Raw genomic sequence first — 71555 nt, 5'->3', positions numbered from 1 at the left:
GCAAGAAGGTTTATATATATGTATGTATGTATGTACACACACATAAGTAAATAATCTTCTTCATCTGACTTCAGGCAGAGGCTGACAGCATTTCTACTCTGCAACCATTTAGGAGTACATGTGAACCTGTGTTTCTTTTTTGCGTTGTAAGTACATCACATCAGTTTCTTTTAATATGCTGCCTACTTTTCCTTTAATTTTTCAGTAGATTAAAAAGAAATGCAAAGCTGCATAAATCTACATTTTACAGTATGTAGAATCATATAATCAGATGTTTACCTGAGGCTGGTTTCCCATGCTGAAATCTGTGGTTCTCAAGTACTTTCTTGTTGTGGCTGTTGCACACACAGCCACAGAAGGTATGTGGTAGCCACAGTTTTGGTAGTTAGTGAGAAATCCGTGGAAGTTTTCCAGGGTTGCCTCACACAAAATGCCTACATGCGGCTACACTGAGATGATTATTTTAGGCACACTTTCCCTCAGGGAAAAAGAGTATACTTCTTCCACTTTAAGGTTTTTAAGATAAATTAATAAAATTGCATTGTGAGCAATTGTAACAATTAATCATATATTACATTATCTCTCACTGATGGATACAGAAAGGCTGTTCTCCTAGGACTCCACTGTAGAACACTGCTTGCTTAGGAGGTGGTGGGTTTTTTGACTTGAGGTTGCCAGGATCTGAATTCCCATAATTAGGGGCCAAAAACAATGATACTTTCAGGATACTTTCAGGTTTAAATCTGAATGCTGCCAAGTGAAGTTAACAGTATCTTTGATCATCGGTAGTTAACTTCACTATGGTACTCCTGAGTGCGGTAGAGCACACGCTGAAATGTAAAGCAAATAAAAAGATAGAAAACTCCATGTTGTAGAAATCAAGAGCTAGTAAATTCCGCATTTGCATTTACTTCTGACTGTACTGTTAACGGTGAGCCTAGGTAATAAACATGGAAAATTAGGTAGAGAGGAAGGGAAGAAGTAAAGGCACAAGAGGTTCATTCTCAACTCGTAGAAGCAGTAGTAGCTTTCATATTCACTTCAGTGGGCATAGAAAGTGGTCCTGTTGCTGAAAAACACAGCAAGATATAGCGTGTTCCAAACCTCAAGTAAACATATGAACTGACTAGAACTCATTGAGAGTGTTACTTCCCTTTTTACAGAATGGCAAAATTATTGGAATAGTGAGAGGTGCAAATGCTCCTCTTATAAGTAAGAAAATAACGGAGCTAGTGCAAGAAGAAAGGGAAATTGCAGCTGGACGGAAGGAACGTGCCGAGGTACTCACAAAACAGATACTTAAACATAAATGAGTATTTTTATTACACTTACACTGTTTATTTCAATGCCTGTGATAGTGTTTTTGGTAATTTTTAACTCTGTGTTTTTTTCATAACAATAAAGCAACATATGTGAGGAGGGTTATTTTTTTAGAAATTTCCATTAAATGATACTTTATAAAAATTTAAGAAATTTACAGATTAGCCTATTAATGCAAAAAAATTGGGAGATGGACAAAATGTCACTACCACATAAAAGGTTTAGTCATCTTTTTTCTTTCGAGACTGAGTACTTCCCATGTATAACTTAGTAAGTGTATCATATGAAACAAAGATAAGACATGGGAAATAGTCATGTCTCATTGTTTGTTTTGAGTGAAAATGGAGATCAATGAACCTGCTTACAGTAAAAGGAAACTTAACAAACTGTACTCAGTTAAGGAAAATCAGGCTAACCCAAGGTCTTAGAATTGCTTCCTTTCCAGGGCAGCAGATATGCTCCTACATTAAGAGAAAAGTATTGTAAATATCTGACAGCTGCATTTGGTGAGGTTTAGCTTTGCATTGGTGATGTACTTTCATTCTGTTCACAATTACCTTAGGTAGATGAACTTGTTTTCCTAGAAGAGAAATCATCAGAAGGCGCTGTTGAGAAAACTGTACCTAAGGGTAAATAAATTTGATTTATTTTAGAAAAGTTAACAAAGAAAATTAACAAATCTCTTTTTAATTATTTGACTAAGAATTGGGTATGTCCAGCATTAATGAACATTCCTTTCATTGAGTTAATAATATGAGAGGCTGTGATTAAGGATATCAAACTGAGGGGAAGCTTTCTTCTGTAAGGCATCAAGATATTGGACTATCATCATCAGCATCTTCAACCCCTCTTTGGGAGCCTGCAGACTTCAGGTCCCTGGCGTTTAGCGGCAGTGCTCTGTGCCAGGGAATTCTCCTGTGGAAAACTAGTGGCTGAAAGTCACTTCTACACAGTGGCTGTGTTAGCGGTGTACTTTTGTTGAGGTGGTGTTTCTTAACCCTTGGATGTTCTACAGGAATACCAAGATGGGAGCAACCTGAGAGGCTTGGAAGAGTTACTCTGTGAATGAATGGCATGCCTTGTATCTCAGACTATTTTTAATTAACTCTTTCGGCAGATTAACTTTACGGCCTAAAGAACAGATTTCCATAAGTGCATAAATCCACAATAGTAGGATAAAGTTCCAAAAAGATCGAAAAATAAGCACCATCCTGTTTGTGAGTCACATGTCTATGATTTATCTCAGGCTTATCATGAGCTGGGACCTATATCTTTTCTATTCCTATTGTTACCTGTGGCTACTGAAGCTTCCTGCTGTTCCATATATGTATAGAATGCCCTTCAGCAATGCTGAGATGGGATGAACTCCCCCACCCTCTCCTTGATCTTGACTTTTTCTTCCTGTGAGAAGGCATTAGATCACAGTCATGGATTAAGCCACGTCCCTTCTCCTTCCTCTTCATGCCTTCTTTATCATATGGTTCAAGTGGCATATTCCTGACCTCAGTTTTAGCCTATTTTTTTTTTCCTTGTAAACCCTCTGAGACCTAGTAGTGTACAGTATTACAAATCCTTTAGCAACGACACGCAGACTTCGTGCTAATCCACAGAACCTAAATGTGTGACAAAATCAGGGAACAGAGCTTTCAGCTTGGGTTCAGCTTCAGGTTAGGGGATATTTCAGAAGCCATAATACACTAACATTTTGTGGTAATATTTTCCTTACCACATGCAGATGCCTGTGAGCATTTTCTAGTATTGGAAACAAGTAGCCTGGTGTTTCTGTTAGAGCTATCATTAAGTTCTTCTACAGTGCCTGGAATCTGATTGATTTAAGTTCTAATGCTTAACTGTAAACCTGAGATCCTGCAAAGATGATGTAGTTTATATTCTTTTCTGACCACTTTCTGTCATTTTGCAGGGATCTGAATGCCATGGATGTTGTAACTGTGTGTCTACAATCAGAAACACTTCTTGTTTTTAAACATTAGATTGTGTTACCTCAACAGTTATATATTGCAAATTATTTCAGCATCCACAGTGCTAAGGAAAAAAATGTCTACTATGACAAGTAATGTATTTTACTGGAAATCTCCAGCATTCATAAAGTTTTTCACTTAATGAGTTTTCCTCTGTATATTCATTCCTTTAACATTACTAGTCTTGCACATACAGAGCTCCCTAGACAAACCATCCATCTTAAACTGCAGGTTTTCCACCACACCTCACTGCATGCGAACCATTTCTCCACCGTATTACTGAAAACACCAGTGGTTCATCATGAATGTGGATTCCAGGGATGGCCAAGGACAGTCCTGCACACCCAGATGTGCTTTAAGCACTGGAGTCATTTATTTTTTGAAACCACTGGTTGGCCATCTCAATATTAAAATAGAAAATTATTTAGAGAAACCCACTTTTAAGTAATGGAAAATTTAGTTGTGTATTTATTTTGAGAAATATATTCGTTGATACATGATTTTTTTCCCTTTTCCAGAAGAATTAGTCAGATATTCTGTTGGAATTATAAAGCCTGATGATGTCTTAGAGGGACGTGTAGAAGAAATTAAACAAAAGGTAGAGAGAATGTGAAAAGATTAATTCATCCTATTTAAGAGGCATAGTAGCAAGATACAAGAGTAAGTTGGTTCTAATTTATGCCCAGGCTTTAGAAGATCTGTTAATGTTTCTCTGATAAGGGTGATAAAAGTGTGATAATTTTGACCTGAAATAATACAGTGTTCAGACTGATATTATTGCTTCAATATTTTATGTCAGTACATGAGGTACGACATGGATGCGTACTGTGCCAATCAGCAACACATGAAATCTACAAAGAGAAATGTTTTTTTCCCTCACATTGCAATAGAAATTAGAACTAGAGATCGTGGTGAAGTTTATTCTTCACACAGCATCTTAAAGAATTGTAGGCACACATAAATCAGTTAACTAGTTTCTTACAGGAGAGGGTGCATGCACAGACACATATGGCAATATATGTGCATAGATGGTGAGGCTAATTCTTGTGCACTAGTAATTATACACTAATATTTGTCAGTAGTGCAATATTTGTTCCTGTAGTGAAGAATGTGTGATTCCAGCAAGTACACAAGGATGCATTCAAGGATTCAGTGTTTAAGCCATTACACAGTGAAAGAAAAATTATTTTGCCTTCCAGAATATGATACTGTAGTAACACTCATTTCAATTACAGGAATTTCTCAGTGTTTCTGTTACAAAAAATGCCTCATAACACTACATATCAAGATAAAATCACGCTGATTCTAAGAAGTGTTATGACAGGGCCAGTGACCTTTGCAGGAAAGAAAATCAGCATTGTATAGTTTCCTTCTGCAATTACTCTACCTTGGCCGGAAAGGAAGGAAGCTCAGTAAAGGCAAAAACAAGCAGGCAGAGCTTGAAAGCAATTTAGCTACAAGTGAGCAGCTGTTAGTCGTCTCTGCTTTTGCAATGCCTTATGAGGTGTGTACCCACACTGTTTCCACACTCAGCCTTGTCAAGGCAGTCTGGAAACACTCAGCAGCATCATAGGGGCTTTTAAAGAGCAGAGTGCTAGTAAGCAGATTAATATTGGCATATGATCAGTACTGGTGCTGGGTAGTGCTTTTGTTGTTTAAATATCAATATATGGTATAAATCTCATAACATAGACTATGAATTTCTGTACAGGTCATGTAAATGTGCATCTCTTGCATATACCTGAATTTAGTGCAGTAATGTAACTTGAAATAGATAATCATAAAATAGTTTATTTTTGCTTATTTGCCCTTTCTAAAGCCAAGTAGTTCAGCCTAATACAACTATTGACAACTACACATTTATATGACTACTATGATTATAATATAGTTTTTAATAACATTTTTAGAAGTGGTTGCATGTTAATCACTCACAATGGTCAAAACCATTCAATGTTAAATAAAAGAGATTATTAACTACTGAACTGATACATATGTTGAACTGTACTATATTTTTCACAAACATTAATTTAGTGATCATTGTAACCCTGGATTTGGTGAAGTGCTTTGAAAAGCTGGAACTTCAGTTTAGGCAAATGTAGCAATTATATTTGGAACATTTCAGAAAATGTTAAACTAAAGAAAGCATACAAAAGGAATCAATCTTTAGATTTACATTAATGTATGATTTTTTTATATATCCATTTTCAAATGCCATTGAATAATAACTGAATAATTGCAGATTAGAGATGCAGGATTTCACATTGAAGCAGCAGAGAAGAAAATGCTAACTGAAGAGCAAGTCAGAGAATTCTATGCCCGGAATAAAGAACAGGTAAAACCAAACTAAAAACCTGAAAAAAAGGAGCAGGTAAAACATATCTCTGTAGCTACACGTGTTTGCAAATCTCTGTATTGTAAACATGTAGTATTTTGAAGTACTGAATTAATGTAGATTTAGTACGTAGAAAAAAAGGAGTTTATCACTCTTTTTCCAACCAACTAATACAAATACAGCTTGGTAGCGCCCTAACATTCCAGCTAAACTAAACTGAACTCCAATATCAAAAGATTTTCTAGTTCTTTCTGTTATCAGAATGTGCAAGACCCTTAGTCATGGCCCCAAACAAGGCTGTTAGGTGCTGAAATGTAGCACATACCCCAAATCATCTATATGACTGTGTATGTATTTGACACATACTCTTCCAGCCAGAAAATAAGTGATAGCACGTATTACATTTTTTCGTCTTTACAGCTTTTCTCAGGGGGTAGTACTGGGAATAAACACATGCACAGGCAGAAAGAGGAAGCATCTCTACTGAAGTTTGTTATTCTGGCCCTACCCTATAACAGGGGACAACAAATAGCTAAGGACAGACAGAGTTCGACAAAACAGAGAAATTATGCTGGTTACCATTAAATGGCAGTGGTCTAGCAAACTAGCACCTGGATATTGTCAAGTGCTTTGCCAGTATGATAGCTAAAGTTAACTCTACAGAAGAAACTGAATTACAAAAATGAAGCTGCTTAGCAAACATTTATATCTTCTCCTATTTAAGATCTGCTTGATATACAGACGCTGGAATTATATGCAGGCAACTAGTTGGTTTGATATTATTGAAGGGACCAATGGAAGGGATCAATGAAAGGGCTGGCATAATCAAAAGAAGAAGCTGGGAAAGTATTCCTGTGGCATTCCAAATGAATGAGTGAGACAAGATGGTTCCTACTGAAGCCAGAGGGGAAAAAAAGAAATCAGATAGTAATCACCAGATGGCTGCACTATGGTTTAGAAAGGAAGTAGCAGGGAGAGCTTGTAAGGCATTGTGAAGAGCTTGGTTTTAGCAAAGTTGGGATTCTAGTTTAGACAATGATAGTTTTGAAATAGAAGTTAAAAAAAGTCATCTTCACTGAAACAGCAGCCAAATCTGAGATTAGTTAGGTGTAGAAGGAGACATGGGAGGAAGAAAGACAGACGAGAAAATGCATGCAATACTTGATATGTGGCAGCACTGCTACACTGCAGCAGATCCTAGCCAGCATTATTACAGGGGGAATAACAAAACTACTATGAACTACCAGAAGTGATCCAGAGGGCCCTATGCATATTGAGAAGCCACTTATTTGCCATTCTCTAAGTGTAATTTTAAGCTGAAAAATATTTGTTAAAGTGAGAATGCAGAACATAGACTCCTTTGTACTCGGCGGGCAAAATTATTCCTGATTTAATACGCTGCAAGTTCGCTGAGGGTCCAGAGGCTGCCTGTTATAAAGTAATGGAGACTCAAAGCAATACAACTGGAAGCAGAAATTGTTTCTTTTTAATATGAAGTTGGGTGATCCAGAACAGACAAACCTAATAGCCGCATCTATTTCTTCTAATGTAAGCAAATGTACTTTTGAAGCCACAATGGTATAAATACTCCCTTTATGCATTGTACTAAATGTTTTTGTACTTGCATTCACTCTGCCTCTTTTGAGTTTGTTCGCCTTGTGAAATGGGTTAAGTGTATGTATAGATATGAAGATAACTGAAAGAGAAAAACAACAAATTGAAAGCATAGATGTGAATATTTCATCCTCGTGTTATTAAAGGGAAAATGTAACATAAACAATCAGTTGAAGGGGACTAGCAAACGATTTAGTCAAATATTTATGAAGAGAAAAGATATTTGAGGAAATTCAAAATATTGAAAGAAAAAGTGACATACAAGAAAAAAAGATTAAAACCTCACAATTTCAAAAGTCATTTTCTGATGAAAATGTACATTTGTAGGATTGAAAGTTGAAATTGAAGGATTTAAAAGAACAAAAAAGAAAATGAAGGAAAAGACTACAAATGTCTTGCAAATATCTCAGTGTTCTATATTTACAGTCAGCTACATGATTTTCAGTTTTAAAAATTATGCATGGAACTGTATTGCACTTTGTTATGTCACACTATATGTGGTACTGCAAGCATAGCATTCAATCACGTCAGGTTTCTACATAATTTTCTTGACTCCTGCCATTTGCATTTTAACCTGTGGTACTTGTTTAATGTAGTTCTACGACTTCCTTTATCTCAATGGATTTTGTTTTAGACGTTTTATAGTCTTGCTGTCTCAAATGATTGATCAAAAAACTTCCCAAAAAATTTCACAGGGTTTTGTGTAATGTATGTGAATGCCATTTTAGAACAGGAATTATGGGTTTCTTTGGAAAAGATGGTAGTCTCATTTCTGACAATAAACTCAAGAGTTTCTGCAATTCATAGGGGAAAAATTATGTTTTTTAGCCTGATTTTGATGAATTTGTTCGATTTATGATGAGTGGACCATGCTACATTTTGGTAATCACTAAAAAAGAAGCAACTGATGCTATTCCTCACTGGAAAGACCTACGTGAATCAAGTGAGAGTGTGCCTGATGAGCCTGAGGCCAAGCCAGACAGGTAACTACTGGTGAAAATGCGTATATGTGATTCATTTACAGTATTCAGGGCACATCATAAACCAAGGCACATTCCTACAGATGCTCACGTGCCCGTGTGCACAGCCTCCAGTTCCACTTCATACCAGTCCACACAGACAAAGTGACTGCTGGCATTGCTCACTGAGGGTTGCACTGTTGCCCGCACTCACTCCTAGGTATGCTGGGAAGTTGCAGGTGTGACCCAAGGGAGACCAGGGGACACACAAAACATATTGTGCTCCTGGGGACCTGTAAAACCAGCAAGCAAGTGGGAGGGTTTGGTGTTTTGTTCCCTAGCTCCAAGGTGCATAAGAACATTGTAAGAGCTAGCTGTTCACAACTAAAATATCTTTAAATATCTCTTTTCTCTGACAATAAGCATTTGTAGAGAATTTTAAAGAGGGTGATCGTTGTATACAGCATCAGACAATAGAGTGTTCACAAAAATTCAAATATTGGATTGAGTTTTACATTTAGAAAAGAGATTTACTTAAAGCAACATGAATTTAAACACTTTGTTCCAGAAAAGAACTTGTCATAATAATTGGTATTTTTGTTACCTACCGTAACCCTTTCTGCGTTAATTAGTACAACTGGGGAATACTGCATTTTCTAAAGTGGCCAAGAGTGACTGCATTTACACAGCTAAATAAACCTTAGAAATACAGGCAAGTAACAATGAAAAGTATCTCTGTTAAAGACAATTCTGTAGTGCTACCATTTTTCAGATCATGCTGTACATGAATCAAGAACACTCCTTTTACTGATCATTCATTATACGCTGTACACTTGTCAGTAGCAATTCTGTCTAGTGAAACAGAGAGGCTATTTTGAATTAGCTATAGGGGAATTAGAAAAGCTGCATGGCTGAGATTTCCCTTTCATAGCACATGACAAGGCACTTTTAAAGAAGATTAATAATTCTCTTCTCAGAAATATTAGTCATGATTCTGAATTTAATAAAAACTTAGTTTGGCATTCTATTCTTATTTTTCACTAAACTTTAAGAAAGTACAGCTTTAAGAAATCAACTGTTAACACAACGCATGCAGTAACGTAAACACTGTATCACACTGTGTCTTCGTAGGTTGGAAGGAACCATGGAAGCTGAGAGTATATCAAATTTATGTGATGTGCAAGACAGCGTAGAAAATGCCAGCAGACAGCTTGCCTTTTTTTTCCCAAATTTTGATATAAAGAAGACAGATCAAAAAGTTGAGAGTATTTTGGCTTTAATTAGACCTTCTCTCTTAAAGGAAAGACGCCGTAAGTGTTAATAACTAAATTTTCTATCTAGGGTATATAAAAAGTCTCATATTTTGAATTTTTTAAATTCTAACTCTATTAATGAAATGTTCTTAGGCTATATTGTCTCCCCAGCATTAAGTTGGCAGTAATCTTTGTCAGAAAAAAAGTTACATGGTTAACGTTTTTGATATATATTGAGTATGTAAATGTCAATGTTACTTTGTTCCTTTGATGGATTTTTGCAGAACATCTTCAAATTGTATATTTGGATGGAATGTTTCTAGAATACCTCTCAGAGAAGGTAACATTTTTGAAGTGTAGTATAGGGGTCATACTTCCCATCTAATAAAGTAGCTGGTACTATTCTTGAATAGCACGTCCAAGGTAGATCAATGGCAAGGTGAAAAAGATCTGACCCAGGATGTTCCATGCTGCATAAGGCACTACTGCACAAGGGCAGGTCTAGACAGACAAAGTTTTTACAGATTAAGTCAAAAGATCTACCACGTTAGCATGAAGATCCCTCCAAACAAGCTTATTTTCCTTCTCAGGCACATATTTGCATTTCTTCCTCCATTCCAGATAGCATTTTTGTTTCTAACTTGAGATCCTCTGAACTTGAAATAACCTATACGCAGAGATCTGAAAGACTACAGTTTTGACATCTCCCTGGGTATTTATTTTCTTGATTGTTATCTAGTATGTTGCTTAGAGTGCTTAGAGCAGCAGTTCTGCAGTCAATGTGTAGGTAATTATCAAGTTTTTTTGTGCAAAAAAATCAATTATCAATTTTGATTTGTGCTAAATGCTGTTTGCTTATGCATGTGGTCTCGTAAGATCTAGTTAAATTAATATCCAACCTATTCAAAATTCTTCAACCTTCTTTTGGTGATAGCAACACATGCGTTTGTCAGTCAGCAATTTCTACTGAGGTTTCTGAAGTGAGAGAAAGCCTTAAGTGGGTGAGCACCAGCTTTTTGAGTGTCCAGGCAAATACTGAAGCCCTCTAGTAGTTGCTTTAAATTAGTTTTCTGTTCTTCAATTAGGAAATTAATTCATCTGTAAAAATTTAACATTATGATTGGAAAGTCCATGCAATTTCTTCACAAGTATGCAAATTAATGAATGGGTGGCAATTTAGAATTATTACAATATATTAAACAGATTCTATCCTGCAAAGAATAAAGGACGATGGCTTCAAAATAGCAATGCAGAAAGAAATAATCCTATCTGAAGAACAAACACGTAAATTTTACAAAGAGCATGAAAATCAAGACTATTTTCCAGTCCTTCTAGAGCAAATGACCAGGTACGCTGAATGAAAAATGAGAAAGTGGATCTATAAACAAGACTGAAGTTTTCACAATAAATAATTAGCCTGAAAAATACATGGCTATAAGTTATCCATGTATTTCAGAGTCTGGTAAAACTCAAACCAGCATCAGACAAGTGTGGATAATGAGATAATTCCCATGTACAGCAGATAAATAAATCAGGGTTTTAAAAATAACTAGCTACTCCATATCTCTGGATGTAAGTTGTCGAAGTCAGCAGCCAGTTCCACTGATTTAGGTGAAACCAGCTGAGCTCTGCATTGGAAGGCTACATTTAGGTTGTCTGTGGGAAGGTTCTGAAATCTTTGTCCAGGCTGTGTGCTGAATTCCTTGAGGAAGAGTAATAAATCATGTTTGGATATTGCTTTCATATGAAGTTGGGGTGTGGCTGGGATAAAAACTTGGGAGCTGATCAGCACTGGACATATCCCAATTCTATAACATTCTTGCTGTTGTAGTAACATTCAGTAACTTTGAAATTTGAATTCATGTTTAAGCCCCATAAGGTTTTATCAGGCTGTTTAAACAGAGATCGGGTTTAAAGTCCTCCAATATTAGGGTTCATTTTCCTAACCTGGACTGTATAGAATCAAATCACTTTTACAAATTGCAGAGTTCAATTTTTTTTTTAAAGCCAGTTTTCCCATTTCATAGCAGTCCAACTCTTGTACTTGCTCTAACACGAGAAAACGCCATAGCACGTTGGAGAGATATAATAGGCCCAAAGATGGTTGAAGAGGCTGAGAAGGAAAATCCAAACAGGTAATAATTTCAATAGCAAACCATCATTCACAGCTTCCAACTTACTTCCACAGTCTTCATTTCAATGAAACCACATTCCAACTGGTGTAACTATAGTGCCATCATCTGGAAGCTGATATATATTTCTGCAGTTTGCCAAGCTTTTTTTGGAAGTGGTATATTACACTTAGAAACTATAGCATGTTTTTTGAGAAATAATGGCTGGTAAACATAATGAAAAGCTGAGTTTAAAAAAGGATGTTAAATTGAAAGGAGCCCTCTTGACTCAGAGAAAAAAATTGGTAATATCTTTCTTTTTTTCTTGAAATAGTACCATTATTTTTTAGAATAGATGCTTATTTTCTCAGCTTAATAAAAACTTTTCATTAGTAGAATATTTTATTTGTGAGTAAGTTTCTCCTACACATTTTATAAATGGACATCTTAGCTTTCTCTCTTTGTTATTGATCTAAGAAATTGATACGGTATCATCTTACTTCTTGATAGAAGTGCTGTTTCATTAAGAATGAACTGAAATTATCAAGGAAATATAACAAGATGAGAGTTGGGAGGGAAGCTGTTCATATTTCAGGTGGTTAATTAAAATGTTGATTGTTCTTTTTGTAGACAGTAAAGGCTTCCTACTGCTACAGAGATCACTATGCACTTAAGTGGTCAGATCAACATTAAATTACATTCACTGGGTTAAGGCTAGTCATAGTTAAAGCTCAAAGTGGCTATTTCTTTCAGTAACTTCACTCTTGTAATGACTCCTAGTTTATATGCAAAGAATCCAATCAACAACATACCTATTGGTCAGCTGCATGGTAGTTCTACACCTGATGAAGCTCAGAAGGAATTACAGTTCTTCTTCCCTCAGGAGCACACTTTGGCATTAATCAAACCTGCTTCTGCTAAGAAACATAAAGGTAAGCAACCTAAAAAGTGAGGGCTATGTCTACTGATGTGATTTCTACAAAATATTAGCAATGTACACTGTAGTAAATCACATCAGATGCATTCATTTTATTCTCTGAAATATTTTTTCTGTGCAGAGGAATGCTTTTATAGAGCTTGTATGACTCATATTGAAGTTTAAAGGTGACATTTCCTTTGCTTAAGCTGCCTGTAGCTCTTTCTTCACAAGAATGGTGGTGAGTTGAAGTGAGAGATTTGTTAGCTAAGTTAAGCTGTTAAAAGCCAGGCACTTGTGCAAGGTGCATGCCCAGCATCCTTTTAAGTCAAAGGAAAGAGAGGCTTTCCAAATTCATGTTACTTATTTCAGACAGGCATCTCTATTGACTCAAGAGGGGTCATTGCTCAATTAGACGCATTCTCATCCTTGTTTTAACTTGCCATTAAACAAAGGGCATGAGAAGGAAAGGTCACAGTAAAAAGAACGCTATGTACAATTTGGAATCTTACCTTAAAGATTTTTGCTGCTGCTTTTTTTAAACCTTCTATCCAGAGCCTCTTCTTGGCATTCTTCTTTTGTCTCCTAACAAATTTCAGTAGTCTTTCTAATGTTAATTCATCACTGGCTTTTGTGAGTCTGTCTTCCCCTTTTGTAACAACCCAGATCGATTTTAGCAGGCCAGCTGGTGGGTTAAAGAGCAGTAAAACTACAGTCCACGTTCTGTCCGATGTGAGAAATGGCAGGGAATGCTCCTGGTATAGTTTATAACAGTCTGGGTTTGTCACCTGCATAGAGATGGATTAGTGCAACGACAATGGTTTCTGTGTGTTTTAGAGGACTGTTGAAATGTTTGTCATATTGACCATGGTTGTTTGTTATTGAAAGTAGAATTCTAATAGGTCTTGGTGGTGTTTTTTTTTTTTTAAAAAAAAAGCATCTAGTATTTTCTGAAACTTTTAACATTTGGGTGATTATTTGCATGTAAACCTTTTAACTTTTTACATCTAAACTATTTCAATCAAAAATGAGTGCTTGTTATTCTTCTAGATGACATTATGCAAAAAGTTAAAGATGCTGGATTTACCATCTCAAAGATTAAAGAAGCAGCTTTAACTCGGGAAATGGCTATACAGTTTTATAAGCATCACAAAGGAAAACCATTTTTTGAACAGTTGGTGGCTTGTATGACTGAGTAAGTGTTTCGTTATACAATACTGAGGTATGTAAGTATACAGGAAGCTTTGAATTTACACTGCCAACAAAACATGCTACACACAAAGTGGGCTAAGGATTTTATACTCTTTCACTTTCTGGCAAGTTTAGTAGCTTCTAGCATGGAGTGCTCTTTCTTTAAAAGGAAGACTTAAAGTTCTTTCCAAACTTATAGATAGTGACTGTTATTTTGGATTTTTTCTCAAAAAAAAAAGGACTAATTCCTGATGGAATCTTTGTTCTTCCCATGTCGGACAAATATCTTCCTCATAATATTGTTAATATAGCTGTTGATAAAAGAGTATGCATCCTCTTCCTTCAGAAATTATTAGGTGAGAATCTTTTTAGGACAAATCCAAATATCTGATCATTATAATATTTTTGGCTTTCAAATACAGAATATTGTCTTAAACAAAATACTCAGGAAAAAAAAATTTAAGCAGTTTAACAAATTCAGATAGCTTAATGCTTATCATGATCCTTCATGGTACCTCTGACGACAAAGCTCAGTCTGCATCTCAGAACAGTGTAAGAGCTTCTTTATGTGTTGATTTTACAGGGGGCCATCGGTGATAATGATCTTAACCAAGGCAAATGCTGTGGAAGAGTGGAGGCAACTAATGGGTCCGACCGATCCAGAAGTGGCAAAAAAAACATCTCCTGAATCAATTAGAGCTCAGTTTGCACGAGATATTTTGTCTAATGCTGTTCATGGATCATCTAATAGACAACATGCGCTGAAAAGTATTGAGTGTGTGTTTGGAGAGATTGATATAGTTTGAATGATTAAGATACAGTCATCAAAAATCGATATTCATGTCACTAGATGCATGTGTTTACCAAACCACCTATACTTAAGACTATGTATATGCATATATTTTCATTCATACTCCATCCGTTTTTGATATTAGCTTTGCCATATTGCAAAACTTACCAATGTAACAAGTCATACCTGCTAGAAGTTTGATGTTAGTAATGATTTCTTCATGTATGTTTAGTAGATTGTTTTTCTTTTATCACTTTAACAGTTTTATGCCTTTCCAACAGTTCCAGGAATCTAAGGTGTTTTGTTTATAACTACCTTGAAAAAAACAGGGTCAAGGAAGGTCATTAAAACACTATGAATGACACGTCCACCGTGAAGTGGATAGTTCAGGCAGCCTGCAAAGGAGAAATGCTGAAAGACAGCGGGGGCAGTGCTACAGCATTGGCAGGGAGCAGCAGCAAGTGTGGGAATGCTCTGCAAGCTAGAAGGAGCCAGGAGCATCATGGCAGCACAGGCTGCACCCTCACCAGTGGGGCACAGCCCCACAGCACCCAAGCAGAACCGGGTAGTCACATCCATCAACAACCACAGATGAAACAAGTAATGAAGCAGGTCCAGGACCCATTCAAGGGTCCAGTCAGGAACAACAGGGCCAGAGGTGGGTTCTTGCAACACAGCTTAGGCAAGTATTTAGAGCAAGTATGAGCTTAAATGGGGCTTCTTGGGCCTGTTGGTCAACAGTATGGGTGTGCATCCCAGGTGGGACTGCTCAGGGCTGTTAAGGACTACTGGTTCCCCCAGGGCCCTGAGAAACGTTTGTACTGTTTATTTATCCTTTCCCTGAACATCTTCTAACAAGTACTGCCACAGGCAGAATAATAAGCTAGATGGTCCTTTCCAGTCCATTTACATAACTCAAATATATTAATTGAAGTAAAATATAAAGCCAGCTCTTACATAACAACCATTCTTGACATACACCTCCTTGCCAAGCTAGTGAATGTGTATCCTGTCTCAGCCTAACTTGGCTGGCCTTCATCAAGAACACAAATATTCTTCTGTAGCTGATATATTCTCACTTCTGCTGTCTGAGTCTGTTGAAGGTTCAGGTACTAAAGTATGGCATTCAGTTAAAGGAACTTAGTTCAGGCATCGATTACAAGTGCAAAGTCCTGAAAGAACAAACTCTTTCTCACACTTTCTTTGTTGTTCCTATTGTACTTAATACAAGTAGCCATTTTAAAGAGCTTCCTGATAAATATTTCTGTTGTGATGGGGCGTGTGTTATTACAGGCATCCCTCCAGCAGAAGTTGGACTGAGCATTCTCCTGGTGGCCCATTTTCACCTACAGCTGCTTTGCTGTCACAAACTCGACTTGAGGCTAGCTACCCTGGAGGAAGCTGTGATTAGTGCAGAATTTATAAGTCACCTTGGTGAGATGAGTTCAGAGAAGCACGCTTCAGAACTGCTGTATGTTCTTTGGCTTGTTTTTCACTTCAAAACCCCACTAAAGCTGTTCTTCCTGGCATTATTTCAGCACTCTGGGTCTTTTGGGTGCTGGCACATTGTACTTTAAAACAAGAAGCAGTCTCAGAAGACACCTGAGTAGGGCAGTTTCAGATACATCATTCAGCCCATTTCCCGAGATCTTTGCTGGAGCTTCCCTAGCAGTGGGGTAAATAACAGTGATGAAAGTTTAGATGGGTTTATTTTTTGACAGGAGCAGAAATGCTGAAAACAGCAAAATGCATTTATGTCTTATTAAGAGTTCATGAAAATTCTGATGGAAGTTCACAACCATATAGCTCGATAGGCGTCATACACAGGTTTTGAATACTGTGGATCATTTCTTGCACCAGCCTTGGAAATTTCAGTTAGCTTTAGGGGTACAGCAGCTCTGCTTATTTAAGTGTGATATAATTTTATATACTGAGTTATTGCTCATTTAACCATCATTCCTCATCCTCCATTACATCACTCTTAATCAATATAGCATTTTTTCAGTTTGATTGGACTATTAGATTTTGAAGGATTACATTTTGTTTGGGTTCATGTATTCACACATGCTAATTATGATCCCTGTTTCGTGCTTGGTTAAAATGATCCAGTAGCTTACATTGAAATATTATGCATAAAGCTACAACAGGTTTTCTTCACATTGCATAAGTATCAAACCCAAACTGAATTGTGGAAATAACTAATTTATCAATGCTTATTTTCTTCTCCTAAACACGTTCGTGACCTTAATGTCTTTCAGCAGCTTTGGAAAGGAGGAATTTAAGAGATATGTTTCAAAACAATAAATATAACTGTTTCAGCTGATGAAGAGATTCAGATTCATGAATGTTTTAGATCTTTGAGATACAGGCTTCTGGTGAATTATCAAAATATCGTGAATTCAAAAGCATGATAACTGAAATACTGTCAATAAGAGATTACCTTGTCTCTTTAGAAGTTCAACTCAAAACTTAGGCGTTGTACACATAATTTAGACTGTCATCCACTCTTCCTCAAATTTTATATTACTGTGAGAGAGACAGGGATGTAATTTTTAAGAGTTTGAGCACTTGTGATGGGATCGGCAAGCATTTGCATTCATGGAGTCAGGAGAAATGTGTTCCAACTTAAACTCTATTGAGCGTCACAGATTAAAATCTTCTTACAATTAAATTTACACAACTTCTCTGCCTACAAATCTTACAGAAAGTCTGACACTGTCTTTTTATCTCATCTCTAGATGACAGATCAAAAGAGAATGTGACCTTTGTGACCGTTTATTTAGAAAATATCTCGCGGTTCAGTGTAGAATTAGGTGGTACGGAGATGTGATGAAAATGCTTCCAAGACTAACAAAAGATAACATAATTATTCTTCTGATTTTTGTCCCAGCAGGAGAGAAATGGAACCACAGGGCATGTTTATTTGTACAACAGACCACATATTTCCTTGTTTAGGTACTTTAATGAAATCATAATCTGACACTAAGACTATATTAAAGATCTGTTTCAGTTTAGAATTATAAACAAGCTGGTTCTGAATCTCAAAATACTGTTTAAGAAGAATTAGTACATCTGATTGTAGAGTATTTGTACTGAATTACTGCATAATAAAACAAGAGAAGTGGGGAAAAAGCTTTTTTCCCGGCCAAGAAGATGGAGTCAATCAGCTTGCGGTTGTGCACCACTGCACTGTTTTTCCTTTGCTCTGACTGCTGAATGAGCTACACTGGCAAGTCAGACCTTGCAAGTATCTGTTCAGTTCATCCAGTTCTTTGCGGGCAAACCATTAACTTCCTGATTACCTTGCTCAGAGGATAAAAACTGATGTGCTCAGGGTATCTACAAACTAAAGGTTTCATCATACTGTAGCCAGAAGGAATCAAAATACTTAGGGTGTTGGTCTGTTTGGGGCATCTCTTGATCACTGGTGCATCCGTTAACCTCCCATCTGTAATATAAACTGACCTATTTAAGGTACTTTGGGGTTTGGATCTAGCAATCTCATCTAAAGAAAAGGAGTGTGTCCTTCCTTCCAGATGTTGGGGGGTTTTATGCTTATTGCCATTCTGGTTTATCCACAAGCCCTTTGGCAGTAACTATAGGAGCCAGTCTGATATTAACGGATTACCTGGAAGCCTCTGAATTTACTGCACATCTAACAAGCAAGTTTAAAATCCAGTGTCACCTTCCAACAAGTTTCATTTCAGAGACCTTACAGGACAAATAGTGTCAGAAGTTGAAACTCAATGTATTTTTTCCACAGAGCCTCAACTAGGTCTAATTAGAAGTAATGTAACTCTATAGAAATTAATAACTTGCAAGTTACTGGTTTATAATATAAATGGAAACATAATTCTAAATGTTTGTTGACCCATATTGATGGATTTCTACTTATTTACAAAATTAATTGGAGCTGATGTCATTTACCAGAAAAATCTGGTTGAGGAAATGTTTTCAGATGTGCATTTACATTCAACTACTAAACTCAACCAAAAAGTGTGTGTCAGTTGTGCATAACTGAAGTAAATATTTTTTCAGGTTTCATTCATTTGGAATCTAGGTTACAATGCTGGATAAAATAATTTAAGAGCTGTTTGAGTATTTTGGACTGGAATATCTTCTTTTTATTTGTACAGGAAGTATTTCTCAGTTATATGCAATGAGTGGACAAAAGTAACCAAGTTGCAACACTGAGTTGAATGGGTCATTCAGGTTCAGGTCTTGTTGGAAGGAGGTTTATGGGGTGTTGTTGTTGTTTTTTTTTTTTAAGTGTGGTTCATAAAGAGTTCTGATTTGCATTTACAGTGAACTTCTAAAATGGTGCCAATTATTCACAAATAGAGTAAATATTTTTTCAGGTTTCATTCTTTTGGAACAGAGATTAGAACATTCAATGAAAATATTCAATGGCACTTCTTACTAAACCAGGCACATGTGTGAGGGAGGTACTAAGAAACACACCAGAAGCGTATGTTCGGTGTTCCGGGCAATTTTTATTTTAATTAAAAAAATGCCAAGCCCCTCAGTAGGAAGGCAGCTGTAACACTGAGAAGAAAAATACTTGACACTTCGAGTTTTGGCCTGTTAATTTTTCAGCTATAAATAGGTACAGTAATTACTTCACCCATCAGTGAACTATTTGGCCTCTCTGCTAAACTGAGGTTTCTTGGCTTTGGTGCTGGGGTGCACCAACACAGCAATGACACCACCTGGCCATGGACATGCACGAGGAGAGGTGAGTCTTTTTGACACATGCTGGGGAGCAGATGTGGTGAGTGGGGCACGTGGGGACACATTTGCCTGTTCGAGCAGCCCTCACTGCTCCAACATGTGTTTCACGCCTTTGCAAGGGAAGGCCAGTGGGGTCGTTCTGAGTCTAGATTTAGCCAGCATTGAATGTCACGGTGAGTTAATGATTGTAAGGAATTTTCAAAATGGAGTGACTTTAGGCGTGTTGAATTGGGTTGACCCGTGGCTTCTTAAAAAGTAGAAAAAAATGGATTCAGGAAAACACACTACCTTACTAATTCATCCCCCCTGTCTGCCCATCTGTTCTTTGTATTACGATATCCCCTGCTTTTTGTTGTATTGCCTTTCCTTCTTGTGTATTTTTGCCATATCAGAATGGAAGTTAGTCATAATAAAGCATACATTAAAATGTCAAGGAGTTTGGAAACACTAGGCTCAGTACCTCAAAGTTTATTCCAACTATCAAAAAATGAAAAAAAAAAAAGTTTGATTTAAACAGCTGTAAAATATTATGTAATGTTGCTATGAAGTCTAGCTAGCTGTTCCAAAAGTTTCATTCAACAAACACACTTGACTACGTTCACAATAAAACCTGTTAGAGTGAAACATCACAACTTTGGTATTTGTTATTTCAACATCACATTGATAGGACTGTTGTTCATTTTTAATAGCTAGCCTTACATGTATTTATTGGGGCACTTTAAATTGGGATTGATCAATAAGTAATCGAAGCTTAAGAACTCCTGCTACACAGTAGATAAAACTATTTTAGAAGCCTTCCGATCATATTGATATTTTAGAACATGCTTTCTTAAGTCAGCGTTTTCAAACTCACCTAATTTAGTCACCTGCAGTGAAATCCTGTCTCTTTTGATTTTGATTTCAGTTTTTCCATTTCGTTGTACAGGATTAAGATTTCACCTATAGTCTGCATTTAGGCACCTAGGTTTGCTGTCTGTTTTTTTAGACATGTCAAAACACACATATTTCCCACTAAAGTCAATAGATGCTATATATGCTCAGCATTCCTAGCACCTGGATTGAATTTGGAATCTAACTCTGCAGATGTTCCATGGAGATAAAGTTCTGCATCTGCCCAGAATTAGCAGCAAGGGCTACACTCAGATGCTGACCTTTGCATATTTTAACCAAATGCTCATATCTCAAGCAACAATCATGTAGGGTTGGGTTGGTGGGTTTTTTTCCTGAACTACCCTATACTCTATTATTCTATTTTCCTATAACACCTCTGTCCCTTTGTTTTAAGCATTCTAACTTGGCACCTGTGTCTTCAGCTCGTGTCAGCATATTACCAAGTACATTGTTGCTGCTACCAAAATCACTCCAGCATATTCTGCCTTGAATTTCTTTCAAGCAAATTTCCTTGGGCTTCTTGTAATGACTAAGATCAATATACTGACGTGAACAATTGTAAATCATTATGTTAACCTACACAGAACTCTCTCTTTTTCTTTTTTTTTTTTTTTTTCTTCTTCTGATGTAGACCCTCTCTATTTTAGAAATTCTCATTTTGTTTTCTAGGTACCAGAACTGCCAAGTCTAATCCTTAGTTTTGCTGCAGGAATTCTTGAAGTTCTTTCAGATGTCTGTCATGAGCTCTTACGAAGTTAATGTAGGCGATCTTACGTGTTAACAGAAATTGGACTCTGCTCTCCATACTGCCTCATCCAAGCACAGCTTAGGAGGAATAGCATAAATGCCATCTTGGAGTTATGTCAACTAGATTTATATCGCTTTTGCTATTTTAATACCTCATATGGCAAATGTTAAGTCAGTCCATAACCAAAATCATCTGCTTTGTCTGTGACCCCTTCTATGGTAAATGTGACCTTCTGATCAGTAAAACTGCAGATAGCCAGTTGTTTTGAGAAGTTCATGAATAGAGACAAGCCTCACTTTATTTATTTATTTATTTATTTATTTGGTATCAGATTTAGAAATATGGAGTCAAATAATAAAAAACTATCCAAATGAACACTGGGCCACATGGAGCCCTATCTTCTCCCTAGTACTGTACATCAGCTGTCAGTTCTGTTTAGAATAATACATCTATTCCAGTTTTCATAACAAAGCTATATTACAGGAAACATAAGTGTTAACTTTTAAGAATCCTACAGATCTGTTTCACTTTAATCTGTCCTTTTAAAAAATACTGATTTTTCAATTAGATGCTTAAATATATTTGAAATTATAACAACAGAAGCCAGCCTGAAGTACAATAAAAAAAGTCTGCTTTCAATGCATTTTTGCTAGACAAACCCACAAGATCAAATACTAACACTGTAAGCATATTTTTGGCACACACGTAAGTATAATCACATAATGCATACCCAGATGCTTATTGGTAAACTACACTTTTGAACGCGCTGAACAAAGGCTGTGATTCCAAACGGCAGACAGATTCAGCTCCAGCAGCTGCAGTAGTGGCTGCCCGAGATGCCTGCCAGAGGTTACCATCCCTCTGCTGCTCCTCAGCTGCCATGGCACTCAGCTCACCAGACTCAGCCACAGCCTAACTCACCCACTGCTACACCAGTGCACTTTCTGAGGAGAGAAGAGATGCCCCATGCAGCTCTCCAGCCTCTGGCAAGAAAGCAGAGCAGGCAACCGGCACAAGGAGTTAAAACCTCTGGCAGCCAAGGCTAGTTCTATCTAGAATTGCAAATCAGAGCCCTAAGATAAAGCTCAGTCAGCTTGAATATGCCTGCCACATATTAGCGCAAACCTACACTCTGTGGCTTGCGGTGGCTTGAAAGGAAAAGCAAACCTTTTAAAAGTAAAGTGCAGCAAAAACGTTTATGTAGAAACTGCCATGAGTTTTTAAGTCGATGAGTTCTGGATTAATAAAACAGGCCAACAAGCCAGATCGTGACCCTCATCGCGCAGGGAAAGTCTTTCCTTTGGGAAATTTCACACTCATACTTTTTTAGGGTTGGTTTCTTTCTGGCCAGTTCTTACTTTCATGGCCTTTTTGGGGCCACTGACCAGTGGGTTGGTGTTCTTGGTTGATGGTTTGGAGGCTCCACTCTGCCCACTGCGTCCTGCATTCGGGTTCTTACTGCGGGCCGTTCGCAGCTTTTGTTCCTGCAGTCTCTGTTCCCACCTCTGTAGAAATGCAGAAGACAAAGAGGCTGAGTGAGGGAAGGACGTAATCATAAATAATTATGGCTTAATCAAAGCTACCCTGAACCACTGAGACTAGAGCCGCTTTTAGCAGCTCTGTGCTCTATCCTACAGGGCCACTGATGTCAGTATGTTCTGGCTGTCTGCAGGGGGAACCTGCCCCGTGTTGCTGAGTGGGGGAATTTCCACGATACCAGGTGATGAGAACAACCGCACATCTCATGTGCATGCTGCACGTGAGTGCACATCTCACTCCTTCTCAGAAATCCAGGGGAGCTGGCACCATCAAGAAGACAGGATCTGCACATTGGAACTCCTTTGCAAACCCCTTCTTTGCTGTCTTACTGAACGTGTTCCTCAGAAAAGTCTGCAGAACACAGGCTATCCTTTCATTATGCATGAAAAGACACCGCTACAAGAGAAAGTGGTATCTGTTTTTCCCTGGGGTGGAGAGGACTGGGCACGAAAGAGCTTATCTTACGGACAGACAACAGAGATGCCCACTGAAATCACAGTGTTCAGAGTTGCAATGGGATGGCTGTGAATCATGCACCTGCAGCTTTATTCAGCAGCATCCCTGAGAAAGTTTGGAAAGCAGTAAGAGCCATGAGCCCACCAAAGAGAACAGCTGTCAGATTTCCAAACCAAAAAGTACAGCGGATAGAAAACAGGTTCTTTCAGTGAGGTTAAGTGGTCCAAAATATGGAGAGATCCATGACCCTGCAGCAGAGCCTGCAGTCTTTCACCTCTAGGAATAGAAATACTTATTTTAATGAAAGCAAGGTAGATAGTAGAACATGGAAAGGGTCTCATCTCTCACCATTATTAATGAACTTTCGATTCTGAAACTCCCAAAGGCAGGAGCTTTTTCCAGTGATCAGAGCAAGAGCAGTGCTCTTCAGCTTTCCTATTTAGTATCTCTGCACTGACCCTGTTGCAACCAAGACTCTTGTCCTGGCTAGAGAAGGGACCGGTCAGGTTGTGGTTATGTTAACAGCCATCTTCTGTGGTCCACAGGAAGCTCAAAAAATCATTTTAAGTGGTAACTCAAGATGAAAGTTGGATTCAAGTCTTCAGAGATGAATGATGGGCATTAAAATGAAGATGACACCTAGCTCCGTACTGGCTATCTTTGTGTAGTCAGGGTCTTCATAAAAAAAACCCTATCAGCAGGCTTTTAGGTGTGTCCCACTCAAGCACGTTTAAAGGAGGATTTACTTTATGAAACCATTAATATCAGAAGGAATGACGCATGCTTTGAGCTGTATTTTGTTTGGCAGTCATGCATCTACTTGACAGTCTGGAAATGAATGTGCAAACAGGTTTCAAGACACAATTAGAAATGACAAAGCAGTGTGAGGAAGCCACTAAAACACACTTTGCCAGTAACAGGCCATTAAGTTGACAGCTAAGGGATTTCAATAATCCGAGTCATATGTCAGTATTCTCCTAAATCCCACATTGCAATGTATTTATTTTTTAAAGATTGAAAGCATATCTTCCTTTTCACACATAGGTTTTACATGAGTAAGTGAGGAGAAAAGGAAATGATAAAAGCGCAATAAGTTGGTCTGTAATCTAAAAGCTTCTACTGCTGGATCCATGAATCTTTTTTCCTCCTCTCTATCAATTGCCAGTCAGCTCATGATTAAAGTAAATATATATGTATGTCCCTGATGCTCTGAAACCCTTTCTAAATTCCAGAAATAAATTTCTTCCATCTCTAAAATGTGGGGAAGAGTCAGACATTGATCCATCCTTTCTGTTATAAAGAGGAGTTTACAAGCAGGGAGTGATAGCAAGTGCTATCCTGAAGACCGAAAAAGCAGAGGCACCTGCTGCTCCTGCCTCCCAGCTCTCCACACTATAGACTTCTCCTTCCATTACTCCCTGAAACCAGTGAGGGGATGCCCAATACTTTCAGTGGGTCTTTAGCGGGAAGTAGCTGGTGCAAAGTCTGTGTCTCCAGCCTGCAATCCTTAATACAGCAAAGCCCATTTATCCAAATTTAAAAAAAAAAAAAAAAAAAGTGGATTTCAACTTCCTTTCTTACCTGATGCGGACTGTATACTCATCTGCATATCACCTATCTGACTGTTAACTTGCCTTAGTAGTGATATGAAATAAATTCCTAGAGTCATTATTGTAATAAGGCAGAGTTCACACAAAGATCATATATCCATCTTATTTAGGGACAGTTTCAGATAAAACAGAAATAAAGTTTTTGAGACTACAATTTTCAAATTTTCACTTACACCGATACGTAATTATTATGCATGAAAATATGGAAGTGAAAATAATAATACCCAGAGGTGTTATGGATCTCTGAAAGTCAAGCAAGTTATTCAATGCTGAAGTAGAACAAAGGTGTTTTATCAAGAACATCATCATTCTTTTCATTGGTTGTATTTACCTTAAATCTTTTGTTTAGTTGATCCTTCCATTTTTCAACTAGACATCCATCAAGAAGCATCAACCTGAAAATTAAAAAATAAACAGAAGTTATAGACATTTCTGATTTTGATTCCCGAGATGTCATTCCAGATGATTATATGCAGACTGAGGTTGAAATACACCAGCAGGTACTGGTACTAGCAATTTCTGTGTATCAGATGATAGGCAGAAAAATACTTTTCTTCATCCCTAAATGCTTTCTAATGGATTTCTATGTGCTTATACTGATACTTCTGAAATTCTGTTCTAAACTCTGTAAAAACAGAAAATAGTTTTCCCAAGAAATCAGATTTTAGAGCCAAAACTGCAGTGCATGGCCAACATTGAGAAAACATTTAGAGTCCTTTGTCTCACCTGCAGCTATTCTGCAGGGAAAAGTTGTCCCATCTTGATCACTGTTAACAAAGTTATGGGTTGGGTAACATCCCATGAAACTCTTTAAATGTATATGTACATATATTTTTAATTATGCCCACTATATGTTTGTGTGTTTGTTTGCATGCAGAAGAGTAGTTTAAACTAATGTGTTTTACTTCTGAATTAAAAAAAACAAACAACTTTTTCACATGTACGAGTTAATACAGCTCAGCTGACGAGTGGTAACGTATTAACTGATCACTTGCGATCAACTCCGTTTCTACTTACAAAACGTGAGGACAGTATTATGTATTTCCTACATGTAACTACTTAGCAAGTGCTTTAAAGTGAATTTGGAAGATGTTTGGGCAGTGATACTTGCCTACCACTGAAATCTGGCTAGCTCCTCTATGAAAATAATGAGTCTAGATGTTATGAAATGAACAAATAAAAATATAACTATTAAATGTATATGCCTTAAACAGCTTCTAAAATGGTTTACTCTAAAGCAGTCTGATGTCATACCTTCAAAGTCCCAACCTAGAAACAACCATTGTATTGCACAGGTATGCTGGAATTACTGTATCTCCTCTACTACTAACTATTTAACTATTTTCACTTTCCCCACCCCCTTCTTTTCTTCTCTCTCTCTCTCTCTCTCTCTTTAAAAAAGATACTGGGCTTTAATATGCTCTAATATAATTTACCTAATTCTGGAAGGTTTTACTTATGCATCAGTGTTATAAATCATTATAAATGCACACAATTTCATACAGCACTTTGCCAATGGGTGAAGTTTACACAGCATAGCAGGGCCTGACCTCCAGTTTCCATGAAAGCTTTCCTTCTCACACCAGTTCAAAAAGAGTGCAAAATGCTGCCACTTGTAGGCGTTAGCCACTGTGCATCCACTTTGCCCACACATAAAAAGACTACAGTGAGCGCAAGCCCTAGAGAATCAAGACCAACATGATACACATCTCTTTTTCTTTCCAAGGAGAGATTACAGAATTAACGTACAGGGTTGAAGCCACAACAGGGTGTACATCTGATGCAGCTTCTGTTCAGGTCAAATTGTGGAGTCAGACCCTAACCCTACTGACAGGCAACGGGTGTTTTGCCATTGACTTCAGTGGAGATACAGCTTCCACCCATTTTGCTTCTGGCATTTTAAAAAGCTGCTGTAACTCAAAACCTTCTGTTTGCATGCCACCGAGTTCAACAGGAAACACATATAATAGTTTATGTTTCTTTTTCAAATCCCTTTTAGTACATTATATGAAATTAAAAACCTCAGTGACCTTTAAAAACCATCACAAAATATTTACTGAATGGTGTGCTTTTCCATAGTAATGGAGAGCAGATTGTGATCTTTCACTTTTGAAATCTCCCCTTCCTGACAGCCTTCTGAGGGTCCTCTCCAACAAAGCCCTGCAGCTCAGAGCTCCTCGATCGCAATCTTGGTTGTGGTCCTACGGCGTGACTCAGAGCATGTGTCCCTAAAATGGCTCACACAAATAGAGGGCTCTACATTAATCTTCGTGAAACACTTCCAGACCCGGAGGGGCAAGGTGCTATGTAGTAATAAAATACTATGGCTGTTAGCTCACAAGAAAAGTGAAGGTGATAAGGTATCAGGTGGCAACTTTTAGAAACACCTATAAAATGCTTCTGAAATATCAGCATAAAACTCATTGAAAATACAGATATGGCCCATCAAGTCCTGCACGTAAATGTTTTATGGTCCTTACAAGTGTGCGTGGTCAGTTAACAGTCACATTATGGAAAACCAGCCTGCACATTTTACAATGTTACACATTTCACAGCCTTCCCTCTGACCCTCAGCACACAGGCACCTGTACCTACCACGCCACAATCTGTCCTGTTGGCCTCTGTCACTGCTGGTGCAGTCGGGGTGCTAACAGGGATGGGATGTCCCCTTCTGCCTCAAGGACCCAGGGAGAAGGGGGAGCTGTGATTCATCACTCCCTCCCCTCCAGACCAGCGCGCTGGATTTCCTTCCATGCCTGGGGCTAGGCTGACTGCCAGATGAAAGGTCTGGTAAAGTTAGTTTTGTTTTGTCTTTTAATCATAGAGCAGGACTGGCAAGCTGCTCTGAGAGTATTTACTTTTCATCTGCCATCCAGGAGCCAGAGCTCCAATGGCTGCAGATTTGGCTTGTCCCGGTACAGCTGCGGGATTAGAAACATCTCACTGATGGCACCAGTCTGAAGCACGGATAGGCCAGTGGAGAAGGCCTGGCTCTGTCTCCAGCAGCTCTGCGGACAGGAGATGTGTATCATCTCCTGTCCCCTCCCCTGGGGTCGGGGAGGCAGAGCTATGCCGTCCACATGGTCCTGCCAATATGGACCACCATCTACAGTCACCATCAGGCTTGTAGCACATGGAGCGGCTCATACCTAAGGAGAGAGGTCCTGGAAAAACACTCCGGAACAGCTGGAGATGCCTGAACCACTGCACGATGCATTCAGCAACATGCTGTCGGCACCTAATGCCACCAGAGTTTATGTGTGAGCCAGGTTTTGTAAACACTGCATCGTGGCGCAGAGCTGAGGCTGATTAAGTGGAAAAAGTTAATTGTGAATGTAATTGAAACATATAGGTGTATATGTGAGTTACCCTAAGAAAACCTATCAGCAGGACATGCCCACGGTGAGGAAGGGAGCTGTTCCTCATTCCCATCCATCACAGGTAGCTACAACACTTTCCTGCACCACGTTGCCGGGGCTCACCTGGAGCGCCATTCGTAGCACATGATGAGAACATCCTGCTTTGGCTGAAGAGGTGGACACTGGCAGGAGGAATTTGTAAGAAGAGGCACTTGGGACAGAGGAATTGGCGTTGAGGACTTGAGTGTGTCTTTGACTTCCACCACAGTCGTTACCTCGTTGCAGTTCCCTCTCTCTACGCTTTTTACTTTAGCATGAATGACTGCAATTAGAAAAATACAGGCGTGAGAACAACAAATGGCCTTAGACATTGAAACACATTTCAGAATTAAATAAAGCAAATTAAATTGAAATCTGCTGTTTCAGCTGTGAAAATTGAACTACTTCTTCATGTGTGAGCACGTTCGGTGGCTCAGAATAAGAGAGGCCTGATCCCAGTTTGGTTTCCAGTAGGGCTGTTGATAACTGCAAAATGAAACACGTGCTTCAAACTTGGCCAGATCAGGCCAAGTGATTTCTCCTGGAAGCACATGCACAAACAGCTCCTTTGATTCAGACTTGAACAACGAATTGCATGAATCTGATGCATTTTATAGCCACATCTGGGTATTTCCAATTAAGTGATGAATAATTTGCCTCACAGAAAGGGTAAATTCAGTCTTTTCAATAGTAACATAATTTCCCTGTATGGTGTATCCATAAAAAAGCCCTTTTTTTAATATAAAAAAGATGGGAAGGTTTGAAACAAGTAGTCAAAAACTAAGAGGCTTAGGATTGTCATGATTTACTTGGTATATACTTTTTTCAACTTTTGCCTTTGGATTACCCATCAACAGTAAGACACTGACATTAAACAGTCTCTGAAATGGGTTCTTCTGAACACACAAACATTCATATTTTTACCTTTTATTGAGGAATACAGCATGTCTGAATGGATGCCAGAAGGTGTGGCTGTGTAGATTGCCCTGAGGATGCCCCCTGGCTAACTTTGTACCTGCAGACTCTGGCAGTACCTACCACTGCAGCATTTCACCCCTCCTCTCTTGTGAGAAGTACCAGATCAGAGAAATCAAGTACAATTTTTAAACTAAGGACTTTGTCTCTAGGAAATGTCAAAATAGGAAGAGTCTTATTATCACAAAATACTTCAGTACAAGAAGCAGGAGAAGTGAATGTACCACAGAGCGATCAGCCTGCATTGACGCTGTCCCTGGCAGCCACCAGGTCAAAAGCCTTCAAATGGACCTCCTGACATCTGGAATAAACGTCGCATGTAGACAACCAGAGACAAGCAATTGTAACGCAGTCTGGATTTTATGTGCTAACTTTATCAGGGCATGTGTAACAGCCACAAAACACATGAGGGATTTCACTCTTGGAGATTCATAATCCATTTTCAAGTCTGACTTGAAACCAAGTTCTGACCAGCTGGAAGCACAATTTGGCTGTATATATTAAATGATTTCAGAAAAAGTTTGATTTTATTTGTAACTTGTTCTGCCTTGTCTTGTCTCCCAATTAATTTTCTGTATAAGCATTCTATTTCTTTCAGAAAAGGCTGAATAAAAACATCTCTCTCAAAATAAAACCACTTTGATTTCAGAAATTCAATGGAATTAAATTTTGGACCCCAACCTAAGTTTTTATTCAAGCAACACTCCTACTGAGGTCACTGGAATCAAAATTTATATAACTAACACCTGTATTTCATTTGAGAATAGTCATTTTATATCACTGCTTTTTCATATATTTCAGAGAAGCATGGAAGTTCATTGTCCCACCTGAATATATCACTATGTTGTACTGAGAGAAATTAAGAATTAGACTAAAATAAAATGTATTATATAAATGCACCAAAATGCCGTAACAAAAAATAAAAAAAAGTGTACAACTACCTAAGTTAGATGTTTATTTATTAATTATTCCCACCAAACTGGGGTTTGGATTTTTTTTTTCTATACTAATAAAGAAGCAAATAACCACAAACTTCCTTCCATTTGATATCAGATAAATAGGAATGGAATGGATATAATAACTGTATTGCGTAAGAACTGAATAAATCCCTTGAAGAAATAACTGTCATCTGAGAAAAAGCCCATAAATTGAAAAGACCATGATACCTCATGTTAAATTCACAGTTAATAGGGGTTTTCTATTGATGTTAGAGACATTTAATCTGGTATTTATCTAATCCTAATCGGAGTTCTTCCTGACTCCCAGCACCAGAAAATGGGAGGGGGGGGGGGGGGCAAGGGAGAAGAGGGGTGAATATTTAATTGTATTGCCAGTATGTCATGCAACAAATGATAAAGCTATCGGCCAGCTCCTCGGCTGGATGGTGAGCATTGTCACTGAATTCAATTAATCTCTGACAATTCCGCCCCAGATGAAACCCTGGCTGGTAAGTAAAAGAATACAGGAATTTCTAAGTAATAACTTTTTACCTTGCTTCAGCTTCGTTCACACTGATGAGTTTTATTTAGGTGATAAACTTCTGTTTATTCCACCTGCTGGATGGAAACAGGAGCTGGCCGAGCAGCACCTGGTTATGCTCACATTAGACGTAACTGCACTTACTACAGTGACCTTTCCAGTAGTAAGCAGCCTTTCTGCAGGGCGACCTGTTGATGCCAGTGCACACTACCAACATTTCTCTGCTTTTGGCAGAATCGCACTATCCTCTGCGCAACGCCTACTACTGCCTGCACGAGCAGTGGGGTTTGGAAGGGGACGGCTAGGTGCCCTCGGGGGGAAAAAAAACCACTGGGAAAGGCTGCCGCTGGATGGGCCTGGTGTGGGTGCAGCACCCCCAGGGAGCTGCATAACTCACGGGGGGCACAGAGGGGGTAGGACCGGCAAAGGGAAGCACTTTCCCCCGTGCACTTACTGTAGCTGTAGTTCTTGGCCAGGTAGGTCGACAGCGTAGGCTTTGTCTTTTTGCACCGGCATCGCTCTTCAAAGGAAGAGAAGGGGAAACGGTTGAGGGGTGTCAGGGGGGTCTGGCCCCGGGGAGGGGGAGGCAGGGGGCGTCCCAGTCTCACCCTGGCCACGGCTTCTGCAGTCGGGCTCCGGGGGTCTCTCCGGCACCAGCACGCCCTGCGTGAAGTCCGTCCACTTCACATCTGCAAACAGAGGTGCGGCGGGGAAGGAAAGCCGTCGGGGAGAGGCTCCCGGGGCAGGGGCGCGGCGGGTCCCGCAGCCCCCCTGCCCGGGGCGCCCCGCGGGGGTTGAGGGGGTCCGCCCTACCGCCGCCCCCGGGCCGCTCACCCTCCGGCAGGTCGGTGACGATGGCCTCGGGGGAGATGCAGACGCCGCGGTCGTAGACGGGGAGGTCGTCGCAGGCGAGGCTCTCGGGCCAGCTGTGGTTGTAGCGGCGCATGATGGGCTCGCAGCCGTCGCGGGCGCGCTGGCAGACGGAGCGGCACGGCTTGATGGGGTCGTAGAGGAACTCCAGGGTGCAGATGGGGGCGTACATGGCGCAAAGGAAGAAGGCGAGGACCGGGCTGCAGCCGGTGCCCACCAGCTCCTCGTACTGCTCGATGGCGAGGACGGCGTTCTCCTGGGTGCTGTGGTGGAGGTGGTTGGGCATGCGGGTGATGTTCCAGGGCATGGAGCGGCACATGGGGATGCGCACCGCCTCGCACGGCGCGCCCTGCGCCCGCGGGCTCACCCGCAGCCACAGGGACACCGCCACCAAGGCGCGCAGCATCCTCCTCCTCCTCCTCCTCCTCCTCCTCCTCCTCCTCCTCGGCCGCCGCCCGCCGCCGCCCCGCGGGTCGCGGCGGCCCAAGGGCACGGAGCGGCGCTGCCTCCCGGCGCCCGGCTGCAGGCAAGTGGCGGGAGCCGCCGCGCCGACAGCCATGGACATCGCGGGACGGCATTTATACCGGTGGCACGAGTGACGTGGGGCCGAGCGCGCTCCCTTGGCAGCCCCGCTCCTCGGGGGGGGGGGGGGGGGGGGGGGCGTGGGGGGTGTGCGCGCGCGCGTGTGTGTGTTTTGCTGTGCAGGCACGGTGACATCACCTCCACCCCGTTTAATCCCCCGGCGACATCACTGCGTCTCCCGGCCGCGGCTCCAGCTCCGTTTCAGTTTTCATCTGTGTCATAAATTCCTTCAGGTGGAAGAAGGGGGAAGGGGGGGGGGGGGGGGCAGGGAGGGGGGTCAAACCCAAACCACACGCATCTGCTCGGACGCGGGGAGAGGGGAGGAGGCAGCGGGAGGGACGCGGGAGCCGCAGCCGGACCCCGTCCCGTCCCCCCTTCCCCTCCCCGGAGCTGAACTTGGCGCTGCATTTTCCCAAGGGCCACGGAGCAGAAACTTTGTGCGGGCTCCGGCGGCCGGTCCCGCCGCCTCCAGGGGCTTGCAGGGCTCCTCCGCGAGCTCGGCACGGAGGCGGACGGGGATGGGGGGATGGGGGCGGGGGATGGCTGCTCTTTGGCCGGTTTGCTCGGGCCGGGGGAAGCGGCGGGGCTGACCCGCGCCGGGAGCGGGCGGCGGGGCAGGTGCGGGGCCGCTTTGCGGTCAGCCAGGCCCCCGCTGCGCTCCCCCCGCCGCCTCGGCACCCCCCGCCCCCCAGTCGCATCTGCAAATGGGTGGGAGAGGGGTCTTCAGGCTTTTCTATAGGCTGTTTTTTATTTGTCTTTCCTTGGTGCTGCGGGGCCCCACGCCCCTGGTGCACTGGCATGCCCACGGGGGTGCCAGGGGCTCCCCAGCCCCCCCTCTGCTCCCCCGGGCGGTCCCTGTGCGCGGGAAAGACCTACGGGCCCATCCTGCACCGTGGGCAAATGCTGCACCCCAGTCTTTGGAGGGACCCGCTGGGAAAACAAGGTGACCTCAATGCCAGGCTGTTGGCAGTGGCCTGGGAAAGCCCCAGCGCGGCTCAGGGCTACAGGCCCGCCCCCGCGGTGCCCGCCGGCGCTTCCCCTTGCAGAGCCGGGGCCTGGGTGCTGCAGGGCCGGAGCATCTGTGGGGCACCGGCTCGGGGGGGGGTGGGGGTGGGGGTGGAGAAGCGCGTCCGGAGCGGCCAGGGAAGCAGAGCTGAGGAACCGGGGAGAGCAGCGGGAGGCGGAGGGGTGGGTGCGTGTGCGTGGTGCCCGTGGGGAGCCCCTGGAATTCCTCCCGCGAGAGCAACTTTACAGCGGTTCACCCAGCACGTCCCCCCCCGTCCGTGTATCCCCTCCCTGCCATGCCCCACGCAGCGTGCCCAGAACCCCTGCTCGGGCCTTGCGGGTGCCCCTTTGGCATCACCCTTGGCGGGCCGGTGGCAAGCACACCCTCCCGGCTGGCAAGCTGGGGGGGCACGGCAGGGCGCGAGTCCCCGTCCCTGTCGCCCCGCTGTCCCCCCGCGCCGGTCTGCCGCAGCTCGGGCAGCAGCCGCAGCGCGGGCAGCAGCCGCCTCTCGCCGCTGAGGTGATGCGGGTCTGGAGGCGGGCCGCCCCCGCCCCCCCGGCGCAGTCCTGCCCGCCCGCCTGCGCGCCGTGCGGGGCGGCCGTGCGCGGAGCGGGGCGCGGAGCGGAGCATGGCGCGGGCGGCGCCGGGGCTGCCGCTGCGGCTGCTGCTGCTGGGCGGCCTCCTGCTGCGGGGTGGCGGCGCGGCGGCGGGGGTCGAGCCGTGCCAGGCGCCGCGGCAGTGGGAAGGGCGCACCGTGTCCTACGAGCACGGCACGGGCCGCAACACGCGGGCCGCCGTCTCCTACGACGGCCCCAACCAGCGCCTCCGCATCCTGGAGGAGAGGAAGGCGCTCATCCCCTGCAAGAAGTAGGTGCCCGCGGCGGGACCCCGCGGGGGGCCGGGCCGGGCCGGGCGGGGCGGCGATGGTCGGCGCGGAGCCCCGGGAGGCGCCTCCCGGCCGGGGGGTGGGTGGGGGAATGTCCCTCGGGCCCCCGCGTTGCGGGGCGGCACCTCCCCTCGGGAGACGGGGGGCTCGGCGGTGGGAAGCCCGGCACCGGCACGGCTCAGCCCTGCGCCGCGGCTGCCGCTGTGTCTGTGTGTGTGTATATATAGCGAGAGATGGATGACCAAGCGTCAGCTTTGTGCCTCCGGGGATAATCCTCTCTCCCAACTCTTGTTTTGCTTTTAAATGGAATGGGAAGCGAGTCCAAAAATACAGCCCAAAATGTGAGGAACCACGGGTGTAATGAGGTATAATGAAGATATTACACTTGAACATGAGATTAATGTCGGGGGTGGCAAGGCGTTTTTTCAGCCCAGGAATTTGCTAACAGGGTCGAGCCACATTTTACAAGTTCTCCGGTGGTTCTGGGTTGCTGGGAGCACTGTGTCGGTGCAGGGTGCCACAGGGATGCTTCTGCCACCCGTGGTACAGCGTGCTTGGTCACTTTGCACAGGCTACCCAGCCCTGCAGGGCCTTCCTGTTCTTGGTTTCTACAGTACATATCTGTTAAGCCCATAACTATCCCAACAAACCCGCTGTGTCATTGTGTGTTTCTTGATTTGCTGCAAAGCACAGGAAAAGGCTGCCTGAAGAAGGGCCTTTTTTCTTCTCCTCAGGCTGAGGCCCTGACAGGTTGGGTCATGCAGAAATGATCAGCCTGGAGGGGCCTTCCTGAGCGAGGCGTTTCTGGGTTCTGAGCATCAGTGACTCTCCCACACCATGTCAAGACATACCTGCTAGCCTGAGGGTGGCCAGTCTGCCAGTATCTCTGCCTCTCCCACCTAAAACCTGTGCAAATATTAGTGCAACAGTCCTGGGAATGTCTAAGCCATGGTGAAGACCAGCCTGCAAATGCTGCATCATCCAAACTGGATGGTCTCTGCTATTGAGAGATCAATATTCCTTTTTGCTGCTGGCTTAATTTCACCCCGACGATGAAAATTTCTTACCGACATCACATAGTCATTGTTTTAATCTTTCCAAAGTGTATGCTCTTCCTCAGTCCTTTCTCTGACGATCCCCAAACACTCTTAAAACTGTTTTATGTGTTTCGTTTTCAAGCTTAGCCCTTTCCCTCTTCGTGAGCTTTTTTTTTTTATCACTGTTTTCATATAGGAGCCATGTGAAGGATGTTAAAGGCAACATACAGCTGCTTGCTGGTGGTCTGTTAACATATGGCAGAGTCTGACACTGCCTGTGCTCATACTCCCCTTCTTTTAGAAGTCCCAGGCTGACCTTCATGTTTGGCAAGTGTGAAACTGTGCTACAAAGTCTGATATAAGTCTTTTCTAGCTTCTAAGTTATCCTGAGCTCATTTCTTCAAGCTTATGTCTATTTTTTTTTTAAAAAAAATATCTTTATTTTCAGATTGAATAATTATTCTGCACTTTCTACTCCGGGCTGTATTTTGACTTTTGCCAAGGTCTGCTCTTTTTACGTTTTTTAATAAATATTTGCTCTGGATGCAGTTTCATCTGGGCTGATAGGGCTAGAAAGAGGCAGAGTGCAGACAGGTGCACTTGAAGCATTTCTCTGTTGGTTTTTCCTGTATAAGTTTTTTACTGTAGACAAGCTCTGACCCCAGGGATCCCTGCTGTTTCCAGGCTGACCATGTTTTCTGCCATCCAAGGCTGGAGGGAGGTTTGGTAATGTGCGCAGCTAGTGTCTGCTAAGGGCGTGACCCAGCTTCCATTGAAGTCAACGGAAAGACTCTCATTGATTTCAATGTGTGTTGGATCGGGTCTGGAGTTGTGATCACAACTTCGTTTCGCTGTGGACATAGTGAGTCATAAACTGAAGCCTTCAGAAGTTACAGGCGAAGGGATTTATCCTGTCTTCTGAAAAATAACCTCTCCCTCACTCTGCTTTGATGTTGGCAAGAAAAGGGTAATTACACTGAGGCAGTAACTACAAAAGCAACAAGAAAAATAGTGTTGTCCTGGTCTCTAAGGAAATTTCAGTCTAAATTCTCATGAACGGACACATTTTGCTCCTATCAGATGTGACTTACATGCAGCAATCAGGGTTGGCCAACAACCAGATTTCTATACAAAGTGTTTTCTGAAGCTTGCAAATGTGGGCCTTAATCAGACACAGCCCCATTTAAGTTAGTTGACTGAGGTTAATCAGGGACACAAAGATCTGCCTTGTGGAACAGATTGCAGGCTCATAACCACAGGAAAACCTGAAACTTTCAGTTTTCATTGTATATGTATGTTTCAAATTCGTGTAATTTGCTACGTGGCTTTTTCATACCTACATCAACCCAGTATTTTAAGTAAACTCCTGAAAAGTAACCGTAAGGTAAATATCCCATCGCTGCTTCATTAACATCACTTCTTTGCTCGACAGTCATTGCAAGAGCACCTGAGATGCGGTGACTGTGTTGGTCAAGACTGCCCGCTCCCCATCAGCCAGCTGCAGCCTTGTCACCTGCTGCCAGGGCACATGCTTCGCTTGCTGTGCAAAGTGGAGCTGGTTCGTTAACGGAGTCACTGATGGTTGTTCCGGCCAGCTCATTGGGTGTGTGTTTCACTGGGTCATACGGTTCACTGCCTGCACTCCGGCTTGGACTGTGAAAACTACCAATGGTGATCCTAGGCTGAGCTTCTTAGAGGAGAACCTATTCCGCTTGGATTCATCACTGAACTTTCTTTTTCGCTTCTTTTACATCCCCAGTCTTAGCTACAGTCTGCATCCTATGTTTTCCCCACTGTGCCTTGCTGCACTGCTTCTTTCTCCTTCAGGATGAAAATTTTGGGGATAGACAAGGAGGACAGGGACAGTCTTCTCTTTCAGTGTCAGGTAGTCAGCGTCAGGTAGTGCTCTCAGGAGAAGAGAAAAGAAAACAATCAGGTTTTTATTGAGTAGATTGTGCCATTTCCTGTTTGGAAGAGGCCATGCCAGTAGGGTTATCATGTGATGTGAAAGGAGAGCACTTGAAATGGTTCTCTAGAGCTCTCATGGCAGAGCTGTGTCACGTTACCTGTTAAACACAGGATGTGTTTTTTAATCCTTTATTGCCTGCTGCGTAGAGTTACGTCCTTTTGTGCTCTCTGTATATTAATACTTCCTCGCTCTTCTTCAACCCTCTATTGGCCACCATCTCAGGACACTTCACAGAATAGGTAACAGTCATCAGCATGGTGTTGCCTTTGGGGCAAAAGTGTTTCATTTTACGGTAACATCTATGGGTTCAGATTTGAATATGACATCACTGCAAACTGGTGAGAAATTCTGGCACTACAAAGGGCTAAACCCAAAATCCTACTGACTGAATTGTGGCCAGAACTTCATGTGTCCTGCCATCACCTTTCATTTTCTTGGAGAAACGGAGCAAGAGGTGTACTGCCTGGTACTGCTGAAGCCAGTCAACAGATATTAGTGCTCAGTTCTGAAGGAAGAAAAGCATAAAGTGGGAAGCAGAGCAGAAATCACACGGGTGATGGTTGAAGGCTGGGGTGTTACTTGTCACATACCATATTCATAGAGTTCCACTCTTATCTTCCATACCGTTTTTCACTGAGTGATTTTCAGGGGAGGACCAGTAATAGTTTGTCCTATGAGAAATGCAGTGGTGGGGAGAAAAGAATTGTCATGTGGTCAGGAAAGTCGGTAGGAGGAAGAAGATTCATTTGTCTCTTGTATGTGTGTATTTTCACAGTAACCTCTATGGGCCGTTGCGTAGTGTGCAGCACATTGGGGTGCCTACATATTTGAGACTTCTAGGGTTCTTGTCTTAACAACCGTACCTGCAGAGCAGAAAAACAACATGTAGATATCACATCAGTGTTTATTTAAAACCAGAACTGGATGTTGGTAATTTTTTTGTTTGTTTGTTTCAATTGTATTTGCAAAAGACAGGCACAGATAAGGGCAAGATTAACCTCTTTACCTGGCAACAAAAACTGCTAGTACAATAGAGGAGCAACAAAGCTGTGTTTAGAGAAATACGTCTGTTATTCCAGCAGGCTGTTTGCATGCATGTCTCAATCCCTGTCCTTGACTGAAGAGAAGCAGCATATGGTCAGGTGCAAGTATAACAACATTATTCTGGGGAAGAGGTGATGACTTTTCAAAATAAACAGTGTGGGCATGCGTGTCTGACTTATCTCAACTACTTCTTAGTTGTTTTAGGATGTGTGATTGTAAAGGAAAAAACAGCGGTGTCTGAACTATTAAAATCATATAATCCATCCGTTCTGTGGTCATTATGGTGACTCAACAGGCTAAGTATTGTGCTACGCTGAGTGACTGCAAATTTGTTTCCCAGACTTGGTTTTGGGAGTGGTTTCTACAGTTTAACGTTTAGGGGAATGAATGATGGTCATGGGTACAATTTTCAGAATTGGCCAAGTTACTTGGGAACCCAAGCCCCATTTTTCAAGATTATGTAGAGTGTACAAACTTCTGAGACCCTTAATTTGCAGTGAAACATAGAATTGAATTTTCAGCAATTTCTCTAAATCTAACGCAAGTTCTTGGGATGCAAAATGCTTTATGAGCTGCTGTGTATGTAAGTCCAGTGCTTCATAAGCTGCTGTGTATATAAGTCACTTTTGAGAATAAGAACTAATGGAAGGTACTCAAACCTCCTGCATTTACTTTCCTCCCATAGGTGCCAAGTTCTTTCAGGTGTCTGCTTCTGGTAATGACTGTGAGTTTGGAAAGGTGGCCCTGGAAATCTGTTGCGACAGATGCAGGCTGGCAGGCAGATGCTAGGCAACAGCCTGAAGCGTGCAGCAGTTATTCTAGTGAGAGTTGTGTGATGTTGGGGTACAGAGGACTGGCTGTACAAGCCTCAACTTTTGCGTTTCCATCCTAAGCTGCTTTAAGAGTAAGTTTACTGAGTCCCTCAGTGATGCTTGCTGCCAAGGTGGCCAATTCCTTGGAGAAGAGCAGTGTACAAGAGGGAGCTGTGGTCCATGAGGGCTGTTTGGAGGAACATCTCATCTTGCCCAGACTGTTTGTTTTGTTTGTTTCTGCCTATGAGAGGCAACAGCCATTTCCCTTTCCAAGTTCTTGATCTTGTTGGAAGTCAGCCAGGCTATACAGTTCAGGGAGGGAGTGAAGCCAATTGCCTTCCTTGTTACAGGTGGGCTGAGTGAGAAGAGATTAAAGCACGGCTCAGGGGAGACAGTTGAAAGTCTTCAGCCTTCAAGCTACAGCACTAACAAGCAAGTGAACTCTTTCAGAGGAAGCTGGGAACTATTGGGCTAGCAATGCTTTTCCTGTCTTGTGTTTTAGGCTTTTGATAATTCCCTTGGACAGCAGCATCTTTGTCAGAGTTGGGGGGGGGAGGAGAAAAAAAAGAACCTGAGTACGAATAAAGCAGATCCGTTGCTTTGGGATGCTGTATTCTGTTTAGTGTAGTGTTCTCAAAACCCTTGTTTTTACTAAGTACTCTGGAGCCATTTCATATGCTACTGAAACTCAGCACCCACCCAAACTGCAAAAAATCAACTGGCTCTTAAGTTAGAGAGAGCAGGATCCATGAAACCCTTTAAAGCTGGAGAGAAAATGTAAATAAGCAGTGTCAAGTGACCCCAAATTGATAACTTGCTGAAGTGCTGGTTGGTGTGCTTAGAAACCGCTGTCAGACACTCAATGGGGTCATTACTATGACATCCGCTATAGATATTGTTGACTGGATGTTCTTAAAAAAATAGAAGTTCTCATCAATAAGTTTTGTTTTTCTAAAAAACATTGTTAAATGATAGCCACTGGCACCGTATTGCTATTGATACTAGTGTATATTGGCTTAAGCCTTTTATCCATCTGAATCCTTTAAATTTGGGGAATACTTGCTCCCCCTTATCATCTCTTCTTTGTCTATTTGAATTATGTGGAATAATGTGCATTTGCATTGAAACTTATGGCTCATTTTGTACTGTCAGCCATTACAGTGAAAACTTAAAGCAAGACCGGAACTGCACTGAAGATATAATATGCCTACGTTTCTGTAACTTCTACCAGAGGACCAGTGTTTTCACATTTTCACAAGATAAATCACTGTCATTTTTATTCAGGGATTTTTTACTTTTTTTTTTTTTTTGAGACTTACGAGTGTAGATTAATAGAGAGCGATTCAAGTTCATAATTTGTTCTGTGCTTGCAGACAGCACACAGACAGTTGATGGTGACGTGATTGCACAGCTAAACAAACACAATGAAAGAAATCTTTATATTCATGATCTTAACTTGGGATTCATTCAGCTTGAGGCCTGACGTAATTCAGATGGCACAACTGGCAACATCACACCTATTCTCACAGGACCAAGTGCCATTTGTCTGAAAAAGTATCTCCTCTGAAGGTTAAACTATAATCTTCTAATTTAGGGCTGATCTTGCACTGCAGCGAGCTGAGAAGAAAACTGACTGTATATTGCTTTCAGAGAAATCTGAGGGATAAAAGCTTGCAAAGGACACTTTAGCAGTTGATGCATTAGTCCTTCAATTTGTAATCTGTTTAAGTTAAGGATCCAGATCTCCTTAATGTAAAAGGGCCAGTAATTTAGAACTGATTTTGGTATTCAAGAGAGCATTTACTGAAATAAGTCTAGAAACATGTCTGTTTGTGTGGTTAAGAACTTAATAAAGTTAATAACACACTATAACCCTTTAGAATCTTTCCCATCTGCAGGCTCTCCATATCTTCCCATTCAGTTTGGTTCACTGCAGTTGCAGTGCATGACACGATAGGGTAGTTTAGGTCATGGTTTCTTCCCGAAGATGTGAATCCATCAGTTTGCTGTTGTGCTTGTAGCTGTCCCTGGGCTGAGTGGTGTGTGTTATCTGGGGTCCCTTCATTTCTGGGGGAGGGAATATGCTCCAGTACTGTCCCAGCAGCTGGGGAGGGGCTGTGGCATGTTCCCAGGAGCAGGATTTAGGATGTACTACTGCATCCTGGAGTTTGGAAAGAGCTAAGATCAGGGGATGCGCTGGATTGTTCAGTCCCATGGTTTATCTTCCATATGCAGTTGAACTGTATTTTTCTTGACATGCCAGAAAGAGAAGGGTTCTGAGTATGATGGCTGTGTATGTTACAGTTGAGACCGTACTGAAAAGCTGAAGAGTTTGGGTTAACAAATGAAAGATTCTTCCCTTCCTTTTTGCTTACTTTAGTAACTCAGGGCTGCAAACTTAGTGAAGTCGATGAGAATTTTGCCTTTGGCACAAGGATCTCATCCCAGGGCTTTACATTAAATGCACATTTGTAACATACGTGGGAGGTATGTACAAGAAATGCATTTGCCTGTTTCCAGTTCAAACTCAGCCTCAATTCCTGAGGTTGGTCCACACTGCCAAAACTGAAACCATCACTCAGCCTCTAGCTGTATTGATGACAGCAATGGTATAACTGTGGCGGACAGCTTTTAGTGTTGTGTCATGTGAGTGGAATTGGAAGATGTAGTGATAAAACCTGTGCCTCTGAATCTGGTCCACACCCTGCCTCTGCTGGTACTTGCAAGGATGAATTTTAGTAGGTGATTGCCAGTTAGAGGAGAGGAAGTGTTCAGGGAAGAAGGCAGGATGTTTTAATTATAAGAACATTTTTTTTTTTAACCTTCACTAATGTACTTAATTTTTGCACTACTGCTGTTCATTAGTTAGTATTGCTATTGATTTGTTCATGTGACATGAGAATTTATTGGTTATAAGTTAATTATTTTGTTCAGAGGATGCCCTTCTTGTGATTCTTTTCCTGTCAGAGGTCATCCTGCTCTGAAAATTTTCTTCTCCAGCTAGAGAACTGATTCGTTCTGTGTATCAACAAGCTTGTCCACTTATTAACTGTATGGGACAGGTTTTCAACTGCATCACATTTTCATAGACAAGTGAAGTCAGTGAAATGGAAATAATTTATGCCTTTATCAGTATGCCAGCTCATTAGCTGATGCAGAATTGAAAGGTTAGGATTCAACTATTCTTCCTTCCTCTCTGTTTTGCTATGAGCTGATGGCTAAACTTGACATGAATAGATATTTCAATCTAGGAAAGGAAAGTGGCATAAGAAATAATACCAAGTTATGCCGAAAAAGCATAAATAAACTTCTCTGTCACATGACATGGGAGAAGGTTAAATTTAAAGGAGCTTTGGGAAAGAAGAATACTTGCCACAGTGGCCACGTGTCATGAAGATGTAGGAGTAGGAATAAGATGCATGTAAATAAATGTGTAAGATTAGAAACTGATGCAGTCTTAGAAATTGACTATTGACAATTCAGGGATGAGCACAGTAGAAAATAGGATGGGGTTTTCCTCTCAAGCCAGGACTTAGGCAACAGATCTGTGCAAAGGCTGGAGGAAAGAGTCTTTTCCCATGCCTGTCGTGCTAGGCCTGCTTTCTGGAGAAGTGGACTTGTGGCCGTCTGGCCAAGTGACTTTTGGGCTGTGGATCTGTGTAACTGCAGCAGCAGCAGTCCAGGTTCTAACCCTCATGTGGGCCAACTTCATCCCCATCTCAGATGACCTTCAGGTTGGCCTTCCCGGTAGATCTGCAAGGAATTGCATGCTTAGCAGCTTACCGAGTTCTCTCTCTCAAAGTATTTTTACCTGTTGCCCTTCTTAACTCAAAGGGGAAATTATTTTCTCTTCCAAAGTGTTTTTAAGGCATGGTATAGTGTCTGGTGTGCTGGGGAGGGGGTGATGTCTGAGTGGAACAGGGCTACCTTGTGCAATATTTTGGCTCTTCTAGAATAAGGACCATTATGCCCAGCATGGCGTTGCATAACCTGAAGGTACCACTGGCCAGTGAAATTTCTCCTCATCCCTGCCAAGCAGACCTGTTTCTTTCAGCTGTTTTTGTTTACTGCCTCACTTTTATGGCCCTGGGGGAGATGCATGTGTGTTGACAAGAGATCATAGATTCCACAGGGAAGCTGTGTCGTCCCCCCCCGACACTTCAGAGGACAGCTTTTTGCCTCTATCGTGGTCACTCTGTGATACCTGGGTCACAGGTCAAGGACGGGATTTTCTGCCACGAGTTTATTCCCATGCATAAAAGTACAGAAGGCTCAACATGTGAGACAGTCCTTGTTTCCAGTAGTGTATTAATTTCCGGAGTTGGTACCTTTTATACTTTCATACCCAGGAGTAAATTAGGGGTTTCCAACAGCAGCATAACTGTCCTTGTCCAAAACGTAATTTATGACAGGTGGTAGTAAGAAAGAAAGAATCACTTGTTTTCATCTGAACTTGTCCTTCTTTTTTCATCTTTTATAAATATAGATCTTTGACAAACATTTTTTGGGGAATCAGTTTAATCATTCTTTTGAAGGTCATGTGCACACATTTGGCTTTATGTCCCACTTGGTTATTAAAAGATGCTTCCCCTGTACCACAAAAAGTGAGTAAGACAAGGGTAATTTTTGCAATTCTTGCATTAGTGACATTTCTACAGTCAGTACGGCTGCTCCCATAACTTAGCAATGACCATATTTTTGCTTTTTCAGATTTTGCTTTCAGATTTTCATGATTTTCAGAATTTCTGGCATCAGAACATGAATTTGGCAGGCACTTTTGTCTTGTATAGTGCTCACATTGTAGTTATTATGATTTTTCAGTCTTTGGCTACTGAGATTTCATATGTCTTGGGAGCTACTTAGCTATTCATTCCATGAAAGCCTATTTTATCCCTTTCATTCCTTATGAAATTTACCCTTTCATTCTGGCATCATCCAGAATCTATTTTGTGGGCCAAATCCATCCCAGAGGGAACTTGCATCCAGCCTTCTTCCTTTCCCTGCTGAATAGCTCCTTGTTGTTTTAATAATTGCCTGGCACTTGGATCCCCCTGTGCTGCCACCCCTGTTCCGTGTCAGAGGAGCAGAAGAGACGGGATGCATAGGTTGGAAATTACTGCAGTCAATCACGCCTGTGGATGAGGGTCAGTGGTATGCACTGCCGTGTTGGAAGAGTAATGGAAAAATCACTGGCAATATGTGCAGATGCCATACGGCATGTGTACAGCTTATTTCTTCTGCATATAAAACAACGCAGGGTTGAGTGATCTTGGGACATTATTAATTTCTTGTCCGATAAAAATAACCTGTAAGATTCTGGCAGATAAAGAGATTTGGATTATTAGATATCATTGACGCCAGATTATTCTGAATCTGGAGCTTTGTCTGTTTTTTGGTTTTGGTTTGTTGTTTTTTTTTTAATAAAAAAAGAACATTTCAAAAATTAATAGAAATACATGTAGAACTGCATAAGTGTCTGATTCAACCCAAATGTCCCCCAATAGCCATCTAAAAGCTACAGGTATAAAAGCGCATAAAGTTTGTAGAAATCTGGAGGAAAGTAAAAATTTCAGTTGCTGCCTTCTTTTGGATCTTAGAAGGCTGTGTTACTCTAGCTCTTCCCTAAATTATAAGCAAAAGTAATCTCTTCGTTGCAGTTGAAATTGTCTTTTAATATGAAATATCCGAGAAGTGGCTTATCCTTAAGTTCATTAGACTCATTTGCCCGACTCAAATGGAAGGTAATATTGCATACTTAGTAGATACCTTATTTTCTACATGTATTATTTATCCTGAGGACAGTTCATAATGAAATGTGATATTGTGACTGATAGCAAAACAATGCAGAAGACCAAAATTACCACATGTATTGCAACATCCCGTATCAAGGCTATTTATGATGAACCTTGTTTCTTTACTCCATTTAAAAAATAACATTGTAATAACGCCCTGCATATTTACCTTTTGGTTGGTTGAATAGCTCACAAGTAATTTATTCCAAAAATGGCTTCACTGACCCCTGTTGATTGACTTGTGCAGTAATGTGCTCTTCAGAATCTGCTCTTTTATAGCTATTGCCAAATACTATTTCATATTTTGGAGTGTATGTTCAAAACACACTGTCAGCTGCTTTACTGGAGTTAGCAGTAAAGCAGGAAAAGTTTTATGACATCTATAACTAATATCTCAGTTTGTCTGTTGGGAGCTATTTTCTAATAGATTTTTTTTTTTTTTTTAAGAACTGACTTTTTGCTTAAGGCTTTAATGGTCTAAGAATAAACCCCCCCAAAAACACCGCCACAAAATGGTAACACTTACCATCCAGATAAAGAACAGAAGCTTCTGCCTTTGTTCTGCTCTCTTCTTATTCTGAGCTTGGATCATTGCAGGAAAAAAAAAAAAAAAGGGTGTAAGATAGCAATGACAACAACCACTTACAAGATCTTCCACTGAGATTTCAGTCTCTGATGTTGCTCATCTATTTCTCTGTCCTTTCTTCCACACTTAGCAACTTTTATCTGCTGTCCTTCTGTCAGTTCTTTGTGGGGATTCATGGTGAGATTGCTGCTTCATCTGAGAATCAAGTGGTTCAGCAGATAAGAGGGTTCCTAAAAATGTGATGTGCTTGGCATTTGCCATTTATTTTGGTGGAAACCCTACACAAGAAAGCTTGTGTGAGACCTGTATGAAGTTTAGCTGGGAATTTCTCCTTAAATAGTCTGTTTGCCTGGAAACCTGCTGTTTGTATGTTGTTTCAGAAATTAATGTTTCTGAGGGGCAACAGCCAGATTTTCCCCAAAGTTTTCCAAGGGCAGTTTTGTGCATGCCAGTGCGAAAGGCTTTTGAACACTCACATGAAGCACAGAGTTGATACAGTGAACTCAGCAAAGAAAGATCTCATTTTCATTCTTTCAGTATCTCCTAATACCATTTGCAACTGTGGTTTTATCATATTCAGATACTTTTCTTGCCAGGAAACTTATGATTCTGCCATACTTTTAGGCAGCCAGCACTGGAAAGTTTACTCACGCTATGCAGTTATGGTAATTCTCAGAGGCTGTTTATTATTTGGAAAGCAGAGTTCCATACAGGATGAGGAGTTCTTACTACAATTAGTTCCCAAATTGATGTATCACTATTTAGTTAGATCCAGATTTGTTGGCCTACATCTTCTGTACAAGAAATAAATTTCTCTTTTCTTCTCTGTGGTGGCATCTGGGAACTTGGATGCCTCCTTGTATTACTTTAAATACCTGGGCACAAAAATGTACATGGGTTGGCAAAGCCAGACTGGTTTGCTACCCTACCTGTCCCAGCAGAGAACAATAGGGAAAAAATTGGGTAATGTGCTTGATAAACTGTGAAGGTGTGTGGTGTCTCCTGTACTTTTTTATTTAAAGTATTATTTTATTAAAGTATCAGGGAGAGTAAAAGGAGATAAGGGTGTCAGAGTGGAGACCCCCCTTTCATTTTGTTTGTCCTCCTTTTTATTGAAGAGTGAAAATGTAAGGGACCATCTAACTGCCTCAACATAGTAGAAGATGAAAGACTTGCTATTTTTTTTTAACTTATCTTCAGGTCTGCCTGTCTCCAAAACCAAATGTAAGCACATAGATATTGATTCTTACTACACTGATACATATTCTTTGTTTATTGACATATTTATCTTAATTTTTCATTAGTTACATTGCCTGTAAGAGCAGGTGATTTCACAACATACATACCTCATAGGCAGGTTATTTCAAGTTCCAAAATCCTTAATGTAAATAATCTAGTCTTCTGAAATAGAAAACAGTTGGCCATAAGAGATGGAGGCAAAATTAAGTGTAATTCAGATACATTCAGGTTACCTAGTCTGTCACATCGGTTGTGCTTAATATAGTTGTCAGGCCAAAGTGATGTACAGTCTGGCACGAAGGCACGAGCTGCCATTTAAGGCACCACCAAATGTAGGTACCACAACTGCTTAGTTGGAGTCTGGCAAAGGGATCCATGGTGGGTCGACTGGAATCTCCACTCTTACCATTTTTTTGAAGGCTAACACATCTGAAACACAGTTTGGTTCTCTGAATTTCCTTCCTCTGAAAGAATGGAAAAATTCACTTACAAAACTTGTATTACATCTCTGCAGGATATGTATGGTAACTGAGATGCTTATATACCGTAGCGATAGTAACTATAAACATTGTTCAATGTGTTCAATGTCCTTTGGATTATTTTTTTTAAACCATGGAAGCGTTCTTTAAATATCCACTATTCTCCTCTATGTTGGGCTAATAAATTATCTACTGTTTGCAATTGCTGCCCCCATTTATAATCAGTCTGGTCTTTGTAATTCATCCCCCTCCCAATTATTCAAATACAGTTTCAGGCTGTAAAAATCCATAGATCATTTTTGTATTTTTAAAATGTCACTTAAAATATTACGAAAAGAGGACATCTCATCATTACAATATGCATATGATGTTTGCAAGGAAATGAGTGTCAGGTATGAACAAGCATCAAATAGAAAGACAAATACCTGCTTAAATCATTCGCCGAAACTGTTTATACTGAAGCAGTGTATGTAGAAATTCAGCTTTCATAGCAGCCTCCAGCTACAATGCACTTGAGATACACCTGCTATAGAGGGCTGGGGCAGGCAGTGACAACATGGGGCTTGGCTGGTGCAGAAGAGACTTTTTCCTTGCTCTGCTCCTCTCCTTGTTTCAGCAGCAAGCGCAGTGACTTGATGGAGGGTGGCTGGCTCTGCTGGGAAGGGCTGACCCATGCCACTGGGAACACTGTCAGGAAGGGGACCCGCGGTAGCCCAGCAGCGCGTCTCTGGCCAGGCAGCCTCCTGCCTAACGTGTGGCAGCACTAATAAGCAGTTTTCTGGAGGAGGTGGACTGTGTTGTCACGACGAGTGTGTTATAAAACAGCCTTTGCTTGCTGCCCTGCAAGGCTGTAAGGATAGGTAGGATTTCCAGGGTGAGAGAAGTGATCACACAGGTCTCCTCTTTGGACTTGCTCAGGGCTTTGGGCATACCTCCACACAGATACTTTTCGTAAGAAGCGATGAGCAGCAGCTGAATCACTGTCTTGGCCAGAGTGAGTCTCCTCTATGATTTTTTACTCCTTAACAGCTCCCTCTGAAATCACCTCCCTATTCCCTGAATGAGTCCAACTGCAGGGTTAATGCAAAGCAGAAAACCTGCATGAGCAAGTACCCGGAGAGACATAGCAAACAAGAAAACAAAAAGCCATGACAGCCAGGATATTCAAAAGTCAACTTAAACTTGTGGAAATAAATTTTGGGGAGTTGAGAGTGTGTAAAACATTTTATGTTTGCCTTCCAGCATCCTCAGGTTGCCCATTTGAGGTAAGTTGATGGCTGTGTGAGGTTTTAAACATTTTTCAGCTTATTTTTTCTTCTAAATGGAACAGGTAATAAACACCTGACGTAACATCTGTAAGAATCAGTGAAACTTTTATGGCTGATTTCACAGGGGTTTGGGTCAGGTTGATGTGTAATTTTGGAGAAGGAGTTATACAGCCAGATTTATCTCTTAATTACATAGCTGGCAGGTGGCAATTGTAAACAGCGGCAGTTACATGAGGATCTGCTGTTAGGATGTGGAAAGAACAATTGTCTCTTGACAGCCAGGGGTAGCATGAGAGATGGGAGGGAAAATCCGATGGGCAGAAAAGGGATTTCTGCTGATGCATTTCTCTGGAGAGAGAATTCAGGAGTTTCTTATGCAGTCTTTGAATAGAAACAAGGTGTCTAGTAACGCTGGGCACCTTGATTTTTTCAATGGTTGCGACGACACCCTGAGTTTTAGAAAATACCGAATATTGTCTCTCTGAAAATCTGCCCTTTTCAAGTATCTCCATGTTGAACATCCAAAATATAAAGCTGTTCAAAATCAGTGGTCAGTTTTGAAAGTCTTGCCCATTAAATGTATCAAATAACACAATTAAAAACAGCAAAATACTACAGTATGCGTATGTGAGACACTGTGTAAATTTTAAATAATTATGAAGTCATTTGTACTTTAAAAACAAGAGTTATTTTCATACTTGTTATGGTTATAGGAATGGTAAAGGAAGATAATTCTAGCATGTAAAAAAGTTCTGAATTCATATTAATTAAGAAAAGCTGAAAGAAAACTATGGCTCCCTGGCAGTGTATGTGTGAACACTGGGCTCTGTGTCAGGAAAACACCCCAAAATTGGGCAGACTGTTTGCTAAAGGCTTCAGTTTGTATTTGTGTCAGATGCTAAATGGTAAAGCTATTTCTGTCATGTTTTAAGCAGCATGGGTAGTCTAAACATGTTCAATAGGTCTAGTGACCTTTTCCTGAGTAATGGAAAACTTTCAGCTGTGCCAGTGCAGTATATTTATACCAATATTATTTACAGGTCTTGCCCTCCCTGCTACTGCTTCTTAGAACTGTCCTTGAATGAAAAATAAATGTGTCAGTTTTTAATACAATTAAAATGGCTATAAACATTCTTAAAAATAGAAATGTATCCTTAGCCATGCTTCCTTTAGCTGATTGCTGTGTCTTCAGCAGCTGTTGTTTTTGTGCTGGACAAGCAGATAATCTATGAAATATTCTGCATCAAATACACCAATGTGTACCCTAAAGCAAATACTTAATAATTTGAAGAGAAAGGTTTTGAGATTCATATTCATCTATTAATTATTCCTGTATTTCCCGTCCAGATGATTATTTAAGAACATACTGAGTTCTGCCAGTTTCTGGTAATGCATCATGGATGTTGCTTACAGAGGGTTCCTACAAGCAGTGTATGTGTGCTGACTGCTGAAAGTCCCCCAAAAAGTCAGAGAAGTTGTGGGTTACTGGACAGTTGTAAGAAAAAGCCCAGTAACTCAATAGAGGACCAAATAAACCAGTTTTGTGAAGAGCAGTTTTAACTGGTAGTTCAACCTTTTAATTATTCCCTTTGAATGCTGAGCATGTATCATTTGAATCCTATCTCCCTGGTCCTGATTTTAGACAGTACTTGGCTTTAACTCCGTCAGGCACTGATAACAAAGTGGTGGTGTAATTAGGATTAACTGTAAAAGCAAACAGCTGAGGATCATCAGTGTGCAGGAGATGGCACCATCCTTCAAATCCCCAGGCTCCCCGTGTGAAATAAGATGAAGACTCAGCCCTCTGCTGAGGCTCCTCAGAGAGGAGGCAGAGTTGCCGCTGTTGCTTTTGAGAGGTCTCAGAAAGTGATCCCCGAAGGTTGTTCACCACCTTTGGGCAGGTAACAGTGCCAAGGATCCAAGACAGAGAACTGATAATGTCAGAACTAATTGCTTAAGGTTGTCTGTTACCAGAAGAGATGAGCAGCCATCGGTATTCTCTCATCACCTACATGTAAGGCTGGGAAGGTATCCGAGTCGCCATATAACCTGCTCCTCCATCCTGGAGAAGCAAAGCTTTATTTGGGATGTCTCTGACCCCTGGTTTTCTTACTGGTTCTTGTAGAACCTGGAATGTAAGAAGACACACACACAAACGTTTTCAGACTATCTCGTAAGTAAACCCTCTTTGCTTAAAATGATGCTGTTTTCTTCCAGTGATACCTTCAGGTAAGATGGGGAACAACTGGCATTCTTTTTTAGCCTTTTATATACTGGTCAGCTTATTATGTGTCCTACCTCAGCCTTCTGTTTGTAAATAAACATGCTCAGTTTCTTCATAGGTCCTGTTTATTAAATATTGCACCATTCTTGCTTTTCTCTGGACTATATCTTGACTGTTTGTTCCCCTAAGAGTGGCATCCAGAACCAGGAACAGCGTTACCTTTCTGACCTCATCGGGGCTAAGCAGAACAGAATAAATGACCCCTCTAATTGACCTAGAACCATAAACTTGCCTTTCTAAATCATTACACTGTACTGTACCACATCTCAATGGATAAGTGTTCAAAATGCCATTTGCTTTATAACCATTGAGCAATTGACATCTGTCCCTAATGATATGTTTTCTCTCACACAGACATTACGTTCTTTCCTGTAATCCTTTTATTTTGCACACTTTGTCAGCTCTACCTGGATTTTTAACATGCCAACGCTTTGTATTTGAATCCAGTCACTAATTTACACACTCGGCAACCAATATTACATTTGATTGATAGCTGCTGAAGGCAGAAGAAAAAGACCTGCACAAAGACTTCTGGATGAAATGAAGAGGTTGTTTTTACATCAGAGGTGGGGAGGGAGAATGAAGTGCAGTGCCAGGACTTCAGGTTGCATTTTTTTCCAGTGAAGTGAATCTCCAACTTTCACAAAGTTTCTTTAAAAATAAGCTATACTCAAATTTTTGGATAAAGATGTTAGAAAGTTAAAGTGTACTTAGCTTTCAAACTGTGTTGTTTGATTATCCTAGCTGGCCTGACTTCCAAACTCCCTTGAAAACAGACCTGGTGTTTTTTCATATTTTTACATTGGACAGATACCTGAAAGGCCTGAATCATCCGTCTTAAGGAGATCATTGCGGATGGGAGGTGGAAATCATTATGTCTTGGGGCAGTAATCTGGTACAAGCACGTATCCTCACAAATTTTTCCAGGGAATATTCCATAGTGAAAGAAAAGTTTGCTTTATCAGAACAGGGACCTACTCCCCATGTGTTCCAAAGGGCAATCTGTGCCTCAGACTTCTTTGTGATTACTTTTTGTACAGGAATGGATACTGAAGAGCAACTAACTGGCCAAGTATACACATGATGGGATTTACAATCTCAATGAAGAACAATATAGATCTCCTGAATTTCTTACAGTCCCTATTCATGGTTTCTGAAGATCCGTCTCTGTTTTTACACAAAAGTTAAAATGTGTAAGAAGCTGCAGTGTCCAGTCCTAGCTGAAAAACTAGTGTTTATTTTTTATTATTCTTCTATTCCAAAGTAAATGTCTGGAAAAGTTAGATTATTTAAGTGTAGTTATTTGTGATTAGGGACCTCGTTCTGCTATGCCTTTCTGATGTGTAAGATAGATATCATACTGAGGCAGAGCTAACATCCAATTTAATATCCTTTCTCTGAGCCTGATTCAGAAAGGTATGAAAACTCCAGATAAATCTGACAGTTAGAATCACAGAATCATATAGGTTGGAAAAGACCTTTAAGATCATCAGATCCAACTGTTAACTCAGGACTGCCAAGCTCATCACTAAACCATGTTCCTAAGCACCACATCTACACAGTTTTTAAACACCTCCAGGAGTGGTGATTCCACCACCTCCCTGGGCAGCCTGTTCCAATGCTTGACAATGCTTTCAGTCAAGAAACTTTTGCTAATATCAAATCTAAACCTTCCCTGGCACAATTTGAGGCTTTTTCCTCTTGTCCTGTCACATGTTACTTGGGAGAAGAGACCGACCCCCCCGACCCCCCGCCTACAGCCTCCCCTCAGGCAGCTGTGGAGAGCAACAAGGTCCCCCCTGAGCCTCCTCCTCTCCAGGCTGAACAACCCCAGTGCCCTCAGCTGCCCTTCATAAGACTTGTGCTCCAGACCCTTCACCAGCTTTGTTGCCCATCTCTGGACACGCTGCAGCACCTAAATGTCCCTCTTGTAGTGAGGGGCCCAAAACTGAACACAGGATTCGAGGTGTGGCCTCACCAGTGCTCAGTGCAGGGGAACGATCCCTTCCCCAGTCCTTCTGGCCACATTGGCCTTCTTGGACACCTGGGCACACTGCTGGCTCATGTTCAGGTGGCTGTCAGCCAGCACTCCCAGGTCCTTTTCCTCCAGGCATCTTTCCAGCTGCTCTTCCCCAAGCCTGTAACATTGGGTGGAGTTGTTGTGACCCAAGTGCAGGACCCAGCACTGAGCCTTGTTGAACCTCATACAAATGGCCTTGGCCCATCAGTCCAGCCTGTCCAGATCCCCCTGCAGAGCCTCCTGCCGTCTAGCGGATCAACACTGCCCCTCAGCTTGGTGTCATCTGCAGTTACTGGGGGTACATTCAATCCCCTCCTCTAGATCATTGATAGACATATTAAACAGGACTGGCTCCAGTGCTGAGCCCTGGGGAACACCACTTGTGACTGGCCACCAGCTGGGTTTAACTCCATTCACCACCACTCTTTGGGCCTCAGCCATCCAGCCAGGTTTTTACCCAGACTATACCCATCCAAGCCATGAGCAGCCAGTTTCTGCAGGAGAATGCTGTGGAAGATGGTGTCAAAGGCTTCACTAAAGTCCAGGTAGACATCCACAGCCTTTCCCCCATCTACTGAGCGGGTCACCTTGTCATAGGGTGAGATCAGCTTAGTCAAGCAGGACCGGCCTTTCCTAACCCCATGCTGGCTGATTACCTGGTTGTCCTGCACATGCCGTGTGATGGCACTCAAGATTATCTGCTCCGTAACCTTCCCTGGCACCGAGGTCAGGCTGACAGGCCTGTAGTTCCCTGGATCCTCCTCCCTGCCCTTCTTGTAGATGGGCATCACGTTGGCTAACTTCCAGTCAACCAGGACCGCCCCGGTTAGCCAGGACTGCTGACAAATGATTGAAAGTGGCTCGGTGAGCACTCCTGCCAGCTCCCTCAGTGCCCTTGGGTGGCTCCTATCTGTTCCTGAGAGACTTGTGTGTGTCTAAGTGCTGTAGCAGGTCACAGAGGACAACTGGTCTTACTATTAAAGACGGCAGCAAAGAAGGCGTTAAGTACCTCAGCCTTTTCCTCAGCCTTTGTCACTATGTTTCCCCCAACATCCAATACAGAATGGAGATTCTCCTTAGCCCTCCTTTTGTTGCTAATATACTTATAGAAACATTTTTAATTGTCTTTTATAGCAGTAGCCAGATTAAGTTCTAGTTGGGCTTTGGTCCTTCTAATTGTCTCCCTGCACAACTTCACGACATCCTTGTAGTCCTCCTGAGTGGCCTGCCCCTTCATCCAAAGGTCATATACTCTCCCTTTTTCTCCTGAGTTCCAGCCAAATCTCTCTGTTTAGCCAGGCCAGTCTTGTTCCCCGCTAGCTCATCTTTCAGCACATGGGGACAGCCTGTTCCTGAGCCTTTAAGACTTCCTTCTGGAAGAATGTCCAGCCCTCATGGACCCCTTGGCCCTTCAGGACTGCCCCTCAAGGGACGCTGTCAACCAGGCTCCTAAACAGGCCAAAGCCTGCCCTCCAGAAGTCCAAGGTGGCAGTTCTGCTGACCCCTCTCCTTACTTCTCTGAGAATCGAGGGCTCTACCATTTCGTGATCGCTGTGCCCGAGACGGCCTGTAGCCATCACATCACCCACCAGTCCTTCACAAACAGCAGATCTTGGGCTACTTCTTCCAACTTCATCGCTGCCTACCTGAAAAATCCGTAATGGACGGTAATCTGAGGGCCGTACCAGGGTAGGAAGCTTTCCCTTCCTATCTTTAACCTGGGCCCCAGTGGGGCAGCAGCTGCTCTGAGCTGTGGGTCCGGTCCCGTACGGGGCCTTCTGTCCCCTTCAGAGAGGGGTCTCCTGTGACCCTGCCTGTTTCACTTCACGGGGGCCTGGCTGCCATTGCTCTGGCCCTGCCCAGGTGCTGCCCTGTGAGCCGCCAGCTCCCAGCAGGTCTCTAGAGGTAAAATTAAAAACAGAGGTATGTCTTTTATGTTGGGGTTTTTTTCTTTTCTTTTCTTGAGATACTCTCGGTCATTGTAACCATGATTTTTCTGGTGCTCTCTACATGTTAAATTTCTGCTTCCTTTTTCTTAATTTTTCCAAGCTCATAGGGTGCCTTAATATAATTGCACGCTCAGACAAGCATTTCCACCTCTCAGTTTAGAGCATCCACTCTTTCCATTGAGTTATTTACTTCCCTTCTGTATATAGCACAAAGGGGATGAGAAATACAATAAATGATAATGTACCTCTGTCATTTCCCTCATCATTATCCTGTCCTTCCTAAACTCTTTAGCATATATTGAGAGTCCTGGCCTTCCTTATTGTCTTTGGTCTCCTCTAAGCCCTGCTGTGATTTTCCAGTGGCCTTTATTATTATATACTCAGGGCAGCAAGGCTTCACTGTGCAAGACTTTTTGACAAACTCAGAACAGGAGAATAATCTCTGACCCCAAGTATATTTTGATATCAGGTGGTTCCACTGGTATACACCATATTCCCCAAGAGGTGATTCCATTGATTCATTGGAAAGCATTCTGGCATTTTGGCTGCATCTTCCATTCCTTTCCTTCGGAGCTACCCTGTTGTCTACAGAGGGTTCCAATTCACGAATATACCGTTACTTACGGAAACACACAGATGCTTTCTATTAAGGACAGTGCATCGTTTAGCGCCTTGCAAAACATGACTTCCTTAGACACAATGCTTTATTGTTTCCCTGAATTTCAACTTCAATTAAAATGCATTGTTCTCAGGGGTGCAACTTGGTGGACAGACTGATTATTATGGGGTGTCAAATAGCCAAAAAGGGACAGCAGGGGAAACATCATTCTTGCTGAAGAACTTAATTCCCCTTAGTATTTGCCAAACTAGCTAATGTAATTTATGGGAAAACAATTAAAAAAATAAGACGTTGCATAATTTTTTTTACTGGGTTTCATAATGGAAGTCATAAAAATATGTCACTCTTTAGCTGGTGTAGATTTGGCTTTCCAGCTTGTGATTCCTATATTTGAGGTTTTCTTTCTACACAAACCTCATAATTAACTGGACGTAAACTAGTTCTCTCTGCTTTGGAAACTGGTAGTGCTGTCAAAGTTCCTCATATACCTTGCTAATTAGATACCTGATACAGGGGGCTTCGTTCCCTTGAAAATAAAATAAGGGCTTTACAGTCTGTGAATGATTTAAGTCAGACTAAAAAATACTGCTTTCACACAATATCAGATTACATTTACTGTCACATGTATTTGCACAATACTGTATTTGTACAATATACCATAGTCCAGCACCACTGCCAAACATGTGAGATCAAATATGGTAAATTACTGTTGTTGTTGAGGTCTGATACACCAGAAGAAAAACACAAGCCTGAAATTACCGAAAACTTCATGGGAAAGAGGAAAGGAGTTCCCAGAAATACATTGAAAAACGAATGCTTCTCAGTTTTGAAATGAGCTTGCCAGAGCTTTCCAAAAGCAGATGAATGTTCTTGACCTGATGAGTGTTTATCAACTGTCTGCGTGTCTGCTTGGCAGCTTTGCTCCCTTGAAAATGTTCTTAATCTGAAGAGTTGAGAAGATGAGGTTTCGTAGTCATCCTTTGAGTAAAGGTTCCCATTCTCCCAGTACATCTTTCTTCAGTAAGAAATGTGTGAAAAAATTGGGTATGTCATTAAGAGGATAGAAGGTAACTCAAGAATTATGTATTTGGATGTACCTGTCCGTGCACACCAGAACAGAGAATTTGTTTGGGATATTTTTAGTGAAATTTCTTCTAGTTAGAAGTGTTTTTAACTTCTTTCGCAGTCTTTAAAAATGCCTTTTTACAAACAGAACCGGCAAAGAATTAAGTAAGACCACAAAAGCAGACAGATGCTTCAAACTTTTAGTTAATCTCAAAAGAGAAAGCAAAGTTAGCCTTGGAATAATTGCAGCAACCTCAACTTGGTATCTTAAATAGCAAATACTGTTCCCTGCTGAGTAATACAATATCTCTGATACAAATCATACATGCAATTTTGCTTTCATTTTTCAATGCTTTTTACCACTTACTAGGTAATACAAGTCCTGGCTAACACGAGTGGGAGTTTTAAGGATACAATAGCTGCAGCTGGGAAAACTGAACCGGTTAGGTTAAAGCCCTGGATGCCTGAAACCCCGTATGTCTTTGCAGGAAAGGGAAGTCTGTTTTACAAGAACTATTGTTCCATTGTTTTTTGGGTTAGGAATTGTGGTTTTGTTCGTTGTTAATACAATGCCTCACACAACTGGTTCTTGATCCCTGATTAGCGTCTCTTCAGTGCTACAGCAATCAAAAAATAAATAACAAGAATAACATTTTAAGGCTCCGGTCCTGTAGGTTACTCGTCCAAAGCCACAGAACGAAATGATGCAGAGCCAGATATAGCACACAAGGAATTTCTTTTACCCAGTCTCAACCTCAGACCACTATTTTGCTTCTCTCTAGCAAATGACCTTGTCTAATGTGCTTCAATACATCACGCGGGTCTTGGCATGCCACTGCCAGCACCTCTGCTCCTCTGAGTCACTACAAAGGCAATTGGACAGCAAGCAGCTCCTTCCTTCTAGGTTTGACACTCACAAGGCAGCCTTCGGAAGTGCAGAAGTAAACCCTGGGAGTCATGCAGATGTGTTAGGTGATGGGCAGGCTGCAGGACAGACTGCCAGCTGGGAAGGACCTCAGCATGGGGCACTTTTTAGCAGGACTCAGGGAAGACCGAGTACCTGAAGCAGAGCTGGTAGCATGGTCTTGAGTCTGATGACTTTTTTTCAGACAAATTGCTAACATGCAGAACAGTAACCAATTCAAAAGAAAAGTCATTAGTTTATTGGTTTCAGTCATTTATGAAGGTCCAAGAGACTCTATGTTATTTGGGCTGTCTCCTGGGAGGCACCTCTAACTATCTCCCCAAATTTCAGGAGGAATCTCAGAGGTAGGATGGTATTTGGATGCACACCCACTCCTTGCAGTATGTCCTCAATGCGAGTGCTTCACCTCATGATTGTGTGGGTGTGGTGTTCTGCCCTTGCATTAGATTCAGTTGGTCTCTTATTCAGAAAAATACTTTTTGTAGCTCAGGAGAAGAGAGTACTGAACACAGCATGTATCCCACCTGTCTGACATATTTACTTCCAGCAAAGTCAATGGAATTATGTGCACAGGATATGGTCCAGTATGAAGAAATTCTTTAAAGCATAGGAGCAAAAAACATGTGTGCATCTTTATATGCTGGAATTTATCCATTTTCAGGCACAGACAAAGGAGGTATTAAGGACCATGAGAGAGTCCCACTGAGGGTGTAGTGTACAAAGGGTGTGAGGCGTAGGACAGGGTAGGATGGAATAGGGTAGGAAAGGAAGGGAAATATCTCAGTCAGGCAAGTAGGGTAACTTGTCTAAGTAACTTCTCCAGATCTCTTTGAAGGTGCCCAGTGAACAGTAGTGAACAGGTTGAGGCTTTCTTGAAGCTGCAGTTAAAGAATGAATTTATTATAAGAATAATATTAGAGGTGGTCACAGGCAGCAAATATGTTACATTTTCTCTGAAAAAACAAACTCATTAAAAATCATTTCTGCTTCTCTTTTTTTGCCAAGACCTATTTTCAGGACTCTGCACTTCCCCTCAAGCATCCAATGAAATCTCAGGCACCTAAAACAAATGCAGGCAGTATACTTAGGACTTGGCCAATTAAAATAATAAAAAAAAAAGAGGAGGACATTATTTTTAAATATTTTGCTTTAAACCTGATGTTTTTATATTCGTGCATATTTTGTTATTAATTTTGGCTGGTAAATAGTTGTCTTTTTAAAACAACAACTTAGCCATTCACCTTTCATATGCAGTTAAACTCAAATCCTGGTAATCTTAGGTTTCTGTGCTTGCTATTTCCAGGACACACACAGGAGCAATTCTCTTTAAAACTTGAATGTGAGGTACATCTGGGTTGAATAATGACAGTGTGACTCGTGTTCACTGCTTAGCCAGGGCTGCCATGCACAGTGAGTAGGGCCATGCTCTCTGCAGTTCTCATCTCATGGGCATGCCAGTGTAGCTGCTGAGTTCATCCCAGCAGTGCACGAAGTCATACAACTGGTGTCTGTTCCACATGTGTTCACTTGCCTCTCCCAGGAATAAAAATATAGGTGGTGGAGCCTCTTGCTCTGCAGAATGGGTGCTAGAGAGACACTTGGAGATGAGTTTGATCTGTTTGGATTTGTCAAATTCTTCTCTCCATTGTTGTTTCATAATGCATACCTTGCTGTCTGCATGGAAGATGGCAAAGTCAAAGTAGGCTTTTTGGGGTTGTGGTCCTCCTTCTGCAACTGTTCAGGCTATCTGTTGAAGTCACAGTGGCTATCCATGTGCTAGAAGTTAAATACGTGCATTTGTCAGATCAAAGTTTAAACTACTGTTTCGCTGGAGTAAGGGTGGCATGTGTCCTTCATGCAATGATATTGATTCACAGCTTAAAAAATTTAGAACAAAATATATTTATTCCATGAAATAATTTATAAAGGAGAGGATAAGGAAAAAAAAAGCACACAAAAAAATTTGCTAAAAATGCGAATAAAATATCTGTGCAAAATAAATTTTAAGTAAGGATTTAAAATAGAAAAAGATTAATTGTTTAAATTTTATTCTGAGTAGTTTGTAATGCTTTGCTAATATATTTATTTTTTGTTCTTTCACAAAATGACTGTATTATCACTGAAATATCTCAAACATATTGACAGGCTCATCTGTAAGGCATTTCCAATCCCACTTTTATGGGAGCTGCAGGGCACCCAGCTGAACAGTAGTTGAGTCATTAGAGCCTGGTTACAAACACGTACGTAAGTGTATTTCAGTGTTCTTGTGAGTATGTTCTCTGGACTGAATGTGATATAAAAGTTATGTATGCCCTTACGTGGTCACAGGCTTTGCTTTACATGAAGAACCAGTATATATATACTGAATTCTTCAGTAGTTTATCATGGCTGTGGAGTGGCCTTTGATGAAGAAAACGGCAGGCGAGTTCAGGTCACTACGAGTCATCACAGAAGCAGGAATATTTTAAGATATGGACAGGAGAACGCTTTACCGCAGGGAAGCTAATACATAATCTTGCAGCTTGTCAGCCTCTCTGTGTGAGTCTTTGCTAATGTGTGGGAAGATCCCAGTGACTGACTCCCTCACGGAAAGCGGCTCCTTCTCGTGCTGTGCGAGGTCATGTGTGAGAGGTGTTCCCCAGCTTACCCCACGTCAGTCTCCTTGTCCCCTTTTACATTTTTCATCACCGTTCAATTTGGCTAATGCCATTTAGCCTGCCTGTGTTTCCACACATGCTGGATAAATGATCCTGTCAAGAAGTGATGGGAATATTGCTCAGATGCTTTTAACCGTACTCGGACGCTTTTCATAGCGCAGCATTTAAATGCCTCTGTGTCAGTGGTGGGTGAAGTGATTCCTGTCTGATGCAACTGTATAGTGCAACAAATAACATTGTAAATTTATTTTGTTGTCAGCTCTGTTTCATGTAAACTTTACATCCTCCCTAAAAGAACATGAAGACTGCAGAGAGAAACATGCAGGAGTTGAGAAATACCATGAAGGTCCCCTCTTGCTTTTGTGCATCATCTCCTCAATTACATGGATTATGCAGTGGTTTCCACCAGCTTCCCAGCTTCCTGATGACACAGGATGAATACTGTTAGGGGCTAGCATCAGGTTTGTGAAGTGGAAGAAGCCACAGTTGAAAGGACACCCTAGCCATTTTTTTTTCCCCCTCAGGAAATGGAGACAGCATCATGAATGAAGCGAGTAATTACAGGTGGAAAGAGACACTATTACAGACAGGCAAGATGAAGCTGTTCAAGGGAATTAATACTGTCCCTTCCTTTTCTCGGGAATTAATACTGTCCCTTTTCTCTGGAGTCACCGCATAGCATAGATACTTGAGCCATGATATTCACAGGAAACCTCTAATCTGTGCACAGTTTTGGGGAGTTTAGAGAGTGACTGCTGGCTCTTCTTTGCAAAAGGTGCAGAGCACGCATGAGGATGCTTTGAGTTGTGCTTTGAACAACTCATCATCTGATTGATAATGCTCAGTACCCTGCAGAAGTGAGGCTTCTGGTGTTTCTGGTTGCGTATTCAAAACTGGCTGATACTTCTGAAATTTTTATTTCAGTTTCTTTCTGTTTCTGTCCCCAGTTATAAGGTAAGGATCATATCAACTCCTTTTTATAGGTATGGAAGCAAAGTCAGTGTTTGTGGTAAACTCAACTACTATACTAGTAACTAGGTGAAAATGTCCATTAAGAGGTTTATCATCTCTCCTCAGAACAGGGCTTGGTCACTTCATACTCTATATAAGATTGTTTTTAAAACCTTATTAACTATCCATTTTGTTGACTTCACCTCCTGACCTCTCAACCTTATTGATCTCCACATCTCTCCTTATCTCTGCCTTACTATTGTGTTTCTCTGCATTCTCCTTTCACTACTGCTTGAGTCTGGTGGCTTCCAGAAAGAAACTTTGCCATTACGGGGGAGAGCCTCTCAATTCTTCACTTGAGACCATGTGTTTCCCCCTTCATCAGTGTGTCCCACTAAGCTACATGGGTTGCCACAGAGGAGCATCTGTGAGGATGGCAGATACCACATCGAACCAGCACAGAGAAAGGCTCTGCCACATTTATGGGGAATTTAATCTATCCAGCCTATGCAAGCAGATCTTTTCAAAAGGTTATAACTTAGCCAAATCTGGGCAACTTTTAATAAAAACTTTTCCCCTGCCAAATTTTGAGTTCTTTCTCCAAAACATAGAGGCACTAGAGCTTTTTAATGAAACAGTTATTAAAAAAAAAAAAAAAAGAAAAAAATAACAAAAAACCCCCAAACAAAACTAGGAATAATAACATGTTTTTCTCTCAGTTGTTCTCAGAAAAGTTGTTCTGTTGTTCTCAGAAATGGCTGAACCAGTTCAGCTTGAATTATTTATTTTGGAAAGAGTCAGCTGAGGCAGACTTTCAGCATGGGAACTTTCAGCCCAACTCGTTAGCCTTTCTCAAAGTTTGACAAAGTTTAATGCAAGTGAAAATGGTCTTAAACAGAGGAGATAAAGGCAAGCTCACTTATCAGCAATGCTCCTTGCTTAGTATAGAAAAAGACTATACATTAACTTCTTTTTTTTTAATGTTACAGATTCTTTGAGTATATATTGCTCTACAAAGACGCAGTGATGTTTCAGATTGAACAAGTCACAAAGCTTTGCTCAAAGATTGCTCTGACAGAGCCATGGGATCCATATGATATTCCTGCCAATTCAACTTATGAAGATCAATACTACATTGGGGGACCTGGAGACGAAATTATGGTACAGGAATGGTCGGACAGAAAACCAGCCAGGAAATGTATGGGCATGCTTTTGTTTCATCTCAATAGTTATCATTTCTGCTATCCAGGGAAAATTAAATTATTCATGTTTCACCCCAGCTTTCCATATTTCTATAGAGTTTGCTGGAAGAAATAATAAATCTACCCTGTGCGCAGCTTATCATTTTATTATAAATGCATTTTATTAAGAAAATGTTTCATATCTCAGTAGGATCAAATATGTCCAAGGGACTTGATTGTATTTTAGTTCATATCATACAGATTAGATTTTGGCATGGAACAGCATCATTTTGCATCTGAATCCAGCAGCCTGTATCCAATATTTATCTAGAGAAGAATTGGTAGTATAACTGGGGACACATTCAAACTAGAGTGTGCATAATAGAAACAGAGCAGGTGTCGGTGTGTGTCTACACACTACTATCAAATTTTCTCATGGAATACATCCAATATATGGTTCAGCAGCAATGAACATCCTTAATATGCACCTAAGTTTTGTTATCCAGTACACCAGTAAGAAACATCTGCTCGCGAGGCTTAGTTTTGCACTTGGCAGCTGAACACCTGCATCATAAAAGAAAGCAGGCTGAATTTTCCAGGGTATAGTATGATGGATTTTGGATGCATAGCAATTTATTAGCACATTGGCTTCAATTTCACCTATGGTTTACTGACAACATAGACAATAATAAAAATTATTTTAAAACCCCCATGAAATTTGTGGCACTATTCAGCTAATGCAATACTTATGGTTATAGACACCTAATATATAGGCTGGTTATGAACCTGAGCTTTTAGCCAGGGGAAAATATTTCTTTCTTGAATAAAAGTAGGAAGAACGAAGTAGAAAATTAAGGATAAGATTGTTAGACTTCTGTAACTAGGTCAGTACATCCTCTGGTATTCTACAAGAGGCAAATTGTCACTTAGTCCAAGAACTTTGTTTTTCAAATCCAGTATTTTTGGAATTTTTATGGAACTTAATACCCAGATACATCCAGTTAATGATGTGTTATTTTTATCCTATAGTATTTTGTATCTCCAGTGCTTTTCTGTGTGATCATTCATAAAAATAATATCTTAAAGTTGTCTACCCATCCACCTTTCATCTAATATTGGCTTGTATTCTAGAAATTATGTTTTTGTTAAAAATTATAAAATTTTCAGCAGAGACATAAGATACCTTGGTACCATCATATTTTACCTTAATATTTTCATTCAAAAATCTGATACAAGACTTGTTGAGGAAAAGAAGCCTTCATTTCTGGATACTCAAACCCAAACTTATTTAAGTCAGAATGGTTTTGGTATATTAGGATGCCCTGGAGAGGTATGTTCAAATATTGCTCAGCTTGTCACCCTTTCTTTAGATATATTATGTGTATTTCATGTCACACTTTATCTATTTCTGATAATGTGATTGTGGTACAGCATATGACACAGTACCGGAAGGACAGAAAATAAGTATGTTGGACTGCAGAGTGAGAGAAAATAAGCCTCCTTGGGGCTGGAAAAAATTGTTACAGACAACCCTCAGAGGAACTGATTTATGATTGAAGTAGGTAATTTTGTATTTTAACCTCATAAGTTTCTGCTTTTGAGATCTGAAATACAAAACAACTGGATGAAGTGGTGAACAGTGGAAGGGGTAAAGAAAGATTACAGAAGAGGTGCATGGCGTTAATAAAAGGGATTTAAAAGCAAAGGATATTCAAAGGAAACCACCGTGATGATATTGATTGCAGAAACAGTGTAATGGTGAAAGAGGAGGTGATGGCAGAGGATGAGGGGGAAAGAGCAAGGGAACACCTCTGAGATAAAAACTTCATGGAATTAAACTGAAGTTTAAAAAAGGGACAGACTTCCTACATCACATACATGGAGGAGATCAGCATTGAGTGTAGTCTTGAAATAATGATCCAGGGAATGCCTGAGAGGAATAGGAATTTAAAAAAAATAACATGATAATAATGATATGAATAGATGACGGTAAACACAAGGAATGAGTTAGGAGATGGAGGCACTGGAGTCCTGTTTGGGAATGTCCCTCTTCTAACGAGACAAGCCCTCTGTGCTTGAGACAGATGGAAAAAAAATGGGAGCAAGGTTGTGTTTGTTTGTATTAAAGTATTGTCAGCGTACGAATGAGAGTTAAGATTATAGAGGACCAGAAGCTGAGGAAGTAAGGTGCTGTGGCTGTTAGTTCTGGTGCGGAGGAGTTCCCAGCACAGCAGAGGACAAGTGCTTCCTTGGGTAGGTGAGTGCAGAACTTCATATGCATGGGGAGGAATTGGATGTCCCACATAGATGGGGGAACTAAACTGTTTTAAAGTATCAAAGGCTATGCTGAGGCCCAGCACTGTGAAATGGACCACAGGTTCTGAGTAATCACGCCTTTCAACTTGTCAAGAACAGAGTGTAAGGTGAAATGCCCCTGTGCTACCCAAGCCAATGGCACCAAAATTTCCCTTCTGGAAAAGCAAAGCATTTAATTATTTTGCTGGTGAAGTAAGTGCTGACATGAAAGTGGCACAAGAGATGAGAGAAATTGGACTTGTGCAAAACACAACTAAATGTGGAACTAAGCAGAAATGACAGCCCTTCAGTAGAGGCATACTGGAAAGGTGACATACCGATGCCATGATGGTATCATGATTTGCAATGTGCCTGACACCAACATGTACAGGTTTAAGATCATTGCAGTGTCCGAGTTAGACCAGTTTTGTGGCCTTTCATGGTGCTGCCATGCACATGGGCAGAACTACGGGCAGTTCCAGCCTGTAGGCTTGGCTTGAGGAGTGGCCATTTTCTCTGACATCGCTGTGACACATGCATTCTTTCTCGTCATCTAAAGTAATCCCATTTCTGCTTGGTTACAGTGGAATCCTGGGTCGGTGTTTACACGGTCAAAGACTGTTACCCAGTACAGGAAACCTATACGAAGAACTACAGCGTGACAACCTCCACTCGCTTTTTTGATCTACAGCTGGGCATTGCTGACCCCTCAGTGTTCACCCCACCCAGCACCTGCCAGACAGCCCAGGCAAGGCTGATGAAAGATGAATGCTGATTATGGACGCTGGCTGTCCCCAGCAAGCAAATATTAACCAAGAGGTTTGTTATTAATAGTCAGCTGCTGACGTCTAACCTGATTTTTCAAGCTTATTATTGCTCTTTTGGGAATTGTTAAGTTTTCACTTGAAAGAGAACATAAACATTTCACTGAGTAAAATATGTAACACAAAAGATCTCTTTCATTACATTAATCTGTTCGGTGATGCACTTGCAGTATTATATAGTTACCACTAAGATAATATTTATCGATACTATTTATGTAAGCTGTGGCTGATTTTCCTTTTGTGAAGGTTTCATTATTTATTTTTTCAAGAAGACAAAGCATAAGCAGATTGTGATAATGGTAACATCTAGAAGGAAAAGCTAAATTTGGTTGTTGCTGTTGTTACTTCTGGGGACTTGAAGGGAAGGGAAAATATGTCCTGGGTATTAGGGGTATAAAGAGATATGTCCTGGGCACAAGGTATAAAGACCTCGTCCTTAACCAAAAAATATCCCGTTTGAATAATGTACGTCAAAAGTATGGAAATCCATTCTCTTGGTTTTGTTTTGCTTTGTGTTTTTTGCTTTTTGCTCTTCAGGAAGCTGGTAGTCTAGTGTTTGAGCTGATTTTTTCTCTATGAAAAGAAACGGCAGTAGCCCTATTCATATAATGCTACCCGACATGCACAAAATACATTTTCTGTTTCTTGAGAGAATGGTGTGAAATGAAGAGAAGAAGGGAGAATGAAGAGAAGGAGGGAGAGGTACACCCCCAAAAAAGTAAGCTACAGTTTTCTTGGATTTACTACACTTTTAGTGAAGGGTTCCAGTAGGGTGCAGTGAGATATGTTTCAGTCATGTTCTACTTTAGCACCAATTTTTCAAGGCAATACTAGTTTTAACCTATGCAAAGACATTAAGAGATACTGCACTCTAAAGAGCTTTAATATTTTGTAACCGTTTTCAAAAGTCCTTACTCAAAGAGTATGGAAATACCTTTGTAATTCCAGGTAGATGTGCAAAAAAGCCGTTCTTAGTGTATAATTAGTAGAGGCTAAATCAGCGTGCTCACAGTGCCAGGTGATCCGGATGGAGTGAACAGGGCTGTGTGACCGCTGTGGGGAGGTGGGAGGAGGAATCAGAGGGAGAGGGAGAGATGTCCTCTGTGCAGCGTGGCTGCAAGGCACTGCAATCTAAGCAAAAATTACAATCTTGCTTTCTTTTGCACCCACTCCATTGATGCCTGCCTTATTTGCTGTTCCATCAGCATCTCAAACCGTATTATCTCCACATCCTTTTCTGTTGGGAAAGTGAAAGTTTCCTTAAGGGGAATAAATAAATAACCAAAAAAGTGCGGGAAGCACACATATTTTGCTTCAGAAAATTCAAACCAAATCTTCATGCACCTTCAGGCCCTTGGAAGTGTGGAGTAGGGATGGCTTTTGCACTTTTACAAAATAAAATTAATTGGCTTATTCTGTAAGTGTAGGCATGCACTTTATTTATTATTTGCAAATAAGTTTAAAGCCAGATTCTTGTCCTCTTATATGTGTTGGGTAGTTGTTTGCTCCAGAAGTTCTCTGGCTGAAAACAGTGCAATACTGGGAAGTTTGGTGTCCCTGGAGGAGAGATCCTGGGCAGGCTTTTAGTGCTTTATATGCTCATAGCTTTTGGTACATAAGCAAGTGGTACAGTGGTTATTTTGCTTTCACAGTTCTGGTCAGAATGGCATTTTACTTTGCCTCGTGCCTAATGAAAGCATATAGACATACCTGCTAAAATTTAGGTAGTTCAGTAGAAATTTTCTCTTGGATGTGACCATTTCACTGAAACACGCTGATAGAAAGAAGGATTTGGTTTCATTGAATTTAGAGTGCATTTAGTCTGTACTTGCCTTCTGTATTTTTTGTGAAAACCTAAATGCTAACTGCATATTGTTCTTATTAAGGCAATGATTAACATGCATTTCTTAATATCTGTGTCTTGTTAGAATCTGGAAAATATAATAAATCTGGCTAGCAAACATGACGCTGTGGTACTGTATAGCTTGGGATGACTTTGTTGTGGTAAAGCAGATAGCTGAGTAATCAGGCTGTTTAAATTATGTTTTGCTGACAGTGAATCCATTTCTAGCAATAACATTAAACGTTCTTTTAAATATGAATTTTGAAAAGTCTGCTACACAGAAGTGCTTTAAAAATCTTGCCGTGATATACAGGGCAATTTTATATGGCTAAATGTGTACATCTAAAACAATGCTGTTGTCTTCTTATTTATGCTTTACAAATTCAATAAAGAGACTTGTCAAAGAGATGTCAAACAACCAATTTCTGGATTATGTGCTTTAAATTGGCTGTGAACCAAATATGAAGGACAAAATGTATATGCCTGGTTTGTTATCTTGGTTATCATTTGCTGCATTTTGTTGTCATGTACCACAAGGGACATTCTGTCTTTATGTGACTGTGCCAATGACTCCGTAAGAATGAGCATAAAATGACTTTACAGTAGCCATATAGTGTGCTACCACAGTATGGGGTTTTTGTTTGTCTGATAGTCTGGGGAATTTGTTTATCACAGGTATCTGTTGGAAAATTCATAATAAATTGGTATGTACATGAGGTACATTGTGTTCTGTTGGGTAACAGTGACAGAACCTGGGAGCTGGATAGTCTGCGAGGCAAAGCTGTTTTTGTGAGATTTCCACTGCTTCTTGGTTTCAGCTGGGCCAGAAATAGTGCAAACATAGATCTGCCTGCCATATTTTTGTATTTCTGCTTGGAGGCTTTGCTGAAAGCAGGATGTGTAGAAACACAACATTGTTTTATTTAAAGTTAACTAAACATTCCTGAACCTCAAAACAGGTTTAGTTTGAGTTTGGGGAGGAGATCTGGGCATAATAGGAATTGGTTCAGTTCCTATTTTAACAGTTTGCTTAATTCTAGTATTGAGGCCAGATTTTGCTGCCTCAAGCCATGCTGCACACCATGGAAGTGCTGCCATTTACCAGGGCATGCCAACTTTCATGAAGAATGTAGGAAGAAATACAATAATCCGTAGTCAAAGTAAATTTAAGTCAAGAATTGTCTAAACACTACAATATTCTTACTTTGGGACACAAATGGAATTACTGTGTTTTCTAACTTGAAGTTTATTTTATTCTAGTGCTCACACTTACTGCTTGCAACGCAGCATCTCTTTTCCCACCACCCTTTACTTCCTAATGCCAGTGGAGTCCACTTCCAAAACAGCATTTACAACTCTCACTTGCATTTATTTCAGTAGTTCAGCACCTACGTACCTGGTGGATCTGATCTGGACCTGAATGACCTCATTAATTTCACCAGCAGTCTTCTCTCAAGTTCAGGAACGGTGCCAGCCATAACGAAATGTGAACACCGTACACTGAACTACATGTAGGTGACCAACAGTAAGAGCAGCATTGGCTCAGGTGCAGCTGCTGGTCCCCCAATATCCCAGTCCCTGAGAGGGCTTAGCACAGCTCCTACATCACATCCTGCATTTCCTGCATCCTCAGCCACAAACTGGTGCTGGAGACAAGCTGCAGGACATTCCCACCTGACAGAAAGGCACGTCAGGAAATCAGCAGCTAGTTGCCTGCTCCCTAGTCATGAGGAATAAAGATTTCAAAAGAGTACTTGCACAAAAAGACAGAGGTCCCTGACTGTAAAGATGCCGCGGTCTCCCTCAGCTGCCTTTCCAGCAGGCTGCATATATGGCATGGACTCAGGCCCATAGGTATTTAATCTTCACATCTGCACTTAGGCATAGGAACAAATGAGCAGGCTTGGAAGGCTCTTTAAACACTTGTGAGCATTTATTGATTTGTAAAGGGAGAGGGACAAAAGCTTATGATCCAATGAGTAATCTCAGAAAACAGTGGCAGCTATGTAGGGTAAGAACGATGAGGTGCTGCTGTGAAGCTGCTAGGGTAAATTTCCAGACTTTACTTCGAGGGCATACTGGTTTAACATGCTCCAGGGTAGAGATCTGTGTGGTTTGATATGGCTGTTTCAACACAGCCTGAAGCTGCGTACTGAATGAAATGATGCACGTAGTTACGGTGTGATGTTGTGTTTGAAGTAAGGACAAATAGCCCAGCAGTGCACATTTTGCAGGCATGAGTGAGTGACTGGTGACCTGCCTGTTTAGCTACAGAAATATGTGTGCCTTTCAGGAGTGCTGCCTGCTGCCCCTGAGCGTAAGCTGAGCATGTCGAAGGACAGAAGAATTACTCTTCTCACCACCCTGCCCATGGAAACCCACTTCAGGCTCCTTCCTTTCCCGCTCCGTAAAGTGAGAGCAATAATTCTGCTTTACAGCTGCTCTTGTCTTCCTGACTGTGATAGCTCTGGGCCAACATCACTGCCTCAGCCAGCGGGGCTTGTGGAGGCTTGGAAGCATTGCTACAGCAGCATGAATGTCACAAAGGGTTCCCAGCCTCTGCCTTCCAACATGCAATAAAATTATGCATGTGTGTTATACATGTGGGCTTACCCTTTACACCCCTGTGTGCTCACTCAGTGCATAGGATTGTTGCTCACGCACTCAGCACGTGGCTGTCAGCATTACGCAAGCTCAGCTCGGGCTTCATTGATGGCAGAGGGGCTCGTGAGCAAGAGGAGAGGAGAGGGGAGGGGAGCGGAGGGGAGAGGAGAGGGAAAGGAAAGCCTGCTGGGCTTACCCCTCTCCCGGCTGGGGTTTTCCCCACGCTTGCCCCACGCTGATAAACATCTCTGACATTCCTGAAACAGCAGCAGCTGAGTTGCCAGCTCTGCGTCACAGCCCATGTCATGTTGAAGGAGAGGACTGGGTTTTAGCCTCTGCGCTAAAATTATCCTTCAGGCCAGGCCAGGGACTTGGTTTTGGTGGAGAAAACATGCCTGTTCCCATCACCCCTGCCGCTGCTGTCCCAGCCTGGCTCACAGGGGTTTGTGCCTGCACCACCTGCCCCTGTCCAGCGGTCTGTAACAGCCACCCGGGCAGCTGGACAGTGTACCTCAGTCCCCACTGCTCCCTTCCCATCCCCCACTCACCAGGACAAGCAAGGTGCTAGCAGGAACCTCGCTGTCCCTGCTCACAGGGCTGGCAGCTATTCTCCATTTTCCTATGGGTTTTGCAAAGGCATGGGAAAAGCCCTTCCTCTCTTCCCACCACCGTACCATTTTGAAATCCATTTTTGATGTGGTTGCTTCAACTGGTCCTTTCTTCTTTATATGAGAGCTGCTTCTGTAATTTGATGGGGTAATTTGTCATAGGGATGCTGAGCTTGGGGTTTTTTACTATCCTCTTGGTGCCAGGTAGCAGCCCTTGTTTGTTACTGCAGTATCTCATATTCAGTGACTTGAATAGTGATAGACATTCTTGATGTCGGCAGCAGCTTGCACTGGTAAGAGCACAGGGGGTGGAGATACTGAAAGTAATGATGAGTGACAGCAGAGATCCTGTTTCTGGTGGCCCAAGTGACTACCAAGTACCACAACAGTGTTAAACCTCTGGGGAGGGGTCTCTGGATAGGCTGTAGACACTTCACCCCAAGTAATACCCCACACCTCTCCAAAGGAAAATCACGAGCTATTCAGGGCAGACTGCATTGCATTTACTTTATTAAAGTAATACCTTGTACTCAATCCTGTATGCATGACTATAGCCCACTCGAGCAGTTGCTTCATAGAGGGACAGAAAAACAAATGTTTTCTCCCAGCACACTTCTACAGAAGTGATGTAAAACTTAGTTATCAGCAGAAAATAATTGGCTTTTGAATTAGAGAAATGGTATGTAAAAAGTTCCAAAGATTTGTAGTGAAACAAAAGCGGTGTCTATAAAGCAATCTGTAGCTTTAAGCTAAAGTTTTTCAGCCTTAGAACTTCTACTATAAAGTAAATAAATAATGCAGCTTGTCAGAAGGAGTGTATGCTGAATAAGTACTCTCAAGTGGCATTCAGATTTAAAAGAAGCTGCTTCTGTTGTGGTCTTGAAGAGGGGCTCTTGCTTCGACTTTGATACATTTTCCAACCATACCAATTGAGCTAATGAAGATACTGCCTCTTCCTAGAAACCTTGTCCTGCCAAAGGGATGGGGTTTCTTTACTTGTGAGTACACTTGGTATTCTCCAGATTTCCAAAGAAAGAGGATGTTTTATGTCAGCACTAGATCTGTCCTGGATTTGGTTCTAGTCAAATATACTTGCTTGAATGCAGAGCAGGCTATGAGCAACAGGCAGTGTCCCTTACCATGGGAGAAAGCTTACCCAAACTGATGGCATTTTTCACTGCTTCTGGCCTGCTTGACACCCTAGACTGGAAATCACAGTCAAGGAATCTCTAAGGTTCGTGTTCCATGTAGGTGAGAATAGGAGAACAATGAAAGGGCAAGGTGAAAAAAGCAGAGAGCCAACAGAGTGGTAGCCCAGAAACCAGTCAACCATGCCCCAAATAAAACAAGGAGAAAAGAAAGGAAAAGGGAGAAGACACATAACCATCTTTGGCTGCCCTTCTCAGCCTGTTTTATGGGTTTGTAGAAAAGACACGGGGGACCAAATCCAGGTGTAAAGGTTCCTAAACACCCACATTTCTTCTCAGGCAATGCAAATCCCTGAAACACCTGCCCAGCCTGACTCGGTACCCGTGGGGTTTGCTCATGCAGGCGCTGCTCACTCGGAGCCCAACAGCCCCGTGGGGACCAGCCTCCATCTCCTCCGTGGCAAGGAGGCCTTGGGTAGATTTGACCTTTCAGGCTCACTTCAAGGAAGCACCGGACATTTGCACCTCCTGCTGAAGCGGCCAGATTGAGCACAAAACCATCTCTAGGTGCTGGAAATCAACAGTCAGCGCTTATGACCCTGTCCTCTCCTTTCCAAGAAAAGTTTCTTAGTTAACTGAGCTGCTGAATTTGGACAGGGAAAGCGCCTAACTCCCTTCCATTTAATTTCCACCTTGTGCTAGCGCACGCTGCCAAAATGA

General features: G+C 41.6%; 3 protein-coding genes across 3 annotated transcripts in view; 2 read left to right on the top strand and 1 right to left on the bottom strand.

Annotated features, from left to right (window-relative positions):
* The window catches only part of NME8 (NME/NM23 family member 8), a 16197-nt gene extending 1716 nt beyond the window's left edge, over window positions 1-14481 (top strand). The window contains exons 3-14 of the mRNA XM_056338707.1: window positions 75-146; window positions 1164-1280; window positions 1883-1949; window positions 3821-3897; window positions 5539-5631; window positions 8074-8228; window positions 9336-9514; window positions 10661-10805; window positions 11485-11592; window positions 12349-12500; window positions 13535-13679; window positions 14259-14481. Coding sequence (XP_056194682.1) covers window positions 75-146; window positions 1164-1280; window positions 1883-1949; window positions 3821-3897; window positions 5539-5631; window positions 8074-8228; window positions 9336-9514; window positions 10661-10805; window positions 11485-11592; window positions 12349-12500; window positions 13535-13679; window positions 14259-14481 — 1533 coding nt within the window. The remainder of the gene's footprint in view (window positions 1-74; window positions 147-1163; window positions 1281-1882; window positions 1950-3820; window positions 3898-5538; window positions 5632-8073; window positions 8229-9335; window positions 9515-10660; window positions 10806-11484; window positions 11593-12348; window positions 12501-13534; window positions 13680-14258) is intronic.
* A 4626-nt stretch (window positions 14482-19107) lies between these two features.
* Window positions 19108-31743, bottom strand: SFRP4 (secreted frizzled related protein 4). The gene is made up of 6 exons (XM_056336443.1): window positions 31127-31743; window positions 30901-30981; window positions 30747-30812; window positions 27923-28121; window positions 24772-24835; window positions 19108-22340 (listed from the first exon to the last, which is right to left on the bottom strand). The coding sequence occupies exons 1-6, from the start codon at window positions 31725-31727 to the stop codon at window positions 22152-22154; spliced, it is 1200 nt and encodes a 399-aa protein (XP_056192418.1). The 5' UTR covers window positions 31728-31743; the 3' UTR covers window positions 19108-22151.
* Window positions 31744-33279: 1536 nt separating this feature from the next.
* Window positions 33280-66881, top strand: EPDR1 (ependymin related 1). Its single transcript, XM_056338320.1, has 3 exons — window positions 33280-33617; window positions 61322-61530; window positions 64393-66881. Exons 1-3 carry the CDS (start codon window positions 33379-33381, stop codon window positions 64581-64583), a joined length of 639 nt encoding a protein of 212 aa, XP_056194295.1. The 5' UTR covers window positions 33280-33378; the 3' UTR covers window positions 64584-66881.
* Window positions 66882-71555: the final 4674 nt, after the last annotated feature.

The sequence above is a fragment of the Falco biarmicus genome, chromosome 4, assembly GCF_023638135.1.
Source record: "Falco biarmicus isolate bFalBia1 chromosome 4, bFalBia1.pri, whole genome shotgun sequence".
NCBI classification, from domain to species: Eukaryota; Metazoa; Chordata; class Aves; order Falconiformes; family Falconidae; genus Falco; species Falco biarmicus.
Note: the sequence above shows the minus strand (reverse complement) of the source record. Positions and strands in the feature narration are given on the sequence as shown.

Excerpts from the sequence above, each read along its gene's own strand:
- EPDR1 (XM_056338320.1), top strand. The coding sequence starts at position 33,379 with ATGGCGCGGGCGGCGCCGGGGCTGCCGCTGCGGCTGCTGCTGCTGGGC. Across the intron at positions 33,618-61,321 it reads GCGCTCATCCCCTGCAAGAA|ATTCTTTGAGTATATATTGC; the intron begins GTAGGTGCCCGC and ends TTAATGTTACAG. Across the intron at positions 61,531-64,392 it reads CAGAAAACCAGCCAGGAAAT|TGGAATCCTGGGTCGGTGTT; the intron begins GTATGGGCATGC and ends GCTTGGTTACAG.
- SFRP4 (XM_056336443.1), bottom strand. The coding sequence starts at position 31,727 with ATGTCCATGGCTGTCGGCGCGGCGGCTCCCGCCACTTGCCTGCAGCCG. Across the intron at positions 30,982-31,126 it reads CGTCACCGACCTGCCGGAGG|ATGTGAAGTGGACGGACTTC; the intron begins GTGAGCGGCCCG and ends CTCTGTTTGCAG. Across the intron at positions 28,122-30,746 it reads GGCCAAGAACTACAGCTACA|TCATTCATGCTAAAGTAAAA; the intron begins GTAAGTGCACGG and ends TTCTAATTGCAG.